We start from the raw sequence: 72089 nt of genomic DNA, 5'->3' as shown, positions 1-72089 counted from the left end.
TAGGGTTAGGGTTATGGTTGGGTTGGGTTTGGTTAGGGTTATGTTTGGGTTTGGTTTGGTTAGGGTTGGGTTGGGGAGTAACACTAATACCCTCTTCCCCTCTTAATAGTTTAGCTGGTCAGGCCGGTAGTTTTGCATGTTTACAGCTGGATCTGGTCTCCAATGTACTGGATCATATTGCACTATGTGGAATCTAAGTTTCCTCAGATCCAATAGTCCCGTAAAATGTTTCAAAATATGCTAATTCAGTTGATTCATTACCTCCTGCTTTTCCCATGGAAGCTCATCCGGGATAAAGTATGATGGGAACATAGACCTGTGCATGAGGAAAAACTTCAGCTGCTCTATTCAGTAGCTGTTGTAATTGCTTGACTGCAGTGGTGTGCTGTTGATTCAGACAATTAACAAGACCCGCTGATAGAGTAACCTTCTGTGTGTTTGGCTGTGTCTCCAGCTTGTCTATAAGACCCACTGATAGAATAACCTTCTGTGTGTTTGGCTGTGTCTCCAGCTTGTCTATCAGACCCACTGATAGAATAACCTTCTGTGTGTTTGGCTGTGTCTCCAGCTTGCCCATCACTCCTGCAATATGTCTAAAATTTGCTCCAGGAAAACTATCTATCTGTATGTTATTGTCAGTGAAACTAGGAATGTGCACAAGGTTGGAATCCCCAATAAAAACCACTGGTTTTGTCATCTCAATACTCGCATCATTTATTTTTCTTTCAGTGCTAGAATGACATGTGGAGTAGAGAAGTTTTCCCCTTTTTATGGATTCAGATATTGGTTCTTTCCCAGATCCAGTGTCCTCTGAGTTTTCCATGGCTGCCGTACCCTGATGGTTGTCTGGCTGTGAACCTGTAGTAGAATTAGATACAACCATATCATCCATCACAACCCTTGTTAGAAGTGAGTTAAAAGGCTCTCTACCTGGGATGGTCAAGGCTGGGAATTTGGACTGAGCCAAATGATGTCTTGGTCACTGAATTTGGGAGTTCAATACCACTGTGTCCTTCTTCGTTATTGGAGTAAGTCTCAAGCTAGTTCCTCTGCTCTCAGCAGGACCTCATTTCCGAGGGGTGAGACAAGTGTCCAACAATAGGGGAGACAGTTTGTTAATAGGTGACAGCATCAAGGTACCTGCTCTGCAAGGGAAAGTAGGCCCAGCATGAACTTCCACCTGAGATGGGTTAGGGTTAGAGTTGGGTTAGGTTTAGGGTTAGGTTTAAGAGTTAGGTTTAGAGTTGGGTTAGGTTTAGGGTTAGGGTTAGAGTTGGGTTAGGTTTAGGTTTAGGGTTAGGATTAGAGTTGGGTTAGGTTTAGGGTTAGGATTAGAGTTGGGTTAGGTTTAGGGTTAGGGTTAGGATTAGAGTTGGGTTAGGTTTAGAGTTAGGATTAGAGTTGGGTTAGGTTTAGGATTTGGGTTGGGTAGAGAGAGAGAGAGTACTGTGGGATTCTTTAATCGGCTCATTGGATAGATCAGAGTCTATGTTTGTGAGAGAGAGGGCAGTGTGGGGGACTGTAGAGGGGGAGACGGAGAGAGGAGCAAAGAGAGAGAGAGAGAGGAGACCGGATACATTATCACCACCTACCACTAGAGAGAGGAGACATTATCACCACCTACCACTAGAGAGAGGAGACATTATCACCACCTACCACTAGAGAGAGGAGACATTATCACCACCTACCACTAGAGAGAGGAGACATTATCACCACCTACCACTAGAGAGAGGAGACATTATCACCACCTACCACTAGAGAGAGGAGACATTATCACCACCTACCACTAGAGGGCGACTAATACACAGTTGTGTTCATTTGTCATTGTCTTACATTCATGGTCACAAAACGAACCCAATATCATTGTGTCATGACAGGCAGAGAGAAAGAGAAGACCGCATAACACTCAGTCATCATTGTGTCTTTACAGACAGAGAGAGAAGACTGGATAACACTCAGTCTGCTTCCTCAAATTGCACCCTGTATTCATTACTATTGGCTCTGGTCAAAGTAGTGCACTATGTAGGGAAAAGGGTGCCATCGAGCTCTGGTAAAAGTAGTGCACTATATAGAGAATAGGGTGCCACTTAGGATGGAGCCTCAGACTTCAATCACTGGTCCTGAAAACTGCAAGTTGTTCATGCGGTATTGTTTTTAATGATTAATGATTAACCTTGAAATGCAGTTGGCTGAATCAGGGACACACAGTGTTTCTTGGAAGTCTTAAACAAATCTACTTTGAGACAAAGGTATATACACCTCACACACATGGTTATGGGATTAAAGAAAATAAGACACTTGTACCATGTCAGATATACAGTTGAAATATATTACATTTAGAGTTGCATCCCAATATTACACTTTTTTATACATCACAGAAGCTGAACTATAGTAAAACTGTTTGATGTAGAAACACCGGATATCCGGTGTAAAAAAAATGTATTAGGTTTATTATTTATGAAATTATAAACAATATGAATAACATTCAACCTACGAGGTCACTAGGTAATCTGACTGCAGGAAAGCGGTAGCTACACAGAGATGTTATTGGAAACCCATGGCTTTTCTCGAAAACAGGTTTAACTGGTTTTCTGATTATGCTGACATGGGGTCAGTGCCTCTAAACTTTAACAGAACTGATGGAATCCTACATTAATCAGTAACAGAAAGTACACAAAGTGTCTTGACATTGGGGAGGTGAATAAACCGTTCCCAAGGTTTCTCAACACAAAGGAAATTCTCACTAATTTGACATGTTCTGGTTTTGAATTCAGGCTTCAAGGTAGGGATCCTACCAGGGATTATTTATGTGTGATGTTGGTAGAATGTTGTAGATACAGAGTCACTTGTCATCAGAAAGGTGCTCTCTCAGCAGAACGGAAAATATTGAATTGACTTGACATGTTCTGGTTGTGAATTCAGGCTACAAGGTAAGAATCTTGCCGAGGTTCAGCTTGAGCTGGTGATCCGTCATCCACACTGATATGTCTGACAGACATGCAGAGATGCGATTCGCCGCCTGGTTATCAGAAGGGGGAAAGGAGAAGATTAATTGTGTGTCGTCTGCATAGCAATGATAGGAGAGACCATGTGAGGATATGACAGAGCCAAGTGACTTGGTGTATAGCGAGAATAGGAGAGGGCCTAGAACAGAGCCCTGGGGGACACCAGTGGTGAGAGCGCATGGTGCGGAGACAGATTCTCGCCACGCCACCTGGTAGGAGCCACCTGTCAGGTAGGACGCAATCCAAGCGTGGGCCGCGCCGGAGATGCCCAGCTCGGAGAGGGTGGAGAGGAGGATCTGATGGTTCACAGTATCAAAGGCAGCAGATAGGTCTAGAAGGATGAGAGCAGAGGAGAGAGAGTTAGCTTTAGCAGTGCGGAGAGCCTCCGTGACACAGAGAAGAGCAGTCTCAGTTGAATGCCCAGTCTTGAAACCTGACTGATTAGGATCAAGAAGGTCATTCTGAGAGAGATAGCAGGAGAGCTGGCCAAGGACGGCACGTTCAAGAGTTTTGGAGAGAAAAGAAAGAAGGGATACTGGTCTGTAGTTGTTGACATCGGAGGGATCGAGTGTAGGTTTTTTCAGAAGGGGTGCAACTCTCGCTCTCTTGAAGACGGAAGGGACGTAGCCAGCGGTCAAGGATGAGTTGATGAGCGAGGTGAGGAAGGGGAGAAGGTCTCCGGAAATGGTCTGGAGAAGAGAGGAGGGGATAGGGTCAAGTGGGCAGGTTGTTGGGCGGCCGGCCGTCACAAGACGCGAGATTTCATCTGGAGAGAGAGGGGAGAAAGAGGTCAAAGCACAGGGTAGGGCTGTGTGAGCAGGACCAGCGGTGTCGTTTGACTTAGCAAACGAGGATCGGATATCGTCAACCTTCTTATCAAAATGGTTGACGAAGTCATCCGCAGAGAGGGAGGAGGGGGGAGGGGGAGGAGGATTCAGGAGGGAGGAGAAGGTAGCAAAGAGCTTCCTAGGGTTAGAGGCAGATGCTTGGAATTTAGAGTGGTAGAAAGTGGCTTTAGCAGCAGAGACAGAAGAAGAGAATGTAGAGAGGAGTGAGTGAAAGGATGCCAGGTCCGCAGGGAGGCGAGTTTTCCTCCATTTCCGCTCGGCTGCCCGGAGCCTTGTTCTGTGAGCTCGTAGTGAGTCGTCGAGCCACGGAGCAGGAGGGGAGGACCGAGCCGGCCTGGAGGATAGGGGACAGAGAAAATCAAAGGATGCAGAAAGGGAGGAGAGGAGGGTTGAGGAGGCAGAATCAGGAGATAGGTTGGAGAAGGTTTGAGCAGAGGGAAGAGATGATAGGATGGAAGAGGAGAGAGTAGCGGGAGAGAGAGCGAAGGTTGGGACGGCGCAATACCATCCGAGTAGGGGCAGAGTGAGAAGTGTTGGATGAGAGCAAGAGGGAAAAGGATACAAGGTAGTGGTCGGAGATTTGGAGGGGAGTTGCAATGAGATTAGTGGAAGAACAGCATCTAGTAAAGATGAGGTCAAGCGTATTGCCTGCCTTGTGAGTAGGGGGGGAAGGTGAGAGGGTGAGGTCAAAAGAGGAGAGGAGTGGAAAGAAGGAGGCAGAGAGGAATGAGTCAAAGGTAGACTTGGGGAGGTTAAAGTCACCCAGAACTGTGAGAGGTGAGCCATCCTCTGGAAAGGAACTTATCAAGGCGTCAAACTCATTGATGAACTCTCCAAGGGAACCTGGAGGGCGATAAATGATAAGGATGTTAAGCTTGAAAGGGCTGGTAACTGTGACAGCATGGAATTCAAATGAGGAGATAGACAGATGGGTCAGGGGAGAAAGAGAGAATGTCCACTTGGGAGAGATGAGGATTCCAGTGCCACCACCCCGCTGGCTCGATGCTCTAGGGGTATGCGAGAACACGTGGGCAGACGAAGAGAGAGCAGTAGGAGTAGCAGTGTTATCTGTGGTAATCCATGTTTCCGTCAGCGCCAGGAAGTCTAGGGACTGGAGGGTAGCATAGGCTGAGATGAACTCAGCCTTGTTGGCTGCAGACCGGCAGTTCCAGAGGCTGCCGGAGACCTGGAACTCCACGTGGGTCGTGCGCGCTGGGACCACCAGGTTAGAGTGGCAGCGGCCACGCGGTGTGAAGCGTTTGTATGGCCTGTGCAGAGAGGAGAGAACAGGGATAGACAGACACATAGTTGACAAGCTACAGAAGTGTTGTTTCTTGTATTATTGTCTCCTGTGTCTTTAGAGAACTGTTTCACTTTGATATCCTTTTTCTTCTGTCCTGATTTTCTCTTTCTTTTCTTCTGTTAACTAGATATTGTTTGTAGACAGGAAAACTGACACTTTCCATTTTGCCTACTCACAAATTTTTTGAGAATGTCAACATTTGGTATATCAACAAAAACTTAATCGGGAATACAATAAATTATAGCCTTAAGTTAAAAAACAAATATCTACATGTTCAACATTTTAATGGTTCTATTTAACAGAGCATAGGTTTTGTCTGAAAATGTATTACCAAGACGGAGGAAATCCTATAAGCATGTAATGTTATAAGCTGTGTTTGTATACCCATGCTAATACTGTATACTACATACTTAATGAGTATATAATACATACTATACACTATTAGTTCCTTTTCTTATACTGTAAACGAATGGTATCGTTTACGTTGAGCGTACCAGAGCTTCGCCTGTCTATCGGAAGTTGATGCTGTTGCTATGCAACCTCCTGCTTGCTTGTTAGCTTAACAAATGACTAGCTAAACATTATATGATTTTGCATGTGTTCATGAATTCAATCTGGAGTGCCAGAGTGCACTCTGGGTGTTCGTAAATCCAGAGCGTTGTCGGATTATCCGTTTGTAAATTCAGAGCGCACACTGTACGCTCTGGCCGAGGAGTAGGGTTGATCGGAGCGTTCAAAGGCAGTCAATCACCCAAGCTAACTGGCTAACATTGGCTAGCTCCTTCCAAACACAAATGAGAGAAAACCTCACTCTGACCATTTTACTCCCCCGAACAGAGCTGGTTAGGCTGTTTTCATGTTATCCATAGTGCTGGTGACTGTAACTGTGCTGCTGTCAACAGTTTAATTATGCTTTTTTTTGTCGACTTTTACTGACACCGGCCATATTCAACGGGTGTTGAGCGTTAGTAAATTCATCAGTTATTCTGCGCAAGAATGCTCTGAAACAGGAGTAGATAGCCAGAATTAACAATGTCCATTGAAACCACAACGACTATACCACTTAGCTAAGAATGATGTGAATAATCAAGTCAATCATCATTGGCTAGTTAGTTAGATAGCAGAAAGTTAATATACTGCCTGGCAAGTTCGATGTATTAGTAGCCAACTAACGTTAGGTAACTAGCTAACACACCAGCACATATTGATGTAATGCTATGCGGATCATAAGGATAGCGTAGCTAGCAAATTAACAGCCAACATAATGTGTGTAATGTAACTTATTTGAAAAGTCATTTCTTTATTACATTGCTCAACATTTTGTTAACATTTGTGAAAATGACTTAACTTCTTGCCGAGTTTTAGATGAAAAATCAGAGCGCCATACTCAAAACCACAAATCTAATAATTTCTACTTCTCAAACATAGGATTATCTTACACCATTTTATAGATACACTTCTTCTGAATCGAACCACGTTGTCCGATTTCAAAAAGGTTTTACAGCGAAAGCAAAACATTAGATTATGTTAGCAGAGTACATCGACAAAAGTAACCACAAAGCCATTTTCAAAGCAACTACATGCATTACAAAAAACCAAACCACAGCTAAATGCAGCACTAACCTTTGACATTCTTCATCAGATGACACTCCTAGGACATTATGTTATACAATACATGCATTTTTTGTTCGATAAAGTTCATATTTATATATAAAAACAGCATTTTACATTGGGGCGTGACGTTCAGAAAATATTTTCCCTCAGTGAACCAGCACTACAATTTACAAAATTACTCGTCAAAAACATTTATAAAATATTAAACTGTCATTCAAAGAATTATAGATGAACACCTCCTGAATGTAACCGCATTGCCAGATTTCAAAATAACTTTACTGGGAAGGCACACGTTGCAATAATCTGAGGAGTGAGCTCAGAAAAATACACTACGCAATACAGATAGGCGCCATCTTGGATCATCTAAAATATTAAATAGCATTAAAAATATTAACTTACCTTTAGTAATCTTCATCAGAAGGCACTTCCAGGAATCCCAGGTCCACAACAAATGTTGTTTTGTGCAATAAAATCCATAATTTATGTCCAAATAACTCCATGTTGTTCGCGCGTTATGTTCAGCTACTCAAAATGTCGGAAGCACGGCGAAAATCTCATGACGAACACTCAAAAAATATATATTTACGTTCGTTCAAACATGTCAAACGTTGTAAAGCATCAATCTTTAGGACCTTGAGAACGTGAAGATTCAGTAATATTTCAACCGGATGGTTCCTGTGTCTTGGAACGGAGCTACATCTCGCGTGAACGAGCGCCATTGAGGCGATGGCCTTCCCTGGGTCACCAACTTCCCAGCCCTCTCATAAGGTTTCTGTTAATCGTAGATGCCTCAAACAACTTTAGAAATAATGTCGACATCTAGTGGAAGCCTTAGGAAGTGCACAATGATTACCACGTCACTGTGTGTTCAATAGGCAATGACTTGAACAGAGCCCGCACATCCAGATTTCCACTTCCTGGAAGAATTTCTCTCAGGTCTTTGCTTGCCATATGAGTTCTGTTATACTCACAGACACCATTCAAACAGTTTTAGAAACTTTGGAGTGTTTTCTATCCAAAGCTACTAATTATATGCATATTCTAGTTTCTGGGCAGGAGTAATAACCAGATTAAATCGGGTACGTTTTTTATCCGGCCGTGAAAATACTGCCCCCTATCCATAACAAGTTAACCTCTTACATCTAGACGTTCAGCTAGCGGAACACCTGCTCCAATATCCAATGATAGGCGTGGCGCGAATTACAAATTCCTAAAAAATACAAAAACTTCAATTTTTCAAACTTTTATAATAGTAAACCTGATATTGGTGAGTGCTAAACTTGCCGGGTGTCTAAATAGCTAGCCCGTGATGCCTGGGCTATGTACTTAGAATATTGCAAAATGTGCTTTCACCAAAAAGCTATTTTAAAATCGGACATATCGAGTGCATAGAGGAGTTCTGTATCTATAATTCTTAAAATAATTGTTATGCTTTTTGTGAACGTTTATCGTGAGTAATTTAGTAAATTCTTAGTGAATTCGCCGGAAGTTTGCGGGGGGTATGCTAGTTCTGAACGTCACATGCTAATGTAAAAAGCTGTTTTTTGATATAAATATGAACTTGATTGAACAAAACATGCATGTATTGTATAACATAATGTCCTAGGAGTGTCATCTGATGAAGATCAAAGGTTAGTGCTGCATTTAGCTGTGTTTTGTTTTTTTGTGACATATATGCTTACTTTGAAAATGGCTGTGTGATTATTTTTGGCAGGGTACTCTTCTGACATAATCTAATGTTTTGCTTTCGGTGTAAAGCCTTTTTGAAATCAGACAATGTGGTTAGATTAACGACAGTCTTGTCTTTCAAATGGTGTAAAATAGTCATATGTTTGAGAAATTGAAATTATAGATTTTTTGAGGTATTTGTATTTTGCGCCATGCGACGCCATTGGCTGTTGGCTAGGGGGTTCCGCTGGCGGAACGTCTAGATGCAAGAGGTTAATGAACACAATGACAAAGTTGGATGACAAATCAGCAGAACTTATTGAAGTCGCTGACCAAATGAATGATGAGAGGACTCAGGTCATGTTGGAAATATTTATTTCTAAGCAAGCAGAGGAAATCTCATCACTGAATCTCTCACTCCGTACTCAAGACCTCTATCTGCAAACCATGACAGATAAGTTTGAGACCGAAAGGAGCAGGTGTGACACTCACGTGTCTGAAATCGGTACTCTAAGCGCTCAAGTGGACTCTGCAATGCAGCAGAATACCACCCTTAGAAACCATCTGGAGGAAATCCAGAATGGTCACGCTCTACAGCGTGACTACCCATCCAAGCAACCGGAGCCCTGTACTCACAGGAGTAAAGACAATAGGTTTCAGACCTTGCCTCCCTCATGTGTCCCTCAGTCTTCTCCTCTTGGCCATTCGGCACTGAGTAATATGGCGCCCCTTGGCCAACAACAACAAGGTTTGGCTTCTCCTCTTGGCCTTTCGGCCCCAATCTCTCCACAGGATGAAGCCAACCCTCTCCGCCCGCTTGGCGCGGAATACCTTGACAAACTCGTCAAGAATTTCCCCACCTTTGACCCCGTTCCAGGTCAGCCAAACGATACTGAGACGTTCCTAGCTGACATAGAGGATGCGTTGGGTGGCTACCCGAACGCTACGGGTTCTGACAGGATTTACCTGTTGAAGCGAACGTCGAATAGACACGTGACGAGGTTCATTCGTTTACAACAGCAACACGTGCTAAATGACTACGCTAAACTTGCCACAGCTTTGAAATTAGAATTCAGTGGTTCTGCGACTCGCAAACACGATAGCTCACTGGCTAACACCGTCAAACAAGCTCGGAACGAACACCCACAAGCTTACTATCATAGGCTTCGTTCAGCTTACTTTGGCCTACTCACTGAAACAGGAATGGAAGAGCTGTTACCATTCAAACAAATGTTTCTGTCGAACATGTATCCCACCTTCATTACCTACTTGGGCCCTGCCGCCCACGTTGGCTTGCCTATCTTACAACTCAGAGAGCTTGCAAGCACAGCTTTTGAGGCATCAAAAGTTCACAACGTTAACCTGTTGGGGCTAGGGGGCAGTATTTTCACGGCTGGATAAAAAAACGTACCCGATTTAATCTGGTTACTAATCCTACCCAGTAACTAGAATATGCATATACTTATTATATATGGATAGAAAACACCCTAAAGTTTCTAAAACTGTTTGAATGGTGTCTGTGAGTATAACAGAACTCATTTGGCAGGCAAAACCCTGAGACATTTTCTGACAGGAAGTGGATACCTGATGTGTTGAATTACCTTTAAGCCTATGCCATTGAAACACACAGGGGTTGATTAATGTTTTGGCACTTCCTATTGCTTCCACTAGATGTCACCAGCCTTTACAAAGTGTTTTGAGTCTTTTACTGTGAGATCTGACCGAACAAGAGCCATGGAACGGTGATGGCCGATTAGACTCTGGCGCGCGAGTTCATGTTGGGTACCCTCGTTCCAATACGTTATAAAAGAGAATGCATTCGTCCACCTTGAATATTATTCATGTTCTGGTTAATAAATAAAAGAAGATGAGCATACACATTCCCGCTGCATTTTGGTCCACTTTATACGACGAACGTGTCAAAGTCACTGTTTGTTAAGGTAGTTATAGACAGCACAGCAACACAAGTCCATGTCTCACACTTATTTGCGTTAATTAAAAGTAGGATATATATTGTTTTTCAATCTGTTCTTTTCTAAATGTATCTGAGAATGTAGACAGAAGGGCTAAAACAGGCATGAATGATCTGAGGGGGAAATCATTGATCCATTCAAAGTTTATTTGCAACAAGTAAGAGATGCTAAATCATGTAAAGTAGACTAGGTTACAATGTATAGTAGTGGGTAGTTAGTGATATGTAGATGTTATATTATGTAAAGTAGACTAGGTTATAATGTATAGTAGTGGGTTGTTAGTGATATGTAGATGTTATATTATGTAAAGTAGACTAGGTTATAATGTATAGTAGTGGGTTGTTAGTGATATGTAAATGTTATATTATGTAAAGTAGACTAGGTTATAATGTATAGTAGTGGGTTGTTAGTGATATGTAAATGTTATATTATGTAAAGTAGACTAGGTTATAATGTATAGTAGTGGGCTGTTAGTGATATGCAGATGTTATACTATGTAAAGTAGACTAGGTTATAATGTATAGTAGTGGGTTGTTAGTGATATGTAGATGTTATATTATGTAAAGTAGACTAGGTTATAATGTATAGTAGTGGGTTGTTAGTGATATGTAGATGTTATATTATGTAAAGTAGACTAGGTTATAATGTATAGTAGTGGGTTGTTAGTGATATGTAGATGTTATATTATGTAAAGTAGACTAGGTTATAATGTATAGTAGTGGGTTGTTAGTGATATGTAGATGTTATATTATGTAAAGTAGACTAGGTTATAATGTATAGTACTGGGTTGTTAGTGATATGCAGATTGCGGTCTATACCTCGGCTATAACCTACAAATCATAGATGACCAGGCTAAACCTGTTCAGATCAACATAATGTTAAAGTCCTACCAGTAGCAGGACAGAGAATGTACTGCATATAACCTACATATCATAGATGACCAGTCTAAACCTGTTCAGATGAACATAATGTTGTAGTCCTACCAGTAGCAGGACAGAGAATGTACTGTATATAACCTACATATCATAGATGACCAGTCTAAACCTGTTCAGATCAACATAATGTTGTAGTCCTACCAGTAGCAGAACAGAGAATGTACTGTATATAACCTACATATCATAGATGACCAGTCTAAACCTGTTCAGATCAACATAATGTTATAGTCCTACCAGTAGCAGGACAGAGAATGTACTGTATATAACCTACATATCATAGATGACCAGTCTAAACCTGTTCAGATCAACATAATGTTATAGTCCTACCAGTAGCAGGACAGAGAATGTACTGCATATAACCTACATATCATAGATGACCAGCATATACCTGTTCAGATCAGTTCACATAAACTATCAGCAGCAGGACTGATCACCTACAAATCAGTTTTCAGTCTAAATACCAGAGCATGTAGTCTAGACCTGATATTATCACAACATTTCCTACAGAGACCTTCAGGTCGGTCAGCATGATAAAGGATCATATCTCATTTCCTACAGAGACCGCCAGGTCGGTCAGCATGATAAAGGATCATATCTCATTTCCTACAGAGACCTTCAGGTCAGTCAGCATGATAAAGGATCATATCTCAAGCTTTGTCTGACCACAACATAACTTTATAATAGTTCTATGTAGCCAATAGTAGACTTACCAGTCTGCTCATCTTTCCTTCAAATTAACACATTTGTCCCACTTCTAATGTTGCTGACAAATGTTTGCCAAAGTTTCAACAGTCATTTTGTAACTGCGTAGGCTACTTCTAATTTCATATGAGGAAATCACATAACTTCTGACAGTCATGTGATGTGGATGCCTGTTTTCTTGCAGAGGAAGTAGCCTCTATTACAAACTCCAAAAGCCTTTTTAAATCTCAAATACAATATGAGTTTAAAATTAAATGCATTGCAGCAACGTTGTCCTGATGATCAAATTAAGATCCTACATCTGTACAGAGATTGTCTTTATCTGAATAAGGCATTTTGAGTTATTAGCAATGAAGGTGCCACTGTCAGCTGCTGTAAACCTCTGTGATTGGATGTTATAGACCCCTATCTGAACAGTTTCTTTCTCCATGCTGTGGCCCTCAGCAACTGGCCACATAGAGACTAAAGGCCTATGCGACCTATGCTGCACACCACATCAAGCCATCTCTGAACTGGGGGAAGGTATTAGGAAGGCTGAAAGATAACAGTGAATATGAGCCATGTGTTACGGGTATGTACTGGAGGCAAAGTCAGGTGCAGGAGAGCAGAGTGTAGTTAACAGGGGCACTTTTTATTCCGGTCCAAACGAAAGCACATAAGTACATATAACGTGCCCAAAACACGGAACATAAACAAAAGTCTGGCACGTAACCAACCCACACAACATCAAAACTAATTTTACACAAAGACATGGAGAGGAACAGAGGATTAATACATTTAGTGTGATTAGGGAATGAAAACCAGGTGTGTATGGGACAAGACAAAACAAATGGGACTATGAAAAATGGAGCGGCGATCGCCGAACGTCGCCCGAACAAGGAGAGGAGCCGACTTCGGCGGAAGTCGTAACAACATGGAGGACGGTATTGGGAAGGTAGACAGATAACAGTGAATATGAGACATGGAGGAAGGTGGAAAGATAACAGTGAATATGAGACATGGAGGAAGGTGGAAAGATAACAGTGAATATGAGACATGGAGGAAGGTATTGGGAAGACTGAAAGATAACAGTGAATATGAGACATGGAGGAAGGTAGAAAGATAACAGTGAATATGAGACATGGACTAAGGATGAAAGATAACAGTGAATATGAGACATGGACTAAGGATGAAAGATAACAGTGAATATGAGACATGGAGGAAGGTAGAAAGATAACAGTGAATATGAGACATGGACTAAGGATGAAAGATAACAGTGAATATGAGACATGGAGGAAGGTAGAAAGATAACAGTGAATATGAGACATGGACTAAGGATGAAAGATAACAGTGAATATGAGACATGGACTAAGGATGAAAGATAACAGTGAATATGAGACATGGAGGAAGGTAGAAAGATAACAGTGAATATGAGACATGGACTAAGGATGAAAGATAACAGTGAATATGAGACATGGACTAAGGATGAAAGATAACAGTGAATATGAGACATGGACTAAGGATGAAATATAACAGTGAATATGAGACATGGACTAAGGATGAAAGATAACAGTGAATATGAGACATGGAGGAAGGTAGAAAGATAACAGTGAATATGAGACATGGGGGAAGGTAGAAAGATAACAGTGAATATGAGACATGGGGGAAGGTAGAAAGATAACAGTGAATATGAGACATGGAGGAAGGTAGAAAGATAACAGCGAATATGAGACATGGAGGAAGGTAGAAAGATAACAGTGAATATGAGACATGGAGGAAGGTAGAAAGATAACAGTGAATGTGAGACATGGGGGAAGGTAGAAAGATAACAGTGAATATGAGACATGGAGGAAGGTAGAAAGATAACAGTGAATATGAGACATGGATGAAGGTATTGGGAAGGTTGAAAGATAACAGTGAATATGAGACATGGAGGAAGGTAGAAAGATAACAGTGAATATGAGACATGGAGGAAGGTATTGGGAAGGTTGAAAGATAACAGTGAATATGAGACATGGAGGAAGGTAGAAAGATAACAGTGAATATGAGACATGGGGGAAGGTAGAAAGATAACAGTGAATATGAGACATGGGGGAAGGTAGAAAGATAACAGTGAATATGAGCCATGTGTTACGGGTATGTACTGGAGGCAAAGTCAGGTGCAGGAGAGCAGAGTGTAGTTAACAGGGGCACTTTTTATTCCGGTCCAAACGAAAGCACATAAGTACATATAACGTGCCCAAAACACGGAACATAAACAAAAGTCTGGCACGTAACCAACCCACACAACATCAAAACTAATTTTACACAAAGACATGGAGAGGAACAGAGGATTAATACATTTAGTGTGATTAGGGAATGAAAACCAGGTGTGTATGGGACAAGACAAAACAAATGGGACTATGAAAAATGGAGCGGCGATCGCCGAACGTCGCCCGAACAAGGAGAGGAGCCGACTTCGGCGGAAGTCGTAACAACATGGAGGACGGTATTGGGAAGGTAGACAGATAACAGTGAATATGAGACATGGAGGAAGGTGGAAAGATAACAGTGAATATGAGACATGGAGGAAGGTGGAAAGATAACAGTGAATATGAGACATGGAGGAAGGTATTGGGAAGACTGAAAGATAACAGTGAATATGAGACATGGAGGAAGGTAGAAAGATAACAGTGAATATGAGACATGGACTAAGGATGAAAGATAACAGTGAATATGAGACATGGACTAAGGATGAAAGATAACAGTGAATATGAGACATGGAGGAAGGTAGAAAGATAACAGTGAATATGAGACATGGACTAAGGATGAAAGATAACAGTGAATATGAGACATGGAGGAAGGTAGAAAGATAACAGTGAATATGAGACATGGACTAAGGATGAAAGATAACAGTGAATATGAGACATGGACTAAGGATGAAAGATAACAGTGAATATGAGACATGGAGGAAGGTAGAAAGATAACAGTGAATATGAGACATGGACTAAGGATGAAAGATAACAGTGAATATGAGACATGGACTAAGGATGAAAGATAACAGTGAATATGAGACATGGACTAAGGATGAAATATAACAGTGAATATGAGACATGGACTAAGGATGAAAGATAACAGTGAATATGAGACATGGAGGAAGGTAGAAAGATAACAGTGAATATGAGACATGGGGGAAGGTAGAAAGATAACAGTGAATATGAGACATGGGGGAAGGTAGAAAGATAACAGTGAATATGAGACATGGAGGAAGGTAGAAAGATAACAGTGAATATGAGACATGGAGGAAGGTAGAAAGATAACAGTGAATATGAGACATGGAGGAAGGTAGAAAGATAACAGTGAATGTGAGACATGGGGGAAGGTAGAAAGATAACAGTGAATATGAGACATGGAGGAAGGTAGAAAGATAACAGTGAATATGAGACATGGAGGAAGGTATTGGGAAGGTTGAAAGATAACAGTGAATATGAGACATGGAGGAAGGTAGAAAGATAACAGTGAATATGAGACATGGAGGAAGGTATTGGGAAGGTTGAAAGATAACAGTGAATATGAGACATGGAGGAAGGTAGAAAGATAACAGTGAATATGAGACATGGGGGAAGGTAGAAAGATAACAGTGAATATGAGACATGGGGGAAGGTAGAAAGATAACAGTGAATTTGAGACATGGAGGAAGGTAGAAAGATAACAGTGAATTTGACTGCATACATGTTTTCTCCTTCTTATAGTGTTCTTACAAAGCTGTGTTCTGTGGTTTATCAGCTGGTTTACTGAAACTCACGTCTCCTCCAGCTTCCCCCCCCCCCGGCTGTGACGGCGCCAGGTTGCCCTGCATCACGCACTCTTATCATCCATTACGCACGCCTGCTTTCCCTCGTCACGCACATCAGCGTTATTGGACTCACCCATCACCTGTTTATTTCCTCCCCTATATTTGTCAGTTCCCTGCTCTGTTCCCTGCTGCTGTATTGTATTGTTTTGTCTGTTGCTCGTTTGCTGACGCTGTTCCTGTCTCGTTCCATATTAAGTGTTTGACTCCCCGTACCTGCTTCGTCTCTCCAGCGTCATCCCATGTGACAGAAACTCTGGTTAGTAGGAGGTGAAGACAATGAATGATCTCAGTTCCTTAAACTATTCAGCTTTAACCAGTATTGCCCATGTTGCCATGGAGACAAATGATGTGCCCAAAAAGTAATAACTTTCAGTCAAGTCTCTTTAGTGTAGCTTCACTCCGTAGCCCACATACTAGTCTGTCTCTAATGATGTCATTTAAAACACCATTCAACTCACAGTGTTCTGAGTTTCTTTAATGCAGCAGCAAACATTGATACAATTCAATAAAGATGAGACGGGAGACAGGAATCAGTTCAACCATTTATCTGGAACGTGAACATCACAACACAAACAAACCCCCATGATTCTCTGCGGCACAATTCCAATACACGGCAAATACATAAGTAAATGGACACTAAGCAAAACTCAGAGGACTTTAAATGTTTAGTTCTAGAAAGTAGGGCCATGGGATAGGGTCAGAAAGGTCAGTATGTTTGATAGCTGGTTACAGAGGTGACATAACCATATGGTCCATTATAACACAGTGAAGTAGAGGTGGGAGCTAAAAGCAGACATGGACAGTGAGACGGTGTGAGGAGGTCAGGGGTCAAACACTAGATCAGGACAGGTAGAAATGGCAGGGCTGGAAATAGACAGAGACATTCTGATCATGGCAAGACAAATCTCCTTCACATAGAGAGGATCAGGCTGTTGATTGTGGCCTGTAGAATGTTGTCCCACTCCTCTTCAGTGGCTGTGCAAAGTTGCTTGATATTGGCGGGAATTGGAACACGCTGTCGTACACGTCTATCCAGAGCATCCCAAACATGCTTAATGGGTGACATGTCTGGTGAGTATACAGGCCATGGAAGAACAGTTTTTTTTCAGCTTCCAGGAAATGTGTTCAGCGACATCGGGCGGTGCATTATCATACTAAAACATGAGGTGATGGGTGCGGATGAATGGCACGACAATGGGATCTCATCACAGTATCTCTGTGCATTCAAATTGCCATCAATTAAATGCACTTGTGTTTGCTGTCTGTAGCTTATGCCCATTCCATAACCTCACCACCACCATAAGGCACTCTGTTCACAACGTTGACATCAGCAAACCGCTCACCCAAATGACGCCATACATGTGGTCTGCTTTTTTAGGCCGGTTGGACATACTGACAAATTCTATAAACCAACCTTCAAGGTGATTTAGAGAAATTAGCTTTCAATTTTCTAGCAACATCTCTGTTGGACATTCCTGCAGTCAACATGCCAACTGCACACTCCCTCAAAACTAGAGACATCTCTGGTATTGTGTTATGTGAAAAAACTGCACATTTTAGAGTGGCCTTTTATTGCCCTCAGCACAAGGTGCACCTGTGTAATGATCATGCTGTTTAATCAGATTGTTGATATGCCACACCTGTCAGGTGGTGGATTATTTTGGAAAACTAAAAACGCTCACTAACAGGGATGTAAACAAATTGTGCACAACATTTGACAGAAAACAGCATTTTGTGTGTATGGAACATTTCTGGGATCTTTTATTTCTGCTCATGAAACATGGGACCAACACTTTACATGTTGAGTTTATATTTTTGTTCAGTGTATTTACAGGAATAAACTGGCCCAAAGTGTGTGTTGGTCCAGTGTGTGTGTGGGTCCAGTGTGCGTGTGTGTGTCCAATGTGTGAGTGTGAGTCCAGTGTGTGTGTGTGTCTGTGTTTGTCCAATGTGTGTGTGTGTCTCCAGTGTGTGTGTGTCAGTGTGTGTCAGTGTGTGTGTGTGTCATGTTATTATTTACAGGGACACTGAGGAGTTATAATGAACCCTAAAACCTGGATAGAGGGGCTCAGTGAATGTGGAGGTGAATGTGATCAGGTGGGTCAGTGTGTCAGAGGAGGCTCTATAGAAGGACAGAGTGCCGGCTGACCAGTCCAGATACACTCCTACTCTGTGGGAGCTGGAGGAGGGGACGTCTATGGTAGTGTGATTATCATTGTGACAGGCATAGTAACTGTTGTCAGAGCAGAGCAGACTCCAGGACTTGTCATTGTATCCAAGACAACAGTCATCACCCCCTCCTCTCCTGCTGATTCCTTTATATGTCACTCCTATATAAGCCCCCCCACTCCACTCTACCTCCCAGTAACAGCGCCCAGTCAGACCCTTTCTACACAGCACCTGTTCACAGTCCTCAAATCTCTCTGGGTGATCAGGATACGGCTGCTCCTCTGTCCTACATGTCACCATTCTGTTCTCCTCAGACAGAGAGAGGTGTCTGTCTACTGTGTTTAGGTCCAGTCTGAGATCACAGACATCTGATGGATGAAACCAGACACAATATTAGAAATCATCATCATTCACATTAGAATGTTAACTCACTTCTCACTAATTCATTTAATGTAGATGTTTCTAGGTATCAAAAGGAGAAGTTAAGGTAACTTGAGACTTGTTGAATGATCATATGTTATACTGTATGGTAATATAAAACACACTTATTCCCATTAATTACACACACACACACACACCTGTATGCATGCATGAACACAAACACACATAGACACACACATTGTCAAAGCAACTCTTTGTAAACATTGGTGTCCCTGATTTCTGCTTCTGTAGAACTACAGCTGATATTTAATATGACCAAGTCAGTAATGATGGTGGTCTTTGACTTTGACTTAACTTGAATTAAGACTTATTCTTAGTCATATTCTTCACAGCAGTACACACTCACATTTTCTAAGCCCAGGTTTCATTGTGTTCTCTCCACCATGTAGCGGTAAGCAGAAGAACAGACAGTCATTGAGTGATACACCTGAACACACACACACACACACACACACACACACACACACACACACACACACACACACACACACACACACACACACACACACACACACACACACACACACACACACACACACACACACACACACACACACACACACAGTGTGTCTCCAGTGTATGTGGCCAGTTATTATTCATAATCATGTTAACATCCACATGAATGTATTAGTGTTCAGTAACATCTTCTATTCTTACTGACAATACAAGTGAAGTGACTCCAAAAATGACAGGACATTTTTCACCATTCAGTTTCTATTAGGAAAAACATCATCCAAAACACAACCAAGACAAACTGCAAATTAATTCAACAAGTTTGTAGAATCACAAGCTTGATGTAATCACTGCAGGCATGGAATATGGGACCAAATACTAAACTTATGACTACTTTAATACAATATAAGTGAATTTGTCCAAGTAATTAAGACTTCTTCAAATGGGAGAACTAGATACATAAAATGCTTTCATTTCTAAACTGTAAAATATATATGTATAAATACCTTTAAATAAAAGGTGAAATTCTGTACTGTCGCCTAATATGAAACATTCTATCTCAAATCCAAAATGCTGGAGCATAGCACCAAATGTAAAACTGTAAGCTTCACTGTCCAAACACATATGGTGTGGACTATGTGTGCCTGGTAAACACATGTGGATCTGGTGAACAGTTATCACTTGTTGACCAACGACAGGAATACTGACCTCAGAGTTTCCAGTTTACAGTGGGGATTCTCCAGTGCAGCAGAGAGCAGCTCCACTCCTGAATCCTTCAGGTCATTGTTACTCAGATCCACCTGACACAGGGACGCTGAGACGCCACAACCCCAAAGATGAAACCCTGGATAGAGGGGCTCAGTGAATGTGGTGTGGAATGTGTACAGGTGGGTCAGTGTGTCAGAGGAGGCTCTATAGAAGGACAGAGTGCCGGCTTGCCAGTCCAGATACACTCCAACTCTGTGGGAGCTGGAGGAGGGGACGTCTATGGTAGTGGAATTATTATTGTGCCAGGCAGAGTAACTGTTGTCAGAGCAGCGCAGAATCCAGGACTTGTCATTGTATCCAAGCCAACAGTCCTCACCCCCTTCTCTCCTGCTGATTCCTTTATATGTCACTCCTATATCAACCCTTCTCCCACTCCACTTTTCCTCTCCTCTCCCACTCCACTCTACCTCCCAGTAACAGCGCCCAGTCAGACTCTCTCTACACAGCACCTCTCCACATTTCTCAAACCTCTCTGGGTGATCAGGATATGGATGGAACTTTCCCATATGTGTCACCTTTCTGTTCTCCTCAAACAGAGAGAGCTGTCTGTATATTGTGTTTGGGTCCAGTGTGAGATCACAGACATCTGATGGATGAAACCAGACACAATATTAGAAATCATCATCAATCACATTAGAATGTTAACTCACTTTTCACTAATTCATTTAATGTAGATGTTTGTAGGTATCAAAAGGAGAAGTTAAGGTAACTTGAGACTTGTAGAATGATCATGTGTTATACTGTATGGTAATATAAAACACACTTATTCCCATTAATTACACAGACACACACACAGTCAAATCAACTCTATGTAAACGTTGGTGTCCCTGATTTCTGCTTCTGTAGAACTACAGCTGATATTTAATATGACCAAGTAAGTAATGATGGTTGTCTTTGACTTTGACTTAACTTGAATTAAGACTTATTCTTAGTCATATTCTTCACAGCAGTCAACACTCACATTTTCTAAGCCCGGGGTTCATTGTGTTCTCTCCACCATGTTCCACACTGTAGCGGTAAGCAGAAGAACAGACAGTCATTGAGGGATACACCTGAACTCACACACACAGTGTTTGTGTCCAGTGTGGGTCCAGTGTGTGTCAAGTATGTGTGTGTGTCCAGTGTGTGTCTGTGTGTGTGTGTGTCCAGTATGTGTGTCCTGTGTATGTCCAGTGAGTGTGTCCAGGGTGTCTGTGTGTGTGTCCAGTATGTGTGAGTCTAGTGTGTGTTTCACAATGGACACACACACATAGAGGATGGACACACACACACACACACACACACACACACACACACACACACACACACACACACACACACACACACACACACACACACACACACACAGTGTTTGTGTCTAGTGTGGGTCCAGTATGTGTCCAGTTTGTGTGTCCAGTGTGTGTGTGTGTCTGTGTCCCGTATGTGTGAGTCTAGTGTGTGTCCAGTGTGTGTGTGTGTGTGTGTGTGTGTGTGTCCATCCTCTATGTGTGTGTGTGTTTCACAATGGTCACACACACACAGTACACACACACAGGACACACACTCAGCATATAACTTTGTCCAAGTGGTGGTCAGAATGTTTGTCTTAACTCGCCTGATAAGTCAAACATGTCTGATATGAACATTGACATAAACCCTCTACATACTTGAGTTTCTCCAGTCTGAGGTGTGGATCCTCCAGTCCAGCAGAGAGCAGTCTGACTCCTGATTCTCCTGGGTGATTGTAGCTCAGGTCCAGCTCTCTCAGGTGTGAGGGGTCTGACCTCAGAGCTGAGACCAGAGAAGCACAGCCTTCCTCTGTGACTAGACAGCCTGACAGCCTGCAAAGAGTAAAATCATATTAAAACCACACTGCTATTCTTTGGTGGTGAAGATAGTGGCAGTATATTTTTCAACATCTTCATGTCACACCCTGATCTGTTTCACCTGTCTTGTGATTGTCTCCACCCCCTCCAGGTGTCGCTTATTTCCCAGGTGTATATATATATATATATACTGCTCAAAAAAATAAAGGGAATACTTAAACAACACAATGTAACTCCAAGTCAATCACACTTCTGTGAAATCAAACTGTCTACTTAGGAAGCAACACTGATTGAGAAGAAATTTCACATGCTGTTGTGCAAATGGAATAGACAACAGGTGGAAATTATAGGCAATAAGCAAGACACCCCAATAAAGGAGTGGTTCAGCAGGTGGTGACCACAGACCACTTCTCAGTTCCTATGCTTCCTGGCTGGTGTTTTGGTCACTTTTGAATGCTGGCGGTGCTTTCACTCTAGTCGTAGCATGAAACGGAGTCTACAACCCACACAAGTGGCTCAGGTAGTGCAGCTCATCCAGGATGGCACATCAATGCGAGCTGTGGCAAGAAGGTTTGCTGTGTCTGTCAGTGTAGTGTCCAGAGCATGGAGGCGCTACCAGGAGACAGGCCAGTACATCAGGAGACATGGAGGAGGCCGTAGGAGGGCAACAACCCAGCAGCAGGACCGCTACCTCCGCCTTTGTGCAAGGAGGAGGAGGAGGAGCACTGCCAGAGCCCTGCAAAATGACCTCCAGCAGGCCACAAATGTGCATGTGTCTGCTAAAACGGTCAGAAACAGACTCCATGAGGGTGGTACGAGGGCCCGACGTCCACAGGTGGGGGTTGTGCTTACAGCCCAACACCGTGCAGGACGTTTGGCATTTGCCAGAGAACACCAAGTTTGGCAAATTCGCCACTGGCGCCCGGTGCTCTTCACAGATGAAAGCAGGTTCACACTGAGCACGTGACAGACATGACAGAGTCTGGAGACGCCGTGGAGAACGTTCTGCTGCCTGCAACATCCTCCAGCATGACCGGTTTGGCGGTGGGATCAGTCATGGTGTGGGGTGGCATTTCTTTGGGGTGTGCACAGCCCTCCATGTGCTCGCCAGAGGTAGCCTGACTGCCATTAGGTACCGAGATGAGATCCTCAGACCCCTTGTGAGACCATATGCTGGTGCGGTTGGCCCTGGGTTCCTCCTAATGCAAGACAATGCTAGACCTCATGTGACTGGAGTGTGTCAGCAGTTCCTGCAAGAGGAAGGCATTGATGCTATGGACTGGCCCACCCGTTCCCCAGACCTGAATCCAATTGAGCACATCTGGGACATCATGTCTCGCTCTATCCACCAACGCCACGTTGCACCACAGACTGTTCAGGAGTTGGTGGATGCTTTAGTCCACGTCTGGGAGGAGATTCCTCAGGAGACCATCCGCCACCTCATCAGGAGCATGCCCAGGCGTTGTAGGGAGGTCATACAGGCACGTGGAGTCCACACACACTACTGAGCCTCATTTTGACTTGTTTTAAGGACATTACATCAAAGTTGGATCAGCCTGTAGTGTGGTTTTCCACTTTAATTTTGAGTGTGACTCCAAATCCAGACCTCCATGGATTGATAAATTGGATTTCCATTGATTATTTTTGTGTGATTTTGTTGTCAGCACATTCAACTATGTAAAGAAAAAAGTATTTAATAAGATTATTCCATTCATTCAGATCTAGGATGTGTTATTTTAGTGTTCCCTTAATTTTTTTGAGCAGTGTATATATCCATACAAGCATGCATATACCTATATAGACATACTTTTTTAAAGAATATACATTTATTATTATTCCCTGCAAACCCTACCTCTGATCCCCCAATTGGAGTAAACTAATAAACACTTCGGCTTTTACCTTCAATTTTTTCATCTTATTGTCACGGTTGTCGTAGGAAGGAGCGGACCAAAGGGCAGCGTGTGTGTCGTTCCACATTTTATTTTCACTGTGACACTATGCAATACATATACATAAACTAGAGAACAAAAACAACAAACCGTGACGCAGAGCTGAAACATACACTAACTCAGAAACAATCTCTCACAAACCCAGGTGGGAAAAAACCCTACTTATGTATGATCTCCAATTAGAGACAACGAAGACCAGCTGCCTCTAATTGGAGATCATCCCAAACAAAACCGAACATAGAAATACAAAATTAGAACCTGACAACATAGAAAAACTAAACTAGAAAACTCCCCTGTCACGCCCTGACCTACTCTACCATAGAAAATAACAGCTTACTAAGGTCAGGACGTGACACTTATACACCTTTTACAGACAGTCTATTTTACAATAGTTATTTTTTGTTTGTTTTTAGTCCTTCCTCTATTTCTGATGTCCATCCAGTTTGATTTCTATTTGTAACTGTGCTATTTCACAAAATTTCTGAACCTATATACATTTTACAGACCCCGTATGTTTTACATTGTTTATCTTGTTATTAGTCCCACCCTTCAGCTCCCCGCCATCTATCTCTCAACATCATCCATTTCGGATTTCTATTTGCCATATATTTTTCATCTGTGCTGTGACGCTTCACAAAACAATTGAACCTTTCTATTCTCATAGCTTCTACAGATTATAAATTAAAAAAAAACATTATTGCTAAAATAATTATTATATTATTGATTGATTGACTATGGCTTTTCAAATCTCCCAGTATTGCTATCTGCAGCGTTAGTTCTAGGCAAATGTTGCAATTCTTCAGCCATTCCTGGACCTGTGACCAAAAACGAGCTACATATGGACAATACCAAAATAAACGATCTAATGACTCTGCCTCCTTACAGCAGAATCTGCAGAGCTGGGAAGATTGTATCCCCCATATATAAAACAACGGCGGATTCAAAACATCGAATTTTTCAATTTAAATTACTATACATAATTCTTGCAACTAATAGAATGTTTTATATTTAAATTACTATACATAATTCTTGCAACTAATTTAATGTTATATATATATATATATAAAAAAAACATGTTTTGCGCATCAATTCATAAACCTTGTGCCATGGAATGGGTACATCGAAACTCTCTTCCCAACTATTTCGCAATTTATATGGCACAGCTGTCAGTTTTTTGGTCCTTAAATGAAATTGGTATATGTTTTTATTTATCACACTTTTCTTTAACCATTTATGTTCTTTAATACAGGGCTGACATACAAGTCCCTTACTTTTTTCCCCTTCTACTTGCCTTCCCATTTTTGTGGTAATGCTGCAATTAATTGGTTGTACTTTTTGGGTAGAGCAGACATTTCCATATGTCTGTGTTAGCTGCATGTGTGACATCACTCCACCAGTCCTATTTGTAATATCATTCACTAAAATTATACTTTTTTTTTTATCAATTACTATATTTGAATTTTACCACAATATTTGTTGTATTATTTGTTCTGTCTTTTCAGGTGGATTAAACTGAAATTGCAACCAACTTTCTAAGGCTTTTAAAAAAAATTTAGATATTTTGGAGATTATTTCCTTTTTAAGGAAATAAAGGGGAAAAGGCCCTTCTTGAACATAGGATGATACATTCGTACCAATTTACTAGAGAACCAGTTTGGATTTAAGTATAACATTGGTATGACTGATGCCTTTAGTGAAAAGTCTAATGCTTTAATAATTTCTGCCCTCCGAATTCATATTCATTATATAAATAGGCCCTTTTAATTTTGTCTGGTTTGCCGTTCCAAATAAAATTGAATATTTTTTGTTCATATCATTTAAAAAGCAGGTCACTAGGTGTAGGCAAAACCATAAGCAAATAGGTAAACTGTGATATGTCTAAAGAGTTAATCAGGGTGATTTTTCCACAAATAGACAAGTATTTTCCTTTCCATGGTAGCAAGATCTTATCTATTTTTGCTAACTTTCTATAAAAATGTATTGGAGTGAGATCATTTCTTTCTTTTGGGATTTGTATACCAAGTATGTCCACATCTCCGTCAGACCATTTAATTGGTAAACTACATGGTAATGTAAAATTTGCATTTTTTTAGTTATCCAATATGTAATATAGACTTATATAAAGATAATATAGATTTACACTTATCATAATTTGGTTTTAATCCAGAGAGGATAGCAAAAGTATCTAGATCCTCTATGAGGCCGTGGAGAGACTCCAATTGTGGTTTTAAAAGAAAACATGAATCATCGGCGTACAATGACACCTTACTTTTTAAGCCACGGATTTCTAATCTCTTAATAATATTATTGTTTGATCTAATCTTAACAGCTAACATTTCGATGGCAATAATAAATAGATATGCCAATAGTGGACAACCTTGTTTTACTCCTCTAGATAGTTTAAAACTTTGAGAAGTAAGCATTATTTACTATTTTACACCCTGGGTTACTATACATAACTTTAACCCATTTTATAAGAGATTCCCCAAAATTGAAATATTCTATAAACTCCAGTCGTACTTTATCAAAAGCCTTTTCAGAATCAGCTATGAAAACCAGGCCTGGTGTCCCCAATATTTCATAGTGTTCTATAGTTTCCAGTACTTGTCTTATATTATCACCAATGTAATGTCCATGTAAAAAACATGTCTAATTAGGGTGAATAATATCTGACAATACTTTTTTAATTCTATGCGCCAAGCATTTTGCTAGGATTTTTGCATCACAACACTGAAGTGTAAGAGGTCTCCAATTTTTAAAATGGACTGGATCTTTATATATACCACTTGGGTCCTGTTTCAGTTATAATGATATCAGACCTTCTTGTTGCGTGTCTGATAATCTACCATTTATATAGGAGTGGTTAAAACATGCTAATAATGGTCCTTTGAGTATATCAAAAAAAGTTTGTATACTTCCACTGGTATGCCATCCAGCCCTGGAGTTTTCCCATCCTTAAAGGCCCCAATTGCATCAAGCAGTTCCTCCTCTGTAATTTGGCCTTCACATGAGTCTTTCTGTACAGATGTTAATTTTACATTATTATTAGGAAAATAATCCATACAATTAGTTTCAGTTAGTGGAGATGGAGGAGCCTGAAATGAAAACATATTCTTAAAGAACTTTACTTCCTCTTTCAAAATATAATTTGGTGAATCATGCGTGACTCCATCATTTGTAACAAGTTTTAATACATTTTTTGGGTAGCATTTCTATATTGAAGATTGAAAAAGAATTTGGTGCATTTTCCCCCATATTCATTCCAGTTCGCTTTATTTTTATAATATATTACACTGGGTCTTTCTTGAAAAAGTTCCTCCATTTCTTTTTGTTTTTCCTGTAACTTATTCTGTGCCTCTATGGTACCATTTTATTTGCCATCTAACTGTACTGTTAGTCCTTAAATGTCCTTTGTTAATATGGACTCTTTTGATCTAAATTGCTTTTGTTTTATAGATGAGTACTGAATTGCATGGCCTCTAAAGGCACACTTAAGTGTCCCATACAATAAGGGGATCTGCTGTACCTATGTTGTCTGAAAAAGTCCGTTATAAATTCTTCTGTCCTAGTTCTAAACAATTTATCATCTAGTAGGCTATGATTAAATTTGCAATATCCTCGCCCACGTGGAAATTCTGTAAGAGCAATATATATGCCAATTATGTGATGATCCGACCGCATTCTGTCCCCTATCAACATTTTTTTTAAATTTTGTGGCAGAGAGAATGGCATAAGAAAGTAATCAAGACGACTAGCTTGATTAAGCCTCCTCCATGTACATCTCACTAGGTCGGGGTATTTAAGTCTCCATATATCCACTCATTCCAATATATCCATGACATTCATGATTTCCTTAAGTGCCTGAGGGCGATAGTTTGTAGTGTGATTTCCTTTCTGGTCCATAGAGGTATTTAAGACCGTATTAAAATCTCACACCATAATAATAGAGTCTAGTGTTGCTTGTAGAGTTGATAAATTCTAATATATATTTTCAAAGAAGCTTGGATCATCATTACTCGGACCGTATAGGTTAATAAGCCATATCTGTTTATTGTCCAATAACATATTTAAAATAATCCATCTACCTTGATGATCCGTTTGGACAATTTGTACATTTGGATCAAAATTACCGTTAATTAAAACCATCACCCCTTTTGAATTTCTTTGCCCATGGGAGAAATATATTTCACCTCCCCAGTTCTTTTTCCACAAAACTTCATCTAAAATTGTTGAATGGGTTTCCTGTAAACAATAGATATTATATTCCTTCTCTTTTAGCCAGGTAAATACTGATCGTCTTTTCTTATTATCTGCTAGGCCATTACAATTGTAACTGGCTGTACTTATTTCGCCACTTACCATAATGAGACAACTTTAAATTCTATTTATGAAAATATATGTTTGTAAACGTACCATTAAAAAGTAACATGATGATTGAGTGTCTATATAGCTGTAGCATGATATTTGCATTGCTACTAAGTAAACCTCCAATTGGTCCCTACTATTCCACCCGCTAAAAGCCTTCCTCATCCCTAGTTGGGTTGTCATCCCAATGCCCGGCAGACCACCCCCGATCCCCCGTATTCCATAGCCCTGAACAGACTGGGATCCATCCTTCGAAAAGAGCACACAGTGCCATTTACCGAATTTAAGTAAATCAATTGCCAAATGCATTTCCATCGCCCTCACCTCGATTTGTATTATATATAGCTGTGGATCATCCTCTACTGTCCCTAACATCTTTAACTCCTTCGCAACAGTTGTGGGATACACACATACACCCACACACAGTTAGCCCTTTCCCCCCACACAACCATAAGCTCACATTCTCAACAGTTGCACCATCCCAGAGCCCAACTCAAGAAAGGTCTTGATTTACAAATGCATTTACAGTTGCAGCTGCATTAGAAGGCCTGCAAGACCGTGCAAAAAAACGGGCAGAAATGGAGAGATTTTATTAACCATTGTCACATCCTAGATGGAGGTCAAATGTACACCTTTTCCCTGAAACACCCACAATATGGTCATCTGTATTGAACATATTCCCAAGCATCTCCATGAAGTCAGACTTTTGATTTTGTGCCACCAGGGTCACAATAATATACCCCCTCTCTGAATGTCCGAGTGTGACCCCTCCCCATGGGTTACTGCAGCTAGTGTTGCCAGCACTGCCACTGCCTGGGTGGGGGCACACTACCGAATCCCCACCGGCTAGGTACAAGGTCGTCAAGGTTCTCATTAGCAGCTTTGAGAATTTCCTTCTGTAGTATGCTCTCCCTTTAGAGGGCTTTGGCTTTGCAGGACCAACCCTGCCAAGCAGGCTCAGAATCTTGAGGGGGCAGTGCTGCTCTTCGTCTCTGACCGCATTTTGGCTGCATACAGACCACTTACAGCAGGCCCATAAAACAGTTAGGGACTTCTCCTTAGTATCTGGGTCATTCAGGTGGGTGTCCAGGGTATAGGGTTGTGGACCGCACCATTAAATTAGGATCATAAATAAATAATTAGATATCATTTATTTTAAAACTGTTCCACCATGATAGAACAATAAATAAATTAAATGTATAATTCATTATAAAAGTATATCCATCATCTGAACAACATTGAAAGCCCTCTCATACCCCGGCTCTCAGCAATACATTGGTTCTGGGATATGCAACCATCTCATTACTAACTCACTCAACTTTCCCAAACTTAACAAATAAAATAAAAAGATAAACACACACCCACCATCCACACATACTGCGCCTTCTGTTTACTTAGTTTTTATCTTCACCATGTTGAATTAGTGCTTGTGTGTTCCAATTAGTTATATGTGAAGATATATACAAAGCAATTTTTTTTTGAAATTGTGTTGTTACAATCCATAACCGGGCTAGAATTGTGTATCATTATTTTCCTCATCTACTTTGTTATTTTTTAAATAACCATAACTTTTGTATATAAGAGTAGTCTTTGTGTCTCTGAACAACTGGTTATCAATGTATAGTTTATCAACGACGAGAGCTACCCGTTTCCCTTTTAATCTATTTTCTTTGAAAATTGGATACAGAACTTTACGCCGTTCTGCAATTTCCTTCAGAAACTGATCATTCATGCCAATTTTCAAATGATCAAAGTATTGCCTTCAGATAGAACAATGTATAGTACAAATATTTGAGTAGACTGACCAGACCAGTTTAAAAAGCAGCATTTTTTGTCAACATACTCAGATACACCAGTGTCCTGAAACCTTCCATATCTATTCATAAATTAATATATCATTATTATAAAAGACAAATATTTGAGTAGACTGACCAGACCAGTTTAAAAAGCAGTATCAGTCAGAAGACAGACAGTGAGGTATCAGATTTAGATTGTATTGAGTATACAGTCCACACCATATCTATTTTGACAGTGAAGCTAACATTTTAAATGTGGCTCTATAGCCCAACATTTTGGATTTGAGATCAAATGTTTCATATGAGGTGACATTATATACTGTCACCTTTTATTTGTGTGTATTTTAATACATATCTGTTTTACCGTTTTAAAATAAAAGCACTTTATGTATCTAGTCCACCTATTTGAAGAAGTTATAAGTATTCTAACCAATTCACTCAGAGAATTAAAGTAGTCAAAAGTTTAGTATTTGGTCGTAAACTCGTTGGTTGCATTTGCAGTTTGTTTTGGTTGTGTTTTGCCCAATAATAAAAATGGTGGATGATGACTGGATTAATATTCTGTCTGAGTACATAACATGTTTCTAAACAGTAAATTAATCCTGATGATGCCATGATTAAGAAAAATCATGAATGAATCATGAATAATAATGAGCGAGAAAGTTAAAATAACAGTGGCTACAACAAAACATGCTAACCACTCACCATTACCAATAACAGAGGCTACAACAAAACATGCTAACATCTCACCATTACCAATAACAGAGACTACAACAAAACATGCTAACCTTTCACCATTACCAATAACAGAGACTACAACAAAACATGCTAACCTCTCACCATTACCAATGCATTTATTTATTTCACCTTTATTTAACCAGGTAGGCAAGTTGAGAACAAGTTCTCATTTACAATTGCGACCTGGCCAAGATAAAGCAAAGCAGTTCGACACATATAACAACACAGAGTCACACATGGAGTAAAACAAATGTAACCCTTTCAACAGGCTCGAATACGACTCTCACAATATTAACATATGTAGAGTATCTCAGCAGCATGGGATGTTAGGTGAGAAGGACATCTCCAATAAGAATTCCTATTGTAAACTATCTAGGGTTATGACAATAGGGTATTAACTTCAGATGAAATGATTATAGGTTTCTGTTATTGAATCAGGATAAACCATCCCATGCATTAAATTGAAACAATTAATGACTCCACCAAGGCAACACACATAACGTTCCATATGTGTATTAAAACAATTTCAAACACAAATACAATTTCAGACACAACAACAAAAGAAATAAAAAATAATAAACCCCAATGAGTCGTACACAACCCGTGTCCAAATGATTTCAAGTTTGCTTAAATAAACCGTTGGCGCGCGTTGGAGCTCCAAAAAAAATTACAACACCCAATAATATCCTGAAGCACCTCATATTGTGGTTACTCACTACTTGGTAGATATTCCCTCAGCGAAGTATGGCAGTTCCATGCAGGTTTCCTCACAAAGTCCAAGGCAAGCACAGCTACCCATGCAGACAGTACACCTTAGCCGTAACCGATATCCCATGGGAACACGAACTCGTTAAGCTTCCCAAGCAATTATCTCCCGGTGTCACACGATGCTAGGCTAACCTCAAGGCTGGCAAATACCTCCACGACGAGACAGTAGCTTCAGTCTTTACTAAATTTTAACTAAATTATAACAACTCTTTTATTAAATAAAATATGTATTTCCCTTCATGTCTTAGTAGCTATGGGTTTTGTTGTAGTTCTGTCGTCTTCTTTTATAATTTTTCTTCACCAACCGTCCTGAGGTAAAACGTCCATCCTCTCATCAACGTCTTTTTCCCTCCCGTTAACCAGGTCAACTCCCATTGGCCACAACTTAACAAGCGACCTTATTGGTCAAAACTTAAACTTCAAAGTAAAACAAACTATTCACTTATACATTAAATAAATATTTCTTCAAAAAGCATAATATATTAACAACATTACAGTTTAGGAGCAATTCAATCATCTTTTAAATATAATAGCAATTAATTATAACAAATAAACTCAATACTTGGTTCAAACAAGGGTATTACACAAACATAAAGTGAATAATACAGTAGAAAAATAAGTCTATATACAATGTGAGCAAATGAGGTGAAATAAGGGAGGTAAAGGCAAAAAATGGCCATGGTGGCAAAGTAAATACAATATAGCAAGTAAAACACTGGAATGGTAGATATGCAGCGGAAGAAAGTGCAAAGTAGAAATAATGGGGCGCAAAGGAGCTAAATAAATAAATACAGTAGGGGAAGAGGTAGTTGGGCTAAATTATAGATGGGCTATGTACAGGTGCAGTAATCTGTGAGCTGCTCTGACAGCTGGTGCTTAAAGCTAGTGAGGGAGATAAGTGTTTCCAGTTTTAGAGATTTTTGTAGTCGTTCCAGTCATTGGCAGCAGAGAACTGGAAGAAGAGGCGGCCGAAGGAGGAATTGGCTTTGGGCTGAGATAAGGCGGGACTTTACCTAGCAAGGTCTTGTAGATGACCTGGAGCCAGTGGGTTTGGCGACGAGTATGAAGCGAGGGCCAGACAACGAGAGCGTACAGGTCGCAGTGGTGGGTAGTACAGTATATGGGGCTTTGGTGACAAAACGGATGGCACTGTGATAGACTACATCCAATTTATTGAGGAGGGTATTGGAGGCTAATTTGTAAATGACATCGTCGAAGTCGAGGATCGGTAGGATGGTCAGTTTTATAAGGGTATGTTTGGCAGCATGAGTGAAGGATGCTATGTTGCGAAATAGGAAGCCAATTCTAGATTTAACTTTGGATTGGAGATGCTTATAGTGAGTCTGGAAGGAGAGTTTACAGTCTAACCAGACACCTAGGTATTTGTAGTTGTCCACATATTCTAAGTCAGAACCGTCCAGAGTGGTGATGCTGGACGGGCGGGCAGGTGCAGGCAGCGATTGGTTGAAGAGCATGCATTTAGTTTTACTTGTATTTAAGAGCAGTTGGAGGCCACGGAAGGAGAGTTGTATGGCATTGAAGCTTGTCTGGAGGTTAGTTAACACCGTGTCCAAAGAAGGGCCAGAAGTATACAGAATAACACCAATAACAGAGGGGGTCTGATCTTTGTGCCTCTGTAACTTTCTCATTCATCATCATTCACAATTCATTCATGATTATTCATAATCATGGCAGCATCCACATGAATTTAGAAGTGTTCAGAAACATATTCTATTCTTACTGACAATACAAGTGAAGTGACTCCAAAATGACAGGACATTATTCACCATTCAGTTTCTATTAGGAAAAACATCATCCAAAACACAACCAAAACAAACTGAAAAATGAATTCAACAAGTTTGTAGAATCACAAGCTTGATGTAATCACTGCAGGCATGGAATATGGTACAACTACTAAACTTATGACTACTTTAATACAATATAAGTGAATTTGTCCAAATAATTAAGAATTCTTCAAATGGGAGAACTACGTACAGAAAGTGCTTTAATTTCTAAACGGTAAAACAGATATATATGAAAATACCCTCAAATAAAAGGTGACATTCTGTAAGGTCTCCTAATATGAAACATCTCAAATCCAAAATGCTGGAGCATAGCACCAAATTTAAAACTGTAAGCTTCACTGTCCAAACACATATGGTGTGGACTATGTGTGCCTGGTAAACACATGTGGATCTGGTGAACAGTTATCACTTGTTGACCAACTACAGGAATACTGACCTCAGAGTCTCCAGTTTACAGTGAGGATTCCCCAGTCCAGCAGAGAGCAGCTTCACTCCTGAATCCCTCAGGTCATTGTTACTCAGGTCCAGCTCTCTCAGGTGTGAGGGGTTTGACCTCAGAGATGAGACCAGAAAATCACAGCCTTCCTCTGTGACTCCACAGCCTGACAGCCTGCAAAGAGTCAAATCATATTAAAATCACACTGCTAATCTTTGTCAGAAGTTTACATACACCTTAGCCAAATACATTTAAACTCAATTTTTGAAATTCCTGACATTTAATCCTAGTAAAAATCCCCTGTTTTAGGTCAGTTAGGATCACCACTTTTTTTTAAGAATTTGAAATGTCAGAATAATAGTAGAGAGAATGATTAATTTCAGCTTTTATTTCTTTCATCACATTCCCAGTGGGTCAGAAGTTTACATACACTCAATTAGTATTTGGTAGCATTGCCTTTAAATTGTTTAACTTGGGTTAAACGTTTCGGGTAGCCTTCCACAAGCTTCCCACAATAAGTTGGGTGAATTTTGGCCCATTCCTCCTGACAGAGCTGGTGTAACTGAGTCAGGTTTGTAGGCCTCTTGCTCGCACACGTTTTTTCAGTTCTGCCCACAAATTTTCTATAGGATTGAGGTCAGGGCTTTGTGATGGCCACTCCAATACCTTGACTTTTTTGTCCTTAAGCCATTTTGCCACAACTTTGGAAGTATCGTTGGGGTCATTGTCCATTTGGAAGACCCATTTGTGACCAAGATTTAACTTCCTGACTGATGTCTTGAGATGTTGCGTCAATATATCCACATCATTTTCCTCCCTCATGATGCCATCGATTTTGTGAAGTGCACCAGTCCCTCCTGCAGCAAAACACCCCCACAACATGATGCTGCCACCCCCGGGCTTCACGGTTGGGATGGTGTTCTTTGGCTTGCAAGCCTCCCCCTTTTTCCTCCAAACATAACGATGGTCATTATGGCCAAACAGTTCTTGTATTGTTTCATCTGACTAGAGGACATCTCTCCAAAAGTACGATCTATGTCCCCATGTGCAGTTGCAAACCGTAGTCTGGCTTTTTTTATGGTGGTTTTGGAGCAGTGGCTTCTTCCTTGCTGAGCAACCTTTCAGATTATGTCGATTTAGGACTCGTTTTACTGTGGATATAGATACTTTTGTACCTGTTTCCTCCAGCATCTTCACAAGGTCCGTTGCTGTTGTTGGAAATTGTTCCCAAGGATGAACCATACTTGTGGAGGTCTACAATTTTTTTTCTGAGGTCTTGGCTGATTTCTTTTCATTTTCCCATGATGTCAAGCAAAGAGGCACTGAGTTTGAAGGTAGGCCTTGAAATACATCCAAATGATGTCAATTAGCCTACCAGATGCTTCTAAAGCCATAACATAATTTTCTGGAATTGTCCATGCTGTTTAAAGGCACAGTCAACTTAGTGTATGTAAACTTCTGACCCACTGGAATTGTGATACAGTGAATTATAAGTGAAATAATCTGTCTGTAAACAATTGTTAAAAAAATTACTTGTGTCATGCACAAAGTAGATGTCCTAACCGACTTGCCAAAACTATAGTTTGTTAACAAGAAATTTGTGGAGAGGTTCAAAAACGAGTTTTAACGATGCCAACCTAAGTGTATGTACACTTCCGACTTCAACTGTATGTGTTTCACAATTAAAAATTACATTCTGATGATGCAATGATTAAGAAAAATCATGAATGAATCATGAATCAGAATGAGTGAGAAAGTTACAGAGGCCACAACAAAACATGCTAACCTCTCACCATTACCAATAAGAGAGGCTACAACAAAACATGCTAACCTCTCACCATTACCAATAACAGAGGCTACAACAAAACATGCTAACCTCTCACCATTACCAATAACAGAGGCAACAACAAAACATGCTAACCTCTCACCATTACCAATAACAGAGGCTACAACAAAACATGCTAACCTCTCACCATTACCAATAACAGAGGCTACAACAAAACATGCTAACCTCTCACCATTACCAATAACAGAGGACACAACTTAACATGCTAACCTCTCACCATTACCAATAACAGAGACTACAACAAAACATACTAACCTCTCACCATTACCAATAACAGAGGCTACAACAAAACATGCTAACCTCTCACCATTATCAATAACAGAGGCTACAACAAAACATACTAACCTCTCACCATTACCAATAACAGAGGGGGTCTGATCTTTGTGCCTCTGTAACTTTCTCATTTATCATTATTCGCGATCCATTCATGATTATTCATAATCATGGTAGCATCCACATGAATGTAGAAGTGTTCAGAAACATCTTCTATTCTTACTGACAATACAAGTGAAGTGACTCCAAAATGACAGGACATTATTCACCATTCAGTTTCTATTAGGAAAAACATCCAAAACACAACCAAGACAAACTGCAAATGCATTCAACAAGTTAGTAGAATCACAAGCTTGCTGTAATCACTGCAGGCATGGAATATGGGACCAAATACTAAACTTATGACTACCTCAATTTCCAAATAATTAAGACTTCTTCAAACGGGAGAACTACAGTGCCTTGCAAAAGTATTCATCTCCCTTGGTGTTTTTCCTATTTTGTTGCATTACAACATGTCATTTAAATTGATTTTATTTGGATTTCATGTAATGGACATACACAAAATAGTCCAAATTGGTCAAGAGAAAAAAAAGTATAACTTGTTTATAAATTTTTTTATAAAATGTAAAACAGAAAAGTTGTGCGTGCATATGTATTCACGCCCTTTGCTATGAAGCCCATAAATAATATCTGGTGCAACCAATTACCTTCAGAAGTCACATAATTAGTTAAATATTGTCCACTTGTGTGCAATCTAAGTGTCACATGATCTGTCACATGATCTCAGTATATATACACCTGTTCTGAAAAGACCCAGAGTCTGCAGCACCACTAAGCAAGGGGCACCACCAAGCAAGCGGTACCATGAAGACCAAGGAGCTCTCCAAACAGGTCAGGGACAAAGTTGTGGAGAAGTACAGATCAGGGTTGGGTTATAAAAAAATATCAGAAACTTTGAACATCCCACGGAGCACCATTAAATCCATTATTAAAAAATGGAAAGAATATGGCACCACAACAAACCTGCCAAGAGAGGGCCGCCCACCAAAACTCACAGACCAGGCAAGGAGGGCATTAATCAGAGAGGCAAAGATAACCCTGAAGGAGCTGCAATGCTCCACAGCAGAGATTGGAGTATCTGTCCATAGGACCACTTTAAGCCATACACTACACAGAGCTGGGATTTATGGAAGAGTGGCCAGAAAAAAAGCCATTGATAAAGAAAAAAATAAGCAAACATGTTTGGTGTTCACCCAAAGGCATGTGGGAGACTCCCCAAACATATGGAAGAAGGTACTGTGGTCAGATGAGACTAAAATTCAGCTTTTTGGCCATCAAGGAAAACGCTATGTCTGGCGCAAACCCAACACCTCTCATCACCCCAAGACCACCATCCCCAGCAACATCATGCTGTGGGGATGTTTTTCATTGACTGGGATTGGGAAAATGGTCAGAATTGAAGGAATGATGGATGGGGCTAAATACAGGGAAATTCTTGAGGGAAACCTGTTTCAGACTTCCAGAGATTTAGACTGCTAAAGCAACACTCGAGTGGTTTAAGGGGAAAAATGTAAATGTCTTGGAATGGTAAAGTCAAAGCATAGACCTCAATCCAATTGAGAATCTGTGGAATGACTTACAGATTGCTGTACACCAGTGAAACCCATCCAACTTGAAGGAGCTGGAGCAGTTTTGCCTTGAAAAATTGTAAAAAATCCCAGTGGCTAAATTTGCCACTGGGGGGTTGAATAGTTATGCACGCTCAAGTTCTTTTTCTTATTTCTTGACCCCCCAAAAATCTATTTTAATTACAGGTTGTTTTATTTTATTTATTTCACCTTTATTCAACCAGGTAGGAAACAAAATAGGAAAAATGCCAAGGGGGTGAATACTTTTGCAAGCCACTGTATATACATACAATTCTTTCATTTCAAAATGGTAAAACATGAATACTCTCAAAAAAAAGGTGACATTCTCTACTGTCATCTAATACGAAACATTCTAAATCAAATCCAAAATTCTGGAGCATAGCACCACATTTAAAACTCTAAGCTTCACTGTCCAAACACATATGGTGTGGACTATGTGTGTCTGGTAAACACATGTGGATCTGGTGAACAGTTATCACTTGTTGACCAACTACAGGAATACTGACCTCAGAGTCTCCAGTTTACAGTGGGGATTCCCCAGTCCAGCAGAGAGCAGCTTCACTCCTGAATCCTTCAGGTCATTGTTACTCAGATCCAGCTCTCTCAGGTGTGAGGGGTTTGACGTCAGAGCTGAGACCAGAGAAGCACAGCCTTCCTCTGTGACTCCACAGCCTGACAGCCTAACAAAGAGATCATCATGATTTCACAAACACACTGTTAAATTAACAAGTAGTGTAGAAGGACAATGGCAGATTCATTTGGTTTATTCTCTCAAACAGCATATAGATTCATCTTCTGTCTCCTAGAATTGTATGGTCATATTGTTATACTAATGTGAAAATCAAAGCATTTATTCAATATGTTATTCAACTTAATATTATATACATATTATACTACATATTTTTTAACTAAACAGAATATTTCTTCCTGATGATTAGTTCTTATATATCATTTTATTTACTCACAGAGCAGCTCTGGAGGCTTTGACCACTGGCAGCAGCCTCAGAAGACCTTCCTCTGATCTGGAGTATTTCTTCAGGTCAAACACATCCAGCTCCTTTTCTGAAGTCAGCAACACAAAGACCAGAGCTGACCACTGTGCAGGTGACAGGTTGGGTTCTGAGAGACTTCCTGATCTAAGGTAGCTTTGGATCTCCTCCACTAGAGAATGGTCATTCAGTTCATTCAGACAGTGGAACAGATTGATGCTCCTCTCTGGAGAGTGATTCTCCCCGATCTTCTCCTTGATGTACTTGACTGTTTCTTCATGGCTCTGTGAGCTGCTTCTTGTCTTTGTCAGTAGACCTCGTATGAGCTTCTGATTGGACTCCAGTGAGAGGCCCAGAAGGAAGCGGAGGAACAGGTCCAGTTTTCCTGTTTCACTTTGTAAGGCTTTGTCCACAGCACTCTTGTAGAAAGTAACTTCAGGCTCGTCTTTTGTTTTCAGTTTGTCCGTTAGATTCTCATTGTTGTTGATGAATGAGAGGAACACATATACAGCAGCCAGAAACTCCTGAATGCTCAGATGCACAAAGCAATACACCTTGTCCTGGTACAGCCCACATTCCTCTTTAAAGAGCTGTGTGCACAATCCTGAGTACACTGAGGCTTCATTGACATCAATACCAGCCTCTTTCAGGTCTTCTTCATAGAAAATCAGATTGCCATTCACAAGCTGTTGAAAAGCCAGTTTTCCCAGTGACAGAATGCTCTCTTTATTCCAGTGTGGACCTGTCTCTTCTTTCCCAAGATACTTTTTATTCTTCTGTTTGGTATGAAACACCACAAGGTGTGTGTACATCTCAGTCAGAGTCTTGGGCATCTCTTCTCTCTTATGTTTCAGCATGTGTTCAAGGACTGTTGCAGAAATCCAACAGAAGACTGGAATGTGGCACATGATGTGGAGGCTCCTTGATGTCTTTATGTGTGAGATGATTCTGTTGGCCAGGTCTTCATCACTGAATCTCTTCCTGAAGTACTCCTCCTTCTGTGGGTCATTGAACCCTCGTACCTCCGTCACCTGGTCAACACACCATGAAGGGATCTTATTGGCTGCTGCTGGTCGGGTAGTTATCCAGAGGAGAGCAGAGGGAAACAGATTTCCCTTGATGAGATTTGTTATCAGAACATCCACTGAGGTTGACTCTGTGACGTCCCAACAGATCTTGTTCTTCTGGAAGTCTAGGGGCAGTCGGCACTCATCCAGACCATCAAAGATGAACAGAACTTTGTACTTGTTGTAGTTGGAGATTCTTGATTGTTTGGTTTCCATTGAGAAGTGATTAAGAAGTTCAATGAAAGTGTGTTTATCCTCTTTCATCAAATTCAGCTCCCGAAAAGGGAATGAAAATACAAATTGGACATCCTGATTTGCTTTTCCTTCAGCCCAGTCCAGAATGAACTTCTGCACAGAGACTGTTTTTCCAATGCCAGCGACTCCCTTTGTCAGCACAGTTCTGATAAGTTTGTCTTGTCCAGTTAAGTGTTTGAAGATGTCGTTACATTTGACTGCAGTCTCTGGTCTTGCTTGTTTCCTGGTTGTTGTCTCAATCTGTCTCAGCTCATGTTCATTATTGACCTCTCCTGTTCCACCCTTTGTGATGTAGAGCTCTGTGTAGATCTTATTGAGAAGTGTTGGGTTTCCTTGTTTAGCGATCCCCTCAAATACACATTGAAACTTCTTCTTTAGATTAGATTTGAGTTCACGTTGGCAAATCACAGCAAGCTCATCTGAATCTAGAAATAACACAGAGGATATTACTATTACATCTGTTTTAATGCCTACAGTATTGTAGGACTGTTATAACATTTTAAATTATAAACATTTATTATCTTAACTGACTGTGTAAATGTGTAAATGTTTTCATAATGCATTACAGACTGGTGTGACTGATTATATTATTATTGGTATTATTGATGGTATTATTAATGTTGTCTCTCTCTCTCTCTAAATTAATCACCACAACACATCCCTGCTGCTAGTTGATGAGGTCACTAGGTGTTGTGTTAAGGCTGCTACAATATCATTGAGTTACACAGCTACTTTAGCTGTACTTTAGCTACAGCTTTTAAATGTTATAAAACAGCATTCAACATGAGGCACACAGATCTTACATTTTTCCAGTGTGTCAGCAAGCTCCTTCTGGTTCATTTTCCTCAGGACGTGCAGTGTGATCTTCAGAGCCCCCTCTCTGGCACTGCTCTCCAGCTTCTCATCTTCAGCATCCACCACTTCCTTATCCTGCTTCTGACTCTCAAAGCCTTCTGGGAGTTCTGGACTAAGAATCCTCTTGAACATCTTCAGCTCGTTCTTCACAAATGTCATAATATTCTCTTCAAGCAACTGAAATAAATCAAGTAAATAAGTTAAGCAAGAGAATAAATGCTTTCTCATTAACACATTCACGAATGATTGACAGATCAACTTTACTTGAGGTAAACAAAAACAAATGTACATAACAGGACCACATACACTGAATATGGAGGCCAGGTCTGTTTGATGACTCTGGGAAGACTGACCACTGAGAATCTCTGACTCTGATCTCTCCCGTTGGTTTCTGTGGACAAAACATGAGATTCACACAAACACACACACACACACACACACACACACACACACACACACACACACACACACACACACACACACACACACACACACACACACACACACACACACACACGAAGGGCATGTTGTGTTTATTTAACATTGTTTTAGGACTATGTAAATGAACAAAAGGATTAACCTATGGATTATGAAAACAACAAAAAGAAATGGGAAAATGGGAGAGGAGAAATGACTAGAGACAGTGTTGTTTAACTCACTGACCATTACCCATGAGTTCTTCTTACCTTTGTTCAGTAGAAAAGTCTCCCTCTCTAAAGTATATAGGAAGATACATAGACCGGTCACTCTTCATGGACACACAACTGAGTACAGGGGAGGCTGGTCTCTCCTGCTTGATTGGTCTTCAACACAACAGAGACAAACATTAAGTCTCTCATCTACTCTGAGCTCAGATGGGGAAACATAAGAAGACTTTCATTCTAAAACGCAACATATCACTTTACAGAAATGTTCGTAAATTTGCCTTTATTGTTTAAAGAAATGATGAAAGAGATTGGTGTGTATTTTCACTATCTAATCATAGCATGGGATTGTTCAATGACAGACATTTGTTTAAAATCTATCACTTGATGGTTTCATTTCAGAAAGACAAATAATGTTTTTTTGCTAAATGCTATATATCTGCCTCAGTCTCAGAGAAATCAGTAGAACTGCTAGGTTTTACCCAGTAATAATACACTGCTCAAAAAAATGAAGGGAATAAATAAATAATAAAAAATAATAAAGGGAACACAATGTAACTCCAAGTCAATCACACTTCTGTGAAATCAAACTGTCCACTTAGGAAGCAACACTGATTGAAAATAAATTTCACATGCTGTTGTGCAAATGGAATAGACAACAGGTGGAAATTATAGGCAATTAGCAAGACACCCCCAATAAAGGAGTGGTTCTGCAGGTGGTGACCACAGACCACTTCTCAGTTCCTATGCTTCCTGGCTCATGTTTTGGTCACTTTTGAATGCTGTCGGTGCTTTCACTCTAGTGGTAGCATGAGACGGAGTCTACAACCCACACAAGTGGCTCAGGTAGTGCAGCTCATCCAGGATGGCACATCAAAGCGAGCTGTGGCAAGAAGGTTTGCTGTGTCTGTCAGCGTAGTGTCCAGAGCATGGAGGCGCTACCAGGAGACAGGACAGTACATCAGGAGACGTGGAGGAGGCCGTAGGAGGGCAACAACCCAGCAGCAGGACCGCTACCTCTGCCTTTGTGCAAGGAGGAGCACTGCCAGAGCCCTGCAAAATGACCTCCAGCAGGCTACAAATGTGCATGTGTCTGCTCAAACGGTCTGAAACAGACTCCATGACGGTGGTATGAGGGCCCGACGTCCACAGGTGGGGGTTGTGCTTACAGCCCAACACCGTGCAGGACATTTGGCATTTGCCAGAGAACACCAAGATTGGCATATTCGCCACTGGCACCCTGTGCTCTTCACAGATGAAAGCAGGTTCACACTGAGCACATGTGACAGACGTGACAGTCTGGAGACGCCGTGGAGAACGTTCTGCTGCCTGCAACATCCTCCAGCATGACCGGTTTGGCAGTGGGTCAGTCATGGTGTGGGGTGGCATTTCTTTGGGGGGCGCACAGCCCTCCATGTGCTCGCCAGAGGTAGCCTGACTGCCATTAGGTACCGAGATGAGATCCTCAGACCCCTTGTGAGACCATATGTTGGTGCGGTTGGCCCTGGGTTCCTCCTAATGCAAGACAATGCTAGACCTCATGTGGCTGGAGTGTGTCAGCAGTTCCTGCAAGAGGAATGCATTGATGCTATGGACTGGCCCGCCCGTTCTCCAGACCTGAATCCAATTGAGCACATCTGGGACATCATGTCTCGCTCCATCCACCAACACCAAGTTGCACCACAGACTGTCCAGGAGTTGGTGGATGCTTTAGTCCAGGTCTGGGAGGAGATCCCTCAGGAGACCATCCGCCACCTCATCAGGAGCATGCCCAGGCATTGTAGGGAGGTCATACAGGCATGTGGAGGCTACACACACTACTGAGCCTCATTTTGACTTGTTTTAAGGACATTACATCAAAGTTGGATCAGCCTGTAGTGTGGTTTTCCACTTTAATTTTGAGTGTGACTCCAAATCCAGACCTCCATGGGTTGATAAATTGGATTTCCATTGATTATTTTTGTCTGATTTTGTTGTCAGCATATTCAACTATGTAAAGAAACAAGCATTTAATACGATTATTTCATTCATTAATTTCTAGGATGTGTTATTTTAGTGTTCCCTTTAATGTTTTGAGCAGTGTATATATAGCTGCCTCACTCTCAGAGAAATCAGTAGTACTGCTAGGTTTTACACAGTAATAATAAATATCTGCCTCACTCTCAGTGAAATCAGTAGTACTGCTAGGTTTTACACAGTAATAATATATACCTGCCTCACTCTCAGAGAAATCAGTAGTACTGCTAGGTTTTGCACAGTAATAATATATATCGGTCTCACTCTCAGAGAAATCAGTAGTACTGCTAGGTATTATACAGTAATAATATATATCTGCCTCACTCTCAGAGAAATCAGTAGTACTGCTAGGTTTTACACAGTAATAATATATATCTGCCTCTCAGAGAAATCAGTAGTACTGCTAGGTATTATACAGTAATAATATATATCTGCCTCACTCTCAGAGAAATCAGTAGTACTGCTAGGTATTATACAGTAATAATATATATCTGCCTCACTCTCAGAGAAATCAGTAGTACTGCTAGGTTTTATACAGTAATAATATATATCTGCCTCACTCTCAGAGAAATCTGTAGTACTGCTAGGTATTATACAGTAATAATATATATCTGCCTCACTCTCAGAGAAATCAGTAGTACTGCTAGGTTTTATACAGTAATAATATATATCTGCCTCACTCTCAGAGAAATCAGTAGTACTGCAAGGTTTTACACAGTAATAATATATATCTGCCTCACTCTCATAGAAATCAGTAGTAATGCTAGGTTTTACACAGTAATAATATATATCTGCCTCACTCTCAGAGAAATCAGTAGTACTGCTAGGTTTTACACAGTAATAATATATATCTATCTCACTCTCAGAGAAATCAGTAGTACTACTAGGTTTTACACAGTAATAATATATATCTATCTCCCTCTCAGAGAAATCAGTAGTACTGCTAGGTTTTATACAGTCATATAACATAGTACTACATTTTTAATAAAGATATGTACAAATTATACATTTGTGACATCAATATATATATATATTTTTACAATTATTCAAGAAATGTATATGTGATCTGTTTGTAAAACATTTACATTTGACACTTTTGTCATTTAGCAGATGTTCCTATCCAGGGCCTGGTTTCCCAAAAGCATCTGAAGGCTAAATGAATCGTTAGAACCTTCATAGGAACATCGTAAAATCTCAGAGCTTGAAAGAGAGCGACCCGTCTCTACCTATTTTACTGGTTTGTGACTCACTGACTCCACACCCAGCCAGAGGGGAATAAAGTAGCCCAGGAGTTAACACACTCAGGTCAGGGAGAGTTGGAGAGGCAGGTTTATGGTTCCCCTAGACTCTCAGGCTCTGGTTGTGGGCTATGGGGAGTGGAATGTTCAGCCTGGGGTTGTGAGGTGCTGATAACAGTCACCCGCATGGAATTCGTAAAAGAGATGTTTCCCAAAACCATCAATAACGTTGCACTTGGAAAATGCTCGTAATCAACCTCCTGTCTCAGACCACTAGAACAGCTGAGTAATCTACCTCCTGCCTCAGACCACTAGAACAGCTGAGTAATCTACCTCCTGCCTCAGACCACTAGAACAGCTGAGTAATCTACCTCCTGTCTCAGACCACTAGAACAGCTGAGTAATCTACCTCCTGTCTCAGACCACTAGAACAGCTGAGTAATCTACCTCCTGTCTCAGACCACTAGAACAGCTGAGTAATCTACCTTCTGTCTCAGACCACTAGAACAGCTGAGTAATCTACCTCCTCCCTCAGACCACTAGAACAGCTGAGTAATTTACCTCCTGTCTCAGACCACTAGAACAGCTGAGTAATCTACCTCCTGTCTCAGACCACTAGAACAGCTGAGTCATCTACCTCCTGTCTCAGACCACTAGAACAGCTGAGTAATCTACCTCCTGCCTCAGACCACTAGAACAGCTGAGTAATCTACCTCCTGCCTCAGACCACTAGAACAGCTGAGTAATCTACCTCCTGTCTCAGACCACTAGAACAGCTGAGTGAGTCGTTAGATGCTTTTTTACCCTTCCGCGTGACTTTATACACAGAAGATCTAAACATAGAATTACATGGTTTATCCATCTCTCTCTGACCACCGATAAATTCACAACAAAGTTGACTACAAATACAAAGTTGTCAATGTCTTTGCATTCGATACAAACAAGCGACATATAAAATGATGCTTAAAATGAAAACCTGAGATGACTGCATTAAACAGCAGCTATAAGCCTCTTTCAAACATATTGAAATACATTTCATGTTCAATTGAGTTCTGTTTTGCTACATGTAGGCTACCGTGTAATTTGTCTCAACCAATGTGAATAGAGGTGCAACTAAAAAATGCAATTGTTGAAAAGAAAAAGTTTAGAAAGATTAATGTTTCAGCTTTCAATGGCCTTCCTCAGAATAATCACACAAAGGGAATGGACAAGTTCATGTAGGGCATGGGGAAGACAATTAGGGAGAAACTCTCTTCAGCTGGTGGTGCTAATGAGAGAGGGTGTGGTAGATTATACAGGTTGGTCCTCAGGGTGAGGGCTACTGTGGTCAATATCTCCACCTAGTGGTCAAATACAGTAATGGAACCTGAACAACAGTTAGGGAGACAGGGCAAGCATAACTCAACTGCAGTAGATATAATTATTTTAAAACATTGCTATATAACACATGTCCAATATATTAGGTATTGGAAAATAAACAACAAGTTGGGAGGGGTGGATATTTCAAGTGCAGTAGATATAACTGATTTAAAACCATTACTACATAATAAACAGGTTAAACACAACTGGTTTAGAGAATAGTGAGCTAGTAACCTTTTACGTCAATGAACAAGAAGTACATGTGGCTCCAATAGCCAAAGTATGACTTTTAACAAAAACATACTATAATCCTTCTGTAGGTTAAGACCTCTGGGGACTGAAGTATCTATAACATACTATAGTCCTTCTGTAGGTTAAGACCTCTGGGACTAAACATACTATAGTCCTTCTGTAGGTTAAGACCTCTGGGACTAAACATACTATAGTCCTTCTGTAGGTTAAGACCTCTGTGGACTAAACATACTATAGTCCTTCTGTAGGTTAAGACCTCTGGGACTAAACATACTATAGTCATTCTGTAGGTTAAGACCTCTGTGGACTAAACATACTATAGTCCTTCTGTAGCTTAAGACCTCTGTGGACTAAACATACTATAGTCCTTCTGTAGGTTAAGACCTCTGGGACTAAACATACTATAGTCCTTCTGTAGGTTAAGACCTCTGTGGACTAAACATACTATAGTCCTTCTGTAGATTAAGACCTCTGGGACTGAAGTATCTACAACATACTGTAGTCCTTCTGTAGGTTAAGACCTCTGGGGACTAAACATACTATAGTCCTTCTGTAGGTTAAGACCTCTGGGACTAAAGTATCTATAATATACAATAGTCCTCTAGGTTAAGACCTCTGGCGACTAAACATACTATTATCCTTCTGTAGGTTAAGACCTCTGGGACTAAACATACTATAGTCCTTCTTTAGGTTAAGACCCCTGGGACTAAACATACTATAGTCCTTCTGTAGGTTAAGACCTCTGGGAATAAACATACTATAGTCCTTCTGTAGATTAAGACCTCTGGAGACTAAAGTATCTACAACATACTATAGTCCTTCTGTAGGTTAAGACCTCTGTGGACAAAAGTATCTACAGCATACTATAGTCCTTCTGTAGGTTAAGACCTCTGGGACCAAACATACTATAGTCCTTCTGTAGGTTAAGACCTCTGGGACTAAACATACTATAGTCCTTCTGTAGATTAAGACCTCTGGAGACTAAAGTATCTACAACATACTATAGTCCTTCTGTAGGTTAAGACCTCTATGGACTAAGCATACTATAGTCATTCTGTAGGTTAAGACCTCTGTGGACTAAAGTATCTACAACACACTATAGTCCTTCTGTAGGTTAAGACCTCTGTGGACTAAGCATACTATAGTCATTCTGTAGGTTAAGACCTCTGTGGACTAAACATACTATAGTCCTTGTTGGGGCTAGGGGGCAGTATTTTCACGGCTGGATAAAAAAACGTACCCGATTTAATCTGGTTACTAATCCTACCCAGTAACTAGAATATGCATATACTTATTATATATGGATAGAAAACACCCTAAAGTTTCTAAAACTGTTTGAATGGTGTCTGTGAGTATAACAGAACTCATTTGGCAGGCAAAACCCTGAGACATTTTCTGACAGGAAGTGGATACCTGATGTGTTGAATTACCTTTAAGCCTATGCCATTGAAACACACAGGGGTTGATTAATGTTTTGGCACTTCCTATTGCTTCCACTAGATGTCACCAGCCTTTACAAAGTGTTTTGAGTCTTTTACTGTGAGATCTGACCGAACAAGAGCCATGGAACGGTGATGGCCGATTAGACTCTGGCGCGCGAGTTCATGTTGGGTACCCTCGTTCCAATACGTTATAAAAGAGAATGCATTCGTCCACCTTGAATATTATTCATGTTCTGGTTAAAAAAGGCCCTAATGATTTATGCTATACAACGTTTGACATGTTTGAACGAACGTAAATATATTTTTTCCCCTCGTTCATGACGAGAAGTCCGGCGGGCTTAGATCATGTGCTAACAAGACGGAGATTTTTGGACATAAATGATGAGCTTTTTTGAACAAAACTACATTCGTTATGGACCTATGATACCTGGAAGTGACATCTGATGAAGAGAATCAAAGGTAATGGATTATTTACATAGTATTTTCGATTTTAGATCTCCCCAACATGGCGGCTAGTCTGTATCGCAACGCGTATTTTTCTGGGCGCAGTGCTCAGATTATTGCAAAGTGTGATTTCCCAGTAAGGTTATTTTTAAATCTGGCAAGTTGATTGCGTTCAAGAGATGTAAATCTATAATTCTTTAGATGACAATATAATATTTTACCAATGTTTTCTAATTTTAATTATTTAATTTGTGGTGCTGACTTGACTGCCGGTTATTGGAGGGAAACGATTTCCTCAACATCAATGCCATAGTAAAACGCTGTTTTTGGATATAATTATGAACTTGATAGAACTAAAAATGCATGCATTGTCTAACATAATGTCCTAGGAGTGTCATCTGATGGAGATTGTAAAAGGTTAGTGCATCATTTTAGCTGGTTTTATGGTTTTGGTGACCCTGTTTTTGAATTGACAAAACATTACACACAGCTATTGTCAATGTACTCTCCTAACATAATCTAACTTTATGCTTTCGCCGTAAAACCTTTTTGAAATCGGACAACGTGGTTAGATTAAGGAGATGTTTATCTTTCAAAGGGTGTAAGATAGTTGTATGTTTGAAAAATTAGAATTTTGACATTTATTTGGTTTCAAATTTGCCGCTCTTGAAATGCACCTGCTGTTGATAGGGTGCACCACGGGTGGCACGCTAGCGTCCCACATAGCCCCAAGAAGTTAACGAGAGCCTTGTCTTTAAAATGGTGTAAAATAGTCATACGTTTGAGAAATTGAAGTAATAGCATTTCTAAGGTATTTGAATAACGCGCCACAGGATTCCACTGGCTGTTACGTAGGTGGGACAATTTCGTCCCGCCGACCCTACAGAGGTTAACTAAATGTATGATGTTTTTGGTTTATGTCAGCTTCATTGTTTGTTATGCAATACATTTTTATTTTGTGGTTGTAGGTGGTAAAATGAACTAGAAAATTGTATATTTTGCAATTCTGAGTAATTACTACTTTAGTAAGGAATTACACATTATTCAGCACTACTGCAGTTGCTACAGAATTCCAATAGATGGCAACATAAGCCCACAAATGACATTTCAGAAGATTAATTTAGTTTTCTTCCTTGATACATCACCACTCCCCCTCACAGGAAAACTCCTGTGTGCTCTTCTTTCTGTCCCTTTCCACACTGCTAACGCAAGAGGAAGGACTGAAAAAGCATTTAATAGATTACTGTGACGTAATATAATGATGATTCATGTTAATTATTACCTGTTTTTATGCTCATGTTTTGAAATTATACTTCATTACTATAACGATTATCGATAAGCCTGAACATTCATTCAGTCACCTCTGGTTGAGAAAAACGTATTTTCCTTGTACATTGATAGTGAAATTCATCAGCCAGCATCAAGCCGCTCTGCCTTCTCTTGCTAGTAGTCAACTCAGCCCCACTAAAAAGCTTGTGTCATCACTCTGCCTTCGCGAGGGGCATGTTGAGGTAAATTTGCTAAATGCGTGATGTAATTTAAACTTGTCTTTCTATTCCAATGTTGAGGTTGTTTACTCCCAATATAAAATATTAAGATGATTTTTTTATAATGCATGTATACTGAGGTTGAGGTTCTGAGTAGTGATTATTTACCAGGGTTCAATACCTGCTATTGTCAGAATATTTTTGTTCTCCCGAAAGCAACACAGGCCTAATACGAGATATATAGCGAACTAAAGTAATGAGTGACCATTTTAGAAAATCATGGGACATATAGTCTGGGGTTGCATGCTATTTTATGTCAATCATATTGCTGCTTGTAGCCTATAACTGATGCTTTGTGGTCTGATACTCCCATCTATTGGAAATATTTAGCAATTAAAAGTTATTTATTCACATACAGACATTGGTGAGGCAGCTGAGAAATAAAGTGTATTTTTCTTGTTAATTCCTTAGATCAGTCTCAAACCTGCCCCACCTATCCCACCACAATTGCTTACCTTGCGCGCCAGGAGGCTAATTCCTTTAGGCCATTTATGCAAATATATGGCGAAGCGCGTTACGCATATCTGTGAGTTATGAAAGTTATGAAAACGAAGTGTTTTGCCAATTTTGAACTTACAATATGGCTACTAATACTGGAAAAGCTAAATCAATGTCCAAGTATAGAGATTTTTGACGATATTCTTGCATACATTTTTTTGAGACAACAGCTAAAGGAGAGGATGCTAACGTTACCTGCTAACGTTACATTAGACTGGTAAGTGAAATACGAGTCTTCATATTTATATTCTTTTATATTGTAAATCAGAAAGCCACAAAATGTCAAAGTCAACATACAATATACATTGGCACCCGACTGGCACAGTCTTCTAACACACTGCCAGTACCTGGTTCGAATCCGTCCGTGATTGGGAGTCCCATAGGGAGGCACACAATTGGCCCAGCGTCGTCCGGGTTTGGCCGGGGTAGGCATCATTGTAAATAAGAATTTGTACTGACTTGCCTAGTTAATACGTGTCACATATTAGTTTGCATACAATGTAAAACAAATAATAATAAAGCTGCATACAAACATGCTTTTTTGTTGTTGTCTTGAGTTAGGCAGCTCCTAAATGCAGGTGTTTCAGCCTAGCTCAGTGCTTTCTGTGGTGGAGGGGCAGCCAGAGGAAAATACTGAGCGTAGGGGTTGGTAATGTTCTGTAGTTGCGCCTTGATTGGCTTGGTGTTCTGTCACTCATGGAGACACTACGTCACCGCAAAATCTACAGGGAGAGCTCGAGAATTCCAGCCCATTGGGTGCTGCCATAGAGTTACATTAGAAGTGCCCATCCAAAAGGCTCAAGGTCATTGGCCACAGATAAAATTGTCAAATCACATCTACCTTAGCTTTGATTGGACTGATCATGTCAACATCATACGTTCAAAATCTTAGCTAGCAATGAGTGGTTTGGAAGGAATTAGTGGCTAACTGCACGCATTGCAAAGCAGTCACTAGCCAGCAATTCAGTGGAGAGGGTGTGTGGTCCAATTCTGAGTTTAAGGGTCTCTTTTCCAAGCTTAAAAGGATAAACATTCACATGCAACACCATGGGACAGAAAAGGTTGAATAAATTGGCCGTGCTGTGAATCCAGCATGACTTCTGCTTCGTTCAAAACAACTGGAAACTGGGAAATCTCCGACTTCAGTGAGTTCAGGACAACTAGAAACTCTGAAAAAAATGAGCTCCGACTGAGAAAATACGGTTTGAACGGTCATCCAACTCGAAATTCCAAGTGGGGGACTTGGGCCTCTTTCTAGAGCTCCGACCTGAAGATCACTGATGTCATAATTCGAACTTCCCAGTTCACAGTTGTCTTGTAAACACCATAAATCCAGAAAATGACAGACTTTGATGACAAAATTTGCCCACAAGGACTGCCGCACCACCCCATCCTACACAAAACACATCCCTTATTTTAAGTGTTACTACAATTCCCTATGCGAAAGCTGTATGGTAGAAAAACTTTTGGATTTTGACAGCAATGCTAAGAAGTTACAGATAAATTCAAAATGAGAGGCTAAAAGGACAGAACTCTTGATGCTGCAATGATGAAAATATCTAAAAAACCAAGAGGGGAATTACTAACAACTCAACCAAAGAAGAAAAACAACCGTCTTTTGCACCAAGTACACCAAGTATTCTGATAGATAGCAATACTGAAAAAGCACTGGAATATTCTACAATCAGACAAAAATAAACGCACACCTCTTCAAGGAACCCCCACTGGTGGTCTATAAGGAACACCCACTGGTAGTCTATAAGGAACCCCCACTGGTGGTCTATAAGGAACCCCCACTGGTGGTCTATAAGGAACCCCCACTGGTGGTCTATAAGGAACCCCCACTGGTGATCTATAAGGAACTCCCACTGGTGGTCTATAAGGAACCCCCACTGGTGGTCTATAAGGAACCCCACTGGTGGTCTATAAGGAACCCCACTGGTGGTCTATAAGGGACCCCCACTGGTGGTCTATAAGGAACCCCCACTGGTGGTCTATAAGGAACCCCACTGGTGGTCTGTAAGGAACCCCCACTGGTGGTCTGTAAGGAACCCCCACTTGTGGTCTATAAGGAACCCCCACTGGTGGTCTATAAGGAACCCCCACTGGTGCTCTATATGGAACCCCAACTGGTGTTCTATAAGGAACCCCCACTGGAGGTCTATAAGGAACCCCCACTGGTTGTCTATAAGGAACCCCCACTTGTGGTCTATAAGGAACCCCCACTGGTGGTCTATAAGGAACCCCCACTGGTGGTCTATAAGGAACCCCCACTGGTGGTCTATAAGGAACCCCAACTTGTTGTCTATAAGGAACCCCCACTGGTGGTCTATAAGGAACCCCCACTGGTGGTCTGTAAGGAACCCCCACTGGTGGTCTATAAGGAACCCCCACTGGTGGTCTATAAGCGTGGTCACAATATTGGAGATATCTTGGTGAGATCTGACCTGCCCCCTGAGCCCATTCAGACACTCTTGACACCCATTCCAAATGGGAACTACAAACGTGGCTCATGCGCACAGTGCAACAGCACTATAAAAACATCCATCTTCAGACATCAACATACAGGTAGAAAAATCCCTGTTAGAGGGATCACCTCATGCAAGACCAAGGGAATAATCTATCTCAACACCTTTTCATGTGGATGCCTACGTAGGACAAACGAAAAGACAATTAAAACAGCGCATAGCTGAACACCGCAGCTCAATCAGGTGTCAGAACATTGACTATCCAGTAGCAGCTCACTTTGTTGAAGCTACCCATCCAATCTCCTCCCTCAAATACACAGGCATTGAGCATGTTGCTCCACCAAGGAGAGGAGGTAACATGGAGATCCTACTACTACAAAGGGAGGCTTACTGGATATCCTGTCTAAAAACATGGGCCCCTAGTGGTCTGAATATTGACTTTGATCTCAGGGCATTCTTTTGAATAATTCTCTCTTTAAATGGATATATTCTTAGCCTAATATATTCTTAGCCTAATAGCCTAATATATTTAATATGCCATAAACTATAGTTTTTTAACAGTTTCACTCAATTCATTCTATTTAACTTAACAATTATGACACACCCCTCACTATTGCCATTGGTTGCACTAATTGCACTGTTTGTCTACATAACCTGGTTGAAGTATTCATGACATCACCCTGAAGAAGGAACAGTGATGCTGAAACGTTGGTAAATACCCAATAAATTACTGGGAGTTTATATATGGAGTGTGGGACTCTATTTTTTATAGTTCATAGTTTAGCCATTAGTCAGAACCTCCACATAAATAAAAATTATCTGGGTGTGCGACAGCTCATGTTTTTTATTGGAAAAACTATTGGAACCATTTCCCTGTTTGACCACTAGGTGTTATGGGTATTATGACACCTCCACTGTGGGGCTGTATAAAACTATTGGAACCATTTCCCTGTTTGACCACTAGGTGTTATGGGTATTATGACACCTCCACTGTGGGGCTCTATAAAACTATTGGAACCATTTCCCTGTTTGACCACTAGGTGTTATGGGTATTATGACACCTCCACTGTGGGGCTCTATAAAACTATTGGAACCATTTCCCTGTTTGACCACTAGGTGTTATGGGTATTATGACACCTCCACTGTGGGGCTCTATAAAACTATTGGAACCATTTCCCTGTTTGACCACTAGGTGTTATGGGTACTATAACACCTCCACTGTGGGGCTCTATATAACTATTGGAACCATTTCCCTGTTTGACCACTAGGTGTTATGGGTATTATTACACCTCCACTGTGGGGCTCTATAAAACTATTGGAACCATTTCCCTGTTTGACCACTAGGTGTTATGGGTATTATGACACCTCCACTGTGGGGCTCTATAAAACTATTGGAACTATTTCCCTGTTTGACCACTAGGTGTTATGGGTATTATGACACCTCCACTGTGGGGCTCTATAAAACTATTGGAACCATTTCCTTGTTTGACCGCTAGGTGTTATGGGTATTATGACACCTCCACTGTGGGGCTGTATAAAACTATTGGAACCATTTCCCTGTTTGACCACTAGGTGTAATGGGTATTATGACACCTCCACTGTGGGGCTCTATAAAACTATTGGAACCATTTCCCTATTTGACCACTAGGTGTTATGGGTATTATGACACCTCCACTGTGGGGCTCTATAAAACTATTGGAACCATTTCCCTGTTTGACCACTAGGTTTTATGGGTATTATGACACCTCCACTGTGGGGCTCTATAAAACTATTGGAACCATTTCCCTGTTTGACCACTAGATGTTATGGGTATTATGACACCTCCACTGTGGGGCTCTATAAAACTATTGGAACCATTTCCTTGTTTGACCGCTAGGTGTTATGGGTATTATGACACCTCCACTGTGGGGCTCTATAAAACTATTGGAACCATTTCCCTGTTTGACCGCTAGGTGTTATGGGTATTATGACACCTCCACTGTGGGGCTGTATAAAACTTTTGGAACCATTTCCCTGTTTGACCGCTAGGTGTTATGGGTATTATGACACCTCCACTGTGGGGCTCTATAAAACTATTGGAACCATTTCCCTGTTTGACCACTAGGTGTTATGGGTATTATAACACCTCCACTGTGGGGCTCTATCGATCAAATGAAACGGGAGAATCTAGACAATGTAACAATATTAGTTTCATCTTGCTGTGATGTAACAATATTCGCTGTGATGTTCAGCCCCCAAAATGAAAAAAATACTAAATAATTTCATAGAATTTAACTAAGACCACTCTCTTGGTCACAGACGGACAAAATCACTTTGTGTTTACAGATGGAGTTGTAACGAGTCTGCACACATTTGAATGGTGTCTCTGCGCCGCTCAGTTGACGTTTAGGACAAAATATCAGACACTAAAATCTATGAATCTTAGAACAGTAATATTTTACACACACATGAAGGTACCCAGAAGCCTTAATTTCTGATGAAAAAACCCAAATGTGAAGAAATTATGGATATAGCGTTTTGGATATAAACTCTTCATTAATTAATAAACAAAATTGTAATCTCACCTCTTAGCTTCGGGGTCATGTTCGCCCGAGAGAGTCATTTTAGAGGCAGGGCCCCCCTCCTCTCTCTCCCCAGAGAGACTCATTTTCGAGCACTGACCCCTAAATAGAGATCCAACATGTCATTGAACTATAATACATTAAAAGATATAGAAATGGTAAAATAACCACAATATACGAAAATATGAACAACATGCTTTTTTATTATATTGCCTACGCCCAGTTAGCGACATTTTGTATGATTGAACTGTCACGTAGCTGTCCCAGGTGAAATGGACTGTTAGATCTGAGTGTTTTACTGTCATTCACTATACTAAAATAAAACCATACATTTAATGTCCCTACACACTTTACAATAATCCCTGGGAAGAGTCTTACCTTGTAGACCGAATTCACAACCAGAACATGTCAAGTCAATTCAATATTTTCCGTTCTGCTGAGAGAGCACCTTTCTGATGACAAGTGACTCTGTATCTACAACATTCTACCAACATCACACATAAATAATCCCTGGTAGGATCCTTACCTTGCAGCCTGAATTCAAAACCAGAACATGTCAAATTAGTGAGAATTTCCTTTGTGTTGAGAAACCTTGGGAACGGTTTATTCACCTCCCCAATGTCAAGACACTTTGTGTACTTTCTGTTACTGATTAATGTAGGATTCCAACAGTTCTGTTAAAGTTTAGAGGCACTGACCCCATGTCAGCATAATCAGAAAACCAGTTAAACCTGTTTTCGAGAAAAGCCATGGGTTTCCAATAACATCTCTGTGTAGCTACCGCTTTCCTGCAGTCAGATTACCTAGTGACCTCATGGTGGAATGTAATTCATATTTTATCATTATTACCTGGAGTCCTTTCCTGCAGTCAGATTACCTAGTGACCTCATGGTGGAATGTTATTCATATTTTATCATTATTACCTGGAGTCCTTTCCTGAGGTCAGATTACCTAGTGACCTCATGGGGGAATGTTATTCATATTTTATCTAACTTCATAATTAATAAACATTAATTGTTTTTTAAGGCCGAAAATCTGATGTTTCTATGTAAAATGTTTTTGTTATAGTTCAGTCTTCTGTGATGTATATAAAGTGTGATATTGGGATGCATCTCTAATTGTAATACATTTCAACTGTATATCTGACATGGTACAAGTGTCTTCTTTCTTTAAGCCCATAACCATGTGTGTGAGGTCCAGACCTTTGTTTCAAAGTAGATATTTCTTTAAGACTACCAACAAACACTGTGTGACCCTGATTCAGCCCACTGCATTTCACGGTTAATCATTAAAAACAATAACGTATGAACAACTAGCAGTCTCCAGGACCAGTGATTCAAGCCTGAGCTCTGTCCCAAGTGGGAACCAATTCCCTATATTGTGCAATACTTTAGACCAGAGCTCTATAACACCCTATTCCCTATATTGTGCAATACTTTGTCCAGAGCTCTATAACACCCTATTCCCTACATACTGTAGTGTACTACTATGACCAGAGCTCTATAGCACCCTATTCCATACATACTGTAGTGCACTACTTTGACCAGAGCTCTAAAACACCCTATTCCCTACATACTGTAGTGTACAACTTTGACCAGGGCCAATAGGGCTCCATTTTAAGGTGCAATTTGAGAAGGTCATCATTGTGTCTTCACAGACAGAGAGAGAGAAGACTTGATAACACTCAGTCATCATTGTGTCTTCATAAGCAGAAAGAGAAGACTGGATAACACTCAGTCATCATTGTGTATTCACAGGCAGAGAGAGAGAGAAGACTGGATAACACTCAGTCATCATTGTGTCTTCACAGGCAGAGAGAGAGAAGACTGGATAACAATGTCATCATTGTGTCTTCACAGACAGAGAGAGAGAGAAGACTGGATAACACTCAGTCATCATTGTGTCATCACAGACAGAGAGAGAGAAGACTGGATAACGATCAGTCATCATAGTGTCATCACAGACAGAGAGAGAGAGAGAAGACTGGATAAAACTCAGTCATCATTGTGACATCAAAGACAGAGAGAGAGAAGACTGGATAACACTCAGTCATCATTGTGTCTTCACAGACAGAGAGAGAAGACTGGATAACACTCAGTCATCTGTGTCTTCACAGGCAGAGAGAGAAAACTGGAAAACACTCAGTCATCATTGTGTCTTCACAGGCAGAGAGAGAGAGAAGACTGGATAACACTCAGTCATCATTGTGTCTTCACAGGCAGAGAGAGAGAGAGAAGACTGGATAACACTCAGTCATCATTGTGTCTTCACAGGAAGAGAGAGAGAGAGAGAAGACTGGATTACACTCAGTCATCATTGTGTCTTCACAGGCAGAGAGAGAGAGAGAAGACTGGATAACTCTCAGTCATCATTGTGTCTTCGCAGTCAGAGAGAGAGAGACTGGATAACACTGTCATCATTGTGTCTTCACAGACAGAGAGAGAGAGAGAGAGAGAGAAGACTGGATAACACTCAGTCATCATTGTGTCATCACAGACAGAGAGAGAGAGAAGACTGGATACAACTCAGTCATCATTGTGACATCAAATACAGAGAAAAAGAAGACTGGATAACACTCAGTCATCATTGTGTCATGACAGGCAGAGAGAAGACTGGATGACACTCAGTCATCATTTTGTCTTCACAGGCAGAGAGAGAAGACTGGATAACACTCAGTCATCATTGTGTCTTCACAGGCAGAGAGAGAAGACTGGATAACACTCAGTCATCATTGTGTCTTCACAATCAGAGAGAGAAGACTGGATAACACTCAGTCATCTCTGTCTTCACAGGCAGAGAGAGAACTGGAAAACACTCAGTCATCATTGTGTCTTCACAGGCAGAGAGAGAGAGAAAGACTGGATAACACTCAGTCATCATTGTGTCTTCACAGGCAGAGAGAGAGAGAGAGAGAAGACTGGATAACACTCAGTCATCATTGTGTCTTCACAGGCAGAGAGAGAGAGAGAGAGAAGACTGTATAACCCTCAGTCATCATTGTGTGATCACAGACAGAGAGAGAGATTAGACTGGATAACACTCAGTCATCATTGTGTCTTCACAGACAGAGAGAGAGAAGACTGGATAACACTCAGTCATCATTGTGTCATCACAGGCAGAGAGAGAAGACTGGATAACACTCAGTCATCATTGTGTCTTCACAGACAGAGAGAGAAGACTGGATAACACTCAGTCATCTTGTGTCTTCACAGGCAGAGAGAGAGAGACTGGATAACACTCAGTCATCATTGTGTCTTCACAGACAGAGAGAGAGAGAAGACTGGATAACACTCAGTCATCATTGTGTCTTCACAGGCAGAGAGAGAGAGAAGACTGGATAACACTCAGTCATCATTGTGTCTTCACAGGCAGAGAGAGAGAAGACTGGATAACACTCAGTCATCATTGTGTCTTCACAGACAGAGAGAGAGAAGACTGGATAACACTCAGTCATCATTGTGTCTTCACAGGCAGAGAGAGAGATAAGACTGGATAACACTCAGTCATCATTGTGTCTTCACAGGCAGAGAGAGAAGACTGGATAACACTCAGTCATCATTGTGTCTTCACAGACAGAGAGAGAGAGAGAAGACTGGATAACACTCAGTCATCATTGTGTCTTCACAGACAGAGAGAGAAGACTGGATAACACTCAGTCATCATTGTGTCTTCACAGGCAGAGAGAGAGAGAGAGACTGGATAACACTCAGTCATCATTGTGTCTTCACAGGCAGAGAGAGAAGACTGGATAACACTCAGTCATCATTGTGTCTTCACAGGCAGAGAGAGAGAAGACTGGATAACACTCAGTCATCATTGTGTCTTCACAGGCAGAGAGAGAAGACTGGATAACACTCAGTCATCATTGTGTCTTCACAGACAGAGAGAGAGACAAGACTGGATAACACTCAATCATCATTGTGTCTTCACAGACAGAGAGAGAAGACTGGATAACACTCAGTCATCATTGTGTCTTCACAGACAGAGAGAGAGAGAAGACTGGATAACACTCAGTCGTCATTGTGTCTTCACAGTCAGAGAGAGAGAGAAAGACTGGATAACACTCAGTCATCATTGTGTCTTCACAGTCAGAGAGAAGACTGGATAACACTCAGTCATCATTGTGTCTTCACAGGCAGAGAGAGAGAAGACTGGATAACACTCAGTCATCATTGTGTCTTCACAGACAGAGAGAGAGAGAGAAGACTGGATAACACTCAGTCATCATTGTGTCATCACAGACAGAGAGAGAGAAGACTGGATAACGATCAGTCATCATAGTGTCATCACAGACAGAGAGAGAGAGAAGACTGGATAAAACTCAGTCATCATTGTGACATCAAAGACAGAGAGAGAGAAGACTGGATAACACTCAGTCATCATTGTGTCATGACAGGCAGAGAGAGAGAAGACTGGATAACACTCAGTCATCATTTTGTCTTCACAGGCAGAGAGAGAAGACTGGATAACACTCAGTCATCATTGTGTCTTCACTGACAGAGAGAGAAGACTGGATAACACTCAGTCATCATTGTGTCTTCACAGACAGAGAGAGAAGACTGGATAACACTCAGTCATCATTGTGTCTTCACAGGCAGAGAGAGAGAGAGAAGACTGGATAACACTCAGTCATCATTGTGTCTTCACAGACAGAGAGAGAAGACTGGATAACACTCAGTCATCATTGTGTCTTCACAGACAGAGAGAGAGAGAAGACTGGATAACACTCAGTCATCATTGTGTCTTCACAGGCAGAGAGAGAGAGAAGACTGGATAACACTCAGTCATCATTGTGTCTTCACAGGCAGAGAGAGAGAAGACTGGATAACACTCAGTCATCATTGTGTCTTCACAGACAGAGAGAGAGAAGACTGGATAACACTCAGTCATCATTGTGTCTTCACAGACAGAGAGAGAAGACTGGATAACACTCAGTCATCATTGTGTCTTCACAGACAGAAGAGAGAAGACTGGATAACACTCAGTCATCATTGTGTCATCACAGACAGAGAGAGAGATAAGACTGGATAACACTCAGTCATCATTGTGTCTTCACAGTCAGAGAGAAGACCGGATAACACTCAGTCATCAGTGTGTCTTCATAGTCAGAGAGAAGACTGGATAACACTGTCATCTCATTGTGTCTTCACAGACAGAGAGAGAAGACTGGATAACACTCAGTCATCATTGTGTCTTCACAGGCAGAGAGAGAAGACTGGATAACACTCAGTCATCATTGTGTCTTCACAGTCAGAGAGAAGACTGGATAACACTGTCATCATTGTGTCTTCACAGACAGAGAGAGAGAGAAGACTGGATAACACTCAGTCATCATTGTGTCATCACAGACAGAGAGAGAGAAGACTGGATAACACTCAGTCATTATAGTGTCATCACAGACAGAGAGCGAGAGAGAAGACTGGATAACACTCAGTCATCATTGTGACATCACAAGCAGAGAGAGAGAAGACTGGATAACACTCAGTCATCATTGTGTCTTCACAGGCAAAGAGAGAAGACTGGATAACACTCAGTCATCATTGTGTCTTCACAGGCAAAGAGAGAAGACTGGATAACACTCAGTCATCATTGTGTCTTCACTGACAGAGAGAGAAGACTGGATAACACTCAGTCATCATTGTGTCATCACAGGCAGAGAGAAGACTGGATAACACTCAGTCATCGTTGTGACATCACAGGCAGAGAGAGAAGACTGGATAACACTTAGTCATCATTGTGTCTTGACAGTCAGAGAGAAGACTGGATAACACTCAGTCATCATTGTGTCTTCATAGTCAGAGAGAAGACTGGATAACACTCATCATTGTGTCTTCACAGACAGAGAGAGAGAGAAGACTGGATAACACTCAGTCATCATTGTGTCTTCACAGGCAGAGAGAGAGAGAAAGACTGGATAACACTCAGTCATCATTGTGTCTTCACAGGCAGAGAGAGAGAGAAGACTGGATAACACTCAGTCATCATTGTGTCTTCACAGGCAGAGAGAGAGAGAAGACTGGATAACACTCAGTCATCATTGTGTGTTCACAGACAGAGAGAGAGAAGACTGGATAACACTCAGTCATCATTGTGTCTTCACAGACAGAGAGAGAAAGACTGGATAACACTCAGTCATCATTGTGTCATCACAGGCAGAGAGAGAGAAGACTGGATAACACTCAGTCATCATTGTGTCTTCACAGGCAGAGAGAGAGAAGACTGGATAACACTCAGTCATCATTGTGTCTTGACAGACAGAGAGAGAAGACTGGATAACACTCAGTCATCATTGTGTCTTCACAGGCAGAGAGAGAGAGAGAAGACTGGATAACACTCAGTCATCATTGTGTCTTCACAGGCAGAGAGAGAGAGAAGACTGGATAACACTCAGTCATCATTGTGTCTTCACAGTCAGAGAGAGAGAAGACTGGATAACACTGTCATCATTGTGTCTTCACAGGCAGAGAGAGAGAGAAGACTGGATAACACTCAGTCATCATTGTGTCTTCACAGGCAGAGAGAGAGAAGACTGGATAACACTCAGTCATCATTGTGTCTTCACAGACAGAGAGAGAGAGAGAAGACTGGATAACACTCAGTCATCATTGTGTCATCACAGACAGAGAGAGAGAAGACTGGATAACGATCAGTCATCATAGTGTCATCACAGACAGAGAGAGAGAGAAGACTGGATAAAACTCAGTCATCATTGTGTCTTCACAGGCAGAGAGAGAAGACTGGATAACACTCAGTCATCATTTTGTCTTCACAGACAGAGAGAGAAGACTGGATAACACTCAGTCATCCTTGTGTCTTCACTGACAGAGAGAGAAGACTGGATAACAAACAGTCATCATTGTGTCTTCACAGAAAGAGAGAGAGAGAGAAGACTGGTTAACACTCAGTCATCATTTTGTCTTCACAGACAGAGAGAGAGAAGACTGGATAACACTCATTCATCATTGTGTCTTCACAGGCAGAGAGAGAGAGAAGACTGGATAACACTCAGTCATCATTGTGTCTTCACAGTCAGAGAGAGAGACTGGATAACACTCAGTCATCATTGTGTCTTCACAGGCAGAGAGAGAGAGAAGACTGGATAACACTCAGTCATCATTGTGTCTTCACAGGCATAGAGAGAGAAGACTGGATAACACTCAGTCATCATTGTGTCTTCACAGACAGAGAGAGAGAAGACTGGATAACACTCAGTCATCATTGTGTCATCACAGACAGAGAGAGAGAAGACTGGATAACACTCAGTCATCATTGTGTCATCACAGACAGAGAGAGAGAGAAGACTGGATAAAACTCAGTCATCATTGTGTCTTCACAGGCAGAGAGAGAGAAGACTGGATAACACTCAGTCATCATTTTGTCTTCACAGGCAGAGAGAGAAGACTGGATAACACTCAGTCATCATTGTGTCTTCACAGACAGAGAGAGAAGACTGGATAACACTCAGTCATCTGTGTCTTCACAGTCAGAGAGAGAGAGAGAGAAGACTGGATAACACTCAGTCATCATTGTGTCTTCACATGCAGAGAGAGAGAGAGAAGACTGGATAACACTCATTCATCATTGTGTCTTCACAGGCAGAGAGAGAGAGAAGACTGGATAACACTCAGTCATCATTGTGTCTTCACAGGCAGAGAGAGAGAGAAGACTGGATAACACTCAGTCATCATTGTGTCTTCACAGGCGAGAGAGAGAGAAGACTGGATAACACTCAGTCATCATTGTGTCATCACAGACAGAGAGAGAGATAAGACTGGATAACACTCGGTCATCATTGTGTCTTCACAGGCAGAGAGAGAGAAGACTGGATAACACTCAGTCATCATTGTGTCATCACAGACAGAGAGAGAGAAGACTGGATAACACTCAGTCATCATTGTGTCTTCACAGGCAGAGAGAGAAGACTGGATAACACTCAGTCATCATTGTGTCATCACAGGCAGAGAGAGAGAATACTGGATAACACTCAGTCATCATTGTGTCTTCACAGGCAGAGAGAGAAGACTGGATAACACTCAGTCATCATTGTGTCTTCACAGGCAGAGAGAGAGAAAGACTGGATAACACTCAGTCATCATTGTGTCTTCACAGACGGAGAGAGAGAGAAGACTGGATAACCTGTTAGGGCTAGGGGCAGCATTGACACGGCTGGATAAAAAACATACCCGATTTAATCTGGTTACCACTCCTACCCAGTAACTAGAATATGCATATACTTATTACATATGGATAGAAAACACCCTAAATTTTCTAAAACTGTTTGAATGGTGTCTGTGAGTATAACAGAATTCAAATGGCAGGTCAAAACCTGAGAGATTCCTTTACAGGAAGTGGCCTGTCTGACCATTTGTTGAACTTCTTTTCCATCTCTATCATTTACTAAGGATCTCTGCTCTAACGTGACACTTCCCACGTCTTCCATAGGCTCTCAGAGCCCGGGAAAAAACAGAATGTCGTCATTCCAGCCCCAGGCTGAAACACATTATCGCCTTTCTCAAGTGGCCGATCAAGAGACACTGGCTTATGCGCGTGACCCCGACCGCCCCCGCCTTTGGGATTTTTTCCTCTGTTTGCCGAAAAGGAGATTCCCTGTCGGAATATTATCGCTTTTCTACGAGAAAAATGTCGTAAAAATTGATTTTAAACAGTGGTTGACATGCTTCGAAGTACGGTAATGGAATACTTAGAATTTTATTGTCACGAATTGCGCCATGCGCGTGACACTTCTTTACTATTTCGGATAGTGTCTGGAACGCACGAACAAAACGCCGCTATTCGGATATAACGATGGATTATTTTGGACAAAACCAACATTTGTTATTGAAGTAGCAGTCCTGGGTGTGTATTCTGACGAAGACAACAAAAGGTAATGAAACTTTTATAATAGTAAATATGATTATGGTGAGTGCTAAACTTGCCGGGTGTCTAAATAGCGAGCCTGTGATGCCTGGGCTATGTACTTAGAATATTGCAAAATGTGCTTTCACCAAAAGCTATTTTAAAATCGGACATATCGAGTGCATAGAGGAGGTCTGTATCTATAATTCTTAAAATAATTGTTATGCTTTTTGTGAACGTTTATCGTGAGTAATTTAGTAAAATGTTAGCGAATTCCCCGGAAGTTTGCGGGGGTATGCTAGTTCTGAACGTCACATGCTAATGTAAAAAGCTGGTTTTTGATATAAATATGAACTTGATTGAACAAAACATGCATGTATTGTATAACATAATGTCCTAGGCTTGTCATCTGATGAAGATCATCAAAGGTGAGTGCTGCATTTAGCTGTCTTCTGGGTTTTGGTGACATTATATGCTGGCTTGAAAAATGGGTGTCTGATTATTTCTGGCTTGGTACTCTGCTGACATAATCTAATGTTTTGCTTTCGTTGTAAAGCCTTTTTGAAATCGGACAGTGTGGTTAGATTAACAAGAGTCTTGTCTTTAAATGGCGGTAAAATAGTCATATGTTTGAGAAATTGAAGTAATAGGATTTTTAAGGTTTTGAAAATCGCGCCACAGGCTGGCAGTGGCTGTTACGTAGGTGGGACGAATTCGTCCCGCCTAGCCTAGAGAGGATAACACTCAGTCATCATTGTGTCATCACAGACAGAGACAGAGATAAGACTGGATAACACTCAGTCATCATTGTGTCTTCACAGGCAGAGAGAGAAGACTGGATAACACTCAGTCATCATTGTGTCATGACAGACAGAGAGAGAGAAGACTGGATAACACTCAGTCATCATTGTGTCTTCACAGGCAGAGAGAGAAGACTGGATAACACTCAGTCATCATTGTGTCATGACAGGCAGAGAGAGAGAATACTGGATAACACTCAGTCATCATTGTGTCTTCACAGGCAGAGAGAGAAGACTGGATAACACTCAGTCATCATTGTGACATCACAGGCAGAGAGAGAGAAGACTGGATAACACTCAGTCATCATTGTGTCTTCACAGGCAGAGAGAGAAGACTGGATAACACTCAGTCATCATTGTGTCTTCACAGGCAGAGAGAGAAGACTGGATAACACTCAGTCATCATTGTGTCTTCACAGGCAGAGAGAGAAGACTGGATAACACTCAGTCATCATTGTGTCTTCACAGGCAGAGAGAGAGAGAGAAGACTGGATAACACTCAGTCGTCATTTTGTCTTCACAGGCAGAGAGAGAGAGAGAGAGAGAGAAAGACTGGATAACACTCAGTCATCATTGTGTCTTCACAGTCAGAGAGAAGACTGGATAACACTGTCATCATTGTGTCTTCACAGGCAGAGAGAGAGAGAAGACTGGATAACACTCAGTCATCATTGTGTCTTCACAGGCAGAGAGAGAGAAGACTGGATAACACTCAGTCATCATTGTGTCTTCACAGACAGAGAGAGAGAGAGAAGACTGGATAACACTCAGTCATCATTTTGTCTTCACAGGCAGAGAGAGAAGACTGGATAACACTCAGTCATCATTGTGTCTTCACTGACAGAGAGAGAAGACTGGATAACACTCAAGTCATCTGTGTCTTCACAGGCAGAGAGAGAGAGAGAGAAGACTGGATAACACTCAGTCATCATTGTGTCTTCACATGCAGAGAGAGAGAGAGAAGACTGGATAACACTCAGTCATCATTGTGTCTTCACAGGCAGAGAGAGAGAGAGAAGACTGGATAACACAGTCATCATTGTGTCTTCACAGGCAGAGAGAGAGAGAGAAGACTGGATAACACTCAGTCATCATTGTGTCTTCACAGGCGGAGAGAGAGAGAATACTGGATAACTCTCAGTCATCATTGTGTCATCACAGACAGAGAGAGAGATAAGACTGGATAACACTCAGTCATCATTGTGTCTTCACAGGCAGAGAGAGAAGACTGGATAACACTCAGTCATCATTGTGTCATGACAGACAGAGAGAGAGAAGACTGGATAACACTCAGTCATTATAGTGTCATCACACGCAGAGAGAGAGAAAGAGAGAGAGAGGACTGGATAACACTCAGTCATCATTGTGTCTTCACAGTCAGAGAGAAGACCGGATAACACTCAGTCATCAGTGTGTCTTCATAGTCAGAGAGAAGACTGGATAACACTGTCATCATTGTGTCTTCACAGACAGAGAGAGAGACAAGACTGGATAACACTCAGTCATCATTGTGTCTTCACAGACAGAGAGAGAAGACTGGATAACACTCAGTCATCATTGTGTCTTCACAGGCAGAGAGAGAGAAGACTGGATAACACTCAGTCATCATTGTGTCTTCACAGTCAGAGAGAAGACTGGATAACACTGTCATCATTGTGTCTTCACAGACAGAGAGAGAGAAGACTGGATAACACTCAGTCATCATTGTGTCTTCACAGTCAGAGAGAAGAACGGATAACACTCAGTCATCAGTGTGTCTTCATAGTCAGAGAGAAGACTGGATAACACTGTCATCATTGTGTCTTCACAGACAGAGAGAGAGACAAGACTGGATAACACTCAGTCATCATTGTGTCTTCACAGACAGAGAGAGAAGACTGGATAACACTCAGTCATCATTGTGTCTTCACAGGCAGAGAGAGAGAAGACTGGATAACACTCAGTCATCATTGTGTCTTCACAGTCAGAGAGAAGACTGGATAACACTGTCATCATTGTGTCTTCACAGACAGAGAGAGAGAAGACTGGATAACACTCAGTCATCATTGTGTCTTCACAGGCAGAGAGAGAGAAGACTGGATAACACTCAGTCATCATTGTGTCTTCACAGTCAGAGAGAAGACTGGATAACACTGTCATCATTGTGTCTTCACAGACAGAGAGAGAGAGAAGACTGGATAACAGTCAGTCATCATTGTGTCATCACAGACAGAGAGAGAGAAGACTGGATAACACTCAGTCATTATAGTGGCATCACAGACAGAGAGCGAGAGAGAAGACTGGATAACACTTCATCATCATTGTGATATCACAAGCAGAGAGAGAGAAGACTGGATAACACTTCATCATCATTGTGATATCACAAGCAGAGAGAGAGAAGACTGGATAACACTCAGTCATCATTGTGTCTTCACAGGCAAAGAGAGAAGACTGGATAACACTCAGTCATCATTGTGTCTTCACAGGCAAAGAGAGAAGACTGGATAACACTCAGTCATCATTGTGTCATCACTGACAGAGAGAGAAGACTGGATAACACTCAGTCATCATTGTGTCTTCACAGGCAGAGAGAGAGAGAAGACTGGATAACACTCAGTCATCATTGTGTCTTTTCAGGCAGAGAGAGAGAGAGAGAAGACTGGATAACACTCAGTCATCATTGTGTCTTCACAGGCAGAGAGAGAGAGAGAAGACTGGATAACTCTCAGTAATCATTGTGTCTTCACAGTCAGAGAGAAGACTGGATAACACTGTCATCATTGTGTCTTCACAGACAGAGAGAGAGAGAGAGAGAGAGAGAGAGAAGACTGGATAACACTCAGTCATCATTGTGTCATCACAGACAGAGAGAGAGAGAAGACTGGATACAACTCAGTCATCATTGTGACATCAAATACAGAGAAAGAGAAGACTGGATAACACTCAGTCATCATTGTGTCATGACAGGCAGAGAGAGAGAAGACTGGATGACACTCAGTCATCATTTTGTCTTCACAGGCAGAGAGAGAAGACTGGATAACATTCAGTCATCATTGTGTCTTCACAGGCAGAGAGAGAAGACTGGATAACACTCAGTCATCATTGTGTCTTCACAGGCAGAGAGAGAGAGAGAGAAGACTGGATAACACTCAGTCATCATTGTGTCTTCACAGGCAGAGAGAGAGAGAGAGAAGACTGTATAACCCTCAGTCATCATTGTGTGATCACAGACAGAGAGATAGATTAGACTGGATAACACTCAGTCATCATTGTGTCTTCACAGGCAGAGAGAGAAGACTGGATAACACTCAGTCATCATTGTGTAATGACAGGCAGAGAGAGAGAATACTGGATAACACTCAGTCATCATTGTGTCTTCACAGGCAGAGAGAGAAGACTGGATAACACTCAGTCATCATTGTGTCTTCACAGGCAGAGAGAGAGAGAGAGAAGACTGGATAACACTCAGTCATCATTGTGTCTTCACAGGCAGAGAGAGAGAGAGAGAAGACTGTATAACCCTCAGTCATCATTGTGTGATCACAGACAGAGAGATAGATTAGACTGGATAACACTCAGTCATCATTGTGTCTTCACAGGCAGAGAGAGAAGACTGGATAACACTCAGTCATCATTGTGTAATGACAGGCAGAGAGAGAGAATACTGGATAACACTCAGTCATCATTGTGTCTTCACAGTCAGAGAGAAGACCGGATAACACTCAGTCATCAGTGTGTCTTCATAGTCAGAGAGAAGACTGGATAACACTGTCATCATTGTGTCTTCACAGACAGAGAGAGAGACAAGACTGGATAACACTCAGTCATCATTGTGTCTTCACAGACAGAGAGAGAAGACTGGATAACACTCAGTCATCATTGTGTCTTCACAGGCAGAGAGAGAGAAGACTGGATAACACTCAGTCATCATTGTGTCTTCACAGTCAGAGAGAAGACTGGATAACACTGTCATCATTGTGTCTTCACATGCAGAGAGAGAGAGAAGACTGGATAACACTCATTCATCATTGTGTCTTCACAGGCAGAGAGATAGAGAGAAGACTGGATAACACTCAGTCATCATTGTATCTTCACAGTCAGAGAGAAGACTGGATAACACTGTCATCATTGTGTCTTCACAGGCAGATAGAGAGAGAAGACTGGATAACACTCAGTCATCATTGTGTCTTCACAGGCATAGAGAGAGAAGACTGGATAACACTCAGTCATCATTGTGTCTTCACAGACAGAGAGAGAGAGAGAAGACTGGATAACACTCAGTCATCATTGTGTCATCACAGACAGAGAGAGAGAAGACTGGATAACGATCAGTCATCATAGTGTCATCACAGACAGAGAGAGAGAGAGAAGACTGGATAAAACTCAGTCATCATTGTGTCTTCACAGGCGGAGAGAGAGAAGACTGGATAACACTCAGTCATCATTTTGTCTTCACAGGCAGAGAGAGAAGACTGGATAACACTCAGTCATCATTGTGTCTTCACAGACAGAGAGAGAAGACTGGATAACACTCAGTCATCTGTGTCTTCACAGGCAGAGAGAGAGAGAGAGAAGACTGGATAACACTCAGTCATCATTGTGTCTTCACATGCAGAGAGAGAGAGAGAAGACTGGATAACACTCATTCATCATTGTGTCTTCACAGGCAGAGAGATAGAGAGAAGACTGGATAACACTCAGTCATCATTGTGTCTTCACAGGCAGAGAGAGAGAGAGAAGACTGGATAACACTCAGTCATCATTGTGTCTTCACAGGCGGAGAGAGAGAGAAGACTGGATAACACTCAGTCATCATTGTGTCATCACAGACAGAGAGAGAGATAAGACTGGATAACACTCAGTCATCATTGTGTCTTCACAGGCAGAGAGAGAAGACTGGATAACACTCAGTCATCATTGTGTCATGACAGGCAGAGAGAGAGAATACTGGATAACACTCAGTCATCATTGTGTCTTCACAGGCAGAGAGAGAAGACTGGATAACACTCAGTCATCATTGTGACATCACAGGCAGAGAGAGAGAGAGAAGACTGGATAACACTCAGTCATCATTGTGTCTTCACAGGCGGAGAGAGAGAGAAGACTGGATAACCTGTTAGGGCTAGGGGGCAGCATTGACACGGCTGGATAAAAAACATACCCGATTTAATCTGGTTACCACTCCTACCCAGTAACTAGAATATGCATATACTTATTACATATGGATAGAAAACACCCTAAATTTTCTAAAACTGTTTGAATGGTGTCTGTGAGTATAACAGAATTCAAATGGCAGGTCAAAACCTGAGAGATTCCTTTACAGGAAGTGGCCTGTCTGACCATTTGTTGAACTTCTTTTCCATCTCTATCATTTACTAAGGATCTCTGCTCTAACGTGACACTTCCCACGTCTTCCATAGGCTCTCAGAGCCCGGGAAAAAACAGAATGTCGTCATTCCAGCCCCAGGCTGAAACACATTATCGCCTTTCTCAAGTGGCCGATCAAGAGACACTGGCTTATGCGCGTGACCCCGACCGCCCCCGCCTTTGGGATTTTTTCCTCTGTTTGCCGAAAAGGAGATTCCCTGTCGGAATATTATCGCTTTCTCACGAGAAAAATGTCGTAAAAATTGATTTTAAACAGTGGTTGACATGCTTCGAAGTACGGTAATGGAATACTTAGAATTTTATTGTCACGAATTGCGCCATGCGCGTGACACTTCTTTACTATTTCGGATAGTGTCTGGAACGCACGAACAAAACGCCGCTATTCGGATATAACGATGGATTATTTTGGACCAAATCAACATTTGTTATTGAAGTAGCAGTCCTGGGTGTGTATTCTGACGAAGACAACAAAAGGTAATGAAACTTTTATAATAGTAAATATGATTATGGTGAGTGCTAAACTTGCCGGGTGTCTAAATAGCGAGCCTGTGATGCCTGGGCTATGTACTTAGAATATTGCAAAATGTGCTTTCACCAAAAAGCTATTTTAAAATCGGACATATCGAGTGCATAGAGGAGGTCTGTATCTATAATTCTTAAAATAATTGTTATGCTTTTTGTGAACGTTTATCGTGAGTAATTTAGTAAAATGTTAGCGAATTCCCCGGAAGTTTGCGGGGGGTATGCTAGTTCTGAACGTCACATGCTAATGTAAAAAGCTGGTTTTTGATATAAATATGAACTTGATTGAACAAAACATGCATGTATTGTATAACATAATGTCCTAGGGTTGTCATCTGATGAAGATCATCAAAGGTGAGTGCTGCATTTAGCTGTCTTCTGGGTTTTGGTGACATTATATGCTGGCTTGAAAAATGGGTGTCTGATTATTTCTGGCTTGGTACTCTGCTGACATAATCTAATGTTTTGCTTTCGTTGTAAAGCCTTTTTGAAATCGGACAGTGTGGTTAGATTAACAAGAGTCTTGTCTTTAAATGGCGGTAAAATAGTCATATGTTTGAGAAATTGAAGTAATAGGATTTTAAGGTTTTGAAAATCGCGCCACAGGCTGGCAGTGGCTGTTACGTAGGTGGGACGAATTCGTCCCGCCTAGCCTAGAGAGGATAACACTCAGTCATCATTGTGTCATCACAGACAGAGACAGAGATAAGACTGGATAACACTCAGTCATCATTGTGTCTTCACAGGCAGAGAGAGAAGACTGGATAACACTCAGTCATCATTGTGTCATGACAGACAGAGAGAGAGAAGACTGGATAACACTCAGTCATCATTGTGTCTTCACAGGCAGAGAGAGAAGACTGGATAACACTCAGTCATCATTGTGTCATGACAGGCAGAGAGAGAGAATACTGGATAACACTCAGTCATCATTGTGTCTTCACAGGCAGAGAGAGAAGACTGGATAACACTCAGTCATCATTGTGACATCACAGGCAGAGAGAGAGAAGACTGGATAACACTCAGTCATCATTGTGTCTTCACAGGCAGAGAGAGAAGACTGGATAACACTCAGTCATCATTGTGTCTTCACAGGCAGAGAGAGAAGATTGGATAACACTCAGTCATCATTGTGTCTTCACAGGCAGAGAGAGAAGACTGGATAACACTCAGTCATCTGTGTCTTCACAGGCAGAGAGAGAGAGAGAGAAGACTGGATAACACTCAGTCATCATTGTGTCTTCACATGCAGAGAGAGAGAGAGAAGACTGGATAACACTCATTCATCATTGTGTCTTCACAGGCAGAGAGATAGAGAGAAGACTGGATAACACTCAGTCATCATTGTGTCTTCACAGGCAGAGAGAGAGAGAGAAGACTGGATAACACTCAGTCATCATTGTGTCTTCACAGGCGGAGAGAGAGAGAAGACTGGATAACACTCAGTCATCATTGTGTCATCACAGACAGAGAGAGAGAAGACTGGATAACACTCAGTCATCATTGTGTCTTCACAGGCAGAGAGAGAAGACTGGATAACACTCAGTCATCATTGTGTCATGACAGGCAGAGAGAGAGAATACTGGATAACACTCAGTCATCATTGTGTCTTCACAGGCAGAGAGAGAAGACTGGATAACACTCAGTCATCATTGTGACATCACAGGCAGAGAGAGAGAGAGAAGACTGGATAACACTCAGTCATCATTGTGTCTTCACAGGCGGAGAGAGAGAGAGACTGGATAACCTGTTAGGGCTAGGGGGCAGCATTGACACGGCTGGATAA

The 72089-nt window shown here is 41.1% G+C and overlaps 2 protein-coding genes and 1 long non-coding RNA gene across 3 annotated transcripts; all 3 read right to left on the bottom strand.

Moving 5' to 3' along the window:
• Positions 1-16392: 16392 nt before the first annotated feature.
• On the bottom strand, positions 16393-21404 carry LOC123727776 (stonustoxin subunit beta-like). The gene is made up of 4 exons (XM_045696826.1): positions 21340-21404; positions 20655-20701; positions 19634-20279; positions 16393-18399 (listed from the first exon to the last, which is right to left on the bottom strand). The coding sequence occupies exons 2-4, from the start codon at positions 20674-20676 to the stop codon at positions 18390-18392; spliced, it is 678 nt and encodes a 225-aa protein (XP_045552782.1). The 5' UTR covers positions 20677-20701; positions 21340-21404; the 3' UTR covers positions 16393-18389.
• A 12001-nt stretch (positions 21405-33405) lies between these two features.
• LOC123727775 (NLR family CARD domain-containing protein 3-like) lies at positions 33406-40457 on the bottom strand (the record flags this gene model as incomplete). The annotated part of the gene is made up of 4 exons (XM_045696824.1): positions 33406-33529; positions 37630-37803; positions 38089-39853; positions 40238-40457. Coding segments are annotated over 4 exons (2283 nt in total), but the record flags the coding sequence as incomplete, so codon positions are not given.
• A 519-nt stretch (positions 40458-40976) lies between these two features.
• LOC123727774 (uncharacterized) lies at positions 40977-55552 on the bottom strand. The gene is made up of 3 exons (XR_006759650.1): positions 55285-55552; positions 54762-54860; positions 40977-41092 (listed from the first exon to the last, which is right to left on the bottom strand). It is a non-coding gene; the product is annotated as an uncharacterized lncRNA (long non-coding RNA).
• Positions 55553-72089: the final 16537 nt, after the last annotated feature.

The sequence above is a fragment of the Salmo salar genome, chromosome ssa16 (genome assembly GCF_905237065.1).
Source record: "Salmo salar chromosome ssa16, Ssal_v3.1, whole genome shotgun sequence".
In the NCBI taxonomy this organism is placed as follows: domain Eukaryota; kingdom Metazoa; phylum Chordata; class Actinopteri; order Salmoniformes; family Salmonidae; genus Salmo; species Salmo salar.
Note: the sequence above shows the minus strand (reverse complement) of the source record. Positions and strands in the feature narration are given on the sequence as shown.

Bases quoted from the DNA above. Each gene is read 5' to 3' on its own strand.
- LOC123727776 (XM_045696826.1), bottom strand. From the start codon at position 20,676: ATGAACCCCGGGCTTAGAAAAT. The intron at 20,280-20,654 runs GTGAGTGTTGAC...TTCATCCATCAG, and splicing joins GAACCCCGGGCTTAGAAAAT to ATGTCTGTGATCTCACACTG.